The sequence below is a fragment of the Argiope bruennichi genome, chromosome 1 (assembly GCF_947563725.1).
Source record: "Argiope bruennichi chromosome 1, qqArgBrue1.1, whole genome shotgun sequence".
Taxonomy (NCBI): Eukaryota; Metazoa; Arthropoda; class Arachnida; order Araneae; family Araneidae; genus Argiope; species Argiope bruennichi.
In genome coordinates this window covers 4,142,292-4,202,402 of record NC_079151.1, presented here as the reverse complement: position 1 = coordinate 4,202,402, position 60,111 = coordinate 4,142,292, and the positions used below count along the sequence as shown (strand labels likewise).

General features: G+C 31.6%; 2 protein-coding genes across 2 annotated transcripts; both read right to left on the bottom strand.

The window, feature by feature from the left end:
* Nucleotides 1-5,796: 5,796 nt before the first annotated feature.
* Nucleotides 5,797-24,978, bottom strand: LOC129961812 (astacin-like metalloprotease toxin 1). Its single transcript, XM_056075394.1, has 6 exons — nt 24,836-24,978; nt 24,646-24,716; nt 14,349-14,436; nt 11,038-11,146; nt 9,290-9,465; nt 5,797-6,045 (listed from the first exon to the last, which is right to left on the bottom strand). The coding sequence occupies exons 1-6, from the start codon at nt 24,894-24,896 to the stop codon at nt 5,822-5,824; spliced, it is 729 nt and encodes a 242-aa protein (XP_055931369.1). The 5' UTR covers nt 24,897-24,978; the 3' UTR covers nt 5,797-5,821.
* Nucleotides 24,979-38,091: 13,113 nt separating this feature from the next.
* Nucleotides 38,092-48,849, bottom strand: LOC129981297 (astacin-like metalloprotease toxin 1). Its single transcript, XM_056092076.1, has 6 exons — nt 48,694-48,849; nt 48,528-48,598; nt 43,574-43,661; nt 42,441-42,549; nt 40,059-40,234; nt 38,092-38,395 (listed from the first exon to the last, which is right to left on the bottom strand). The coding sequence occupies exons 1-6, from the start codon at nt 48,752-48,754 to the stop codon at nt 38,172-38,174; spliced, it is 729 nt and encodes a 242-aa protein (XP_055948051.1). The 5' UTR covers nt 48,755-48,849; the 3' UTR covers nt 38,092-38,171.
* Nucleotides 48,850-60,111: the final 11,262 nt, after the last annotated feature.

Sequence of the window (60,111 nt, the reverse complement as noted above, 5' to 3'; positions counted from 1 at the left end):
AGGATATTTTTTAGATTGAGGCATGTTTTCTTTGCAATATTGCAATAAATGTCAGATAATTTTATGCACAATCGCGAAAAAAAAGTCGCCCTTCTTTATTCTGTCCATTGTAGAATTGTACAAAAAGGTAATTTGAAAGTGCTTTTAACGAGCCCCATGTCATCTAAAAATTTCGTAAGATCTCGTCTATATATTGAAATAAAAGCAAAACCAATTCTCCAACACCCATTTTACTAATAAAATTTTAAAACTGCATCAAAAGTTATTTCCAGAAACCAACTTTCAAGGTTTCTGGAAACCAATGAACTTCCTCTTCCTCTTGGTTTCGATATTATGGACTAATAATATTTTGACTTTCTAATGCTAAAATTAAATTTTTGAACTTTTATCCATATTAAAATCTTATAAAATTATTGATTTAGATTGTCTTTCTTATGAAAATGCAAGACTTTTTACATATATTGCATTCATATTTGATATGGAAAAGTAATTTTTTTATATATATGAAAAAACTTTCAAAATTACAGTTTAAAAATTTTTAAATTGCAACAGATTTAAATTTTTCTATAAATTGTGCGACAAGATCATTTTACGATGAAACGCTGGAATCAGGGCCGCATTCACACATTTCAAAATATCGCCAGCTTTTTATATGGAATTAAAATGCTGCTGATCGTGTATTCCTTGAAACAAATATCGTTTTCTGCATTGTTGAAGATAAAATAATTCTTAAAACAATCATCAGCAGCAAAAGAATATTAAATCAACATAATAAAAAAATCGTTATCCGATTATTTTATTAATAGTCGCTGCTTTTAAAGGTGGAGGATCGTAAGCTAGAATTTCTGATCATCAGCTCACACAATGTCATTGACAGAATTCCGGGAAAATGGTAATTTTATTTCGTAGTTATTACTTTGTAGGATTTCACTATTTAATTTGACAGTCGAGTTATTTTTCTTAATAATTAATAATAACGAACCCCAAATTTTCTAATGAGGAAAGGGCCGCTTTTATGTAAATTGACTGAATTATTTTTGTTTAAATATCTTACACAAGTCTCACAGTTCATAAGATTAATTTGCAATCATTATAATTATTATAAATTAAATTGTAATTATAATTAAATAGGTGAGCTAAAAAATAAAATATAGAGATGAGTTAAGTGTTAACTCACTTAACTGGGGAGGTGAAAGTTTAGGACTTAACTGGGGAGGTGCGGTCTACGAGACCGCATTTCATTTACACTCAAATTAAATTTTCTAATGAATGTATTAGTATGAAAAACTATCAATATATTTTGCAGATATTTTTCTTGATATATAGATATGTTTTAGAAGTATTTCAAAATATATTATCATTGAAAGAAGTAAATGCGTTGGAACATACATTTTCTTCTCAAATGACAAGTTACAATTAATAATATTCTTGAAAGAACATATTACTTTTTACTTTTTAAATCATATTTATTTTTATAGTATATGAAGGTATATAGAAGACAATATAATGTAAAATTAGACAATTATATGAAAAATAAAAAATAAATTGATAATGGGTCATGATGAGTCGTATTTCTTATGACAATGGATCTTAGATGAGTTGAAAACGGAAGTTGTATATTTCGTTAGTCACTCGCCGTGAACTGCTCAAAAAGAGAAATATTTGGCGAATGCAGCTTTCTTTTTAATGAACATTTAGGCAATTGTAATACGTGAGGATAGAACCTGGGTCCTTGTGGCTCGCAGTCCAGTAACATAACCATTATACCAAAACAAGTGTTCGGATAGAAGAGCTGTTAACTGGCATATGCTATTCACCAAAGACTCTCCCTCCAGTGAGTCGGAGTGAGACGAACGATATGGCTATTGAGTGGTGATGTATTTATTAGCTGTTGTCTAATGGGCCTGTACCCAGATGAGTAGCGAGTGTGTGTGGGTGAGTGGTTGCCTGGTTGCCGTGTCAAGTGAGTCTGACGACTTTGGTTGCAATAGCTGTTACGAAGGTTGAAGGTTTATCGTCCGAGGTCACCAATTTAAGGGAATGTGATGTGCGAGGATAGAACCTGGGACCTGTTAATTTTCTCACAATTTAACAGGATTAAAAGAGTTTGTAATAACAAAATTTCCTATATTGAAGCAACAAATAATCTCATTAAATAATAATGAATTTCCCCAAAACTACTGAAATATTAATTTTTTAATAAAAAAAAGAGATGATTTGGGATTAAACCTTTGCCTAAAATAAAAATAGACTTCCCTTTGCATATTAACTAACTCGCTGGCGCTGAGACCCTCCAATTATTTTTACCTAGAATGGCGTTAGCAAAAACAGTTTAGGGCATGGGAAACAAAAATGGGGCAGCTTATGTAAAAAATGTTTTGCCTGCTGCTGGTATGAACTTTCCTTTTTGTTTTCGTAATTGGTTATGAGAGTTATTATATGGTTATTTTATGTTATTGTATTTTTTTCTTATTAGTGGTTGTATTCTTTTAATTTATTATTTTGTTTCTTTTCTGTAAAAATGGTGTATATCTTAGGCCTAATTTCAGGGCATTTTCGGGTCACGAGGATTTGTCAATACTGTTGGACAAATTAGTCTGGATTCCTCACAGAAAAAAATCCCTTATTTTGAATCCCTGCGGGTGACCCTTGAGAAAGTCTTCAGGCCGGATTCTTATTTTATTTGGTTTAATTTTGATATTTTTTTTCCAATTAACTTGGAATATATATAATATATAATTCTTTTTCAGATTAAAGTGAATCTAGCTATTTTGCATCATTGTTCCAATTTTTTTGCCGAAGATTTCGTTTGATTTCTTTCTCTTTTAAGTCATAATAACCATGTGCTAAAACATGTAAAATCCTCATATAAATACAAAATCATTGTGAACATTAAACCGGCAGACATGGCACAAAAATCGCGTTTACTAGATGTCGTGGAATGGCAGCAGTGAAATGCAAGCACATCACTATACGAACGTTTCAGATTGATTCATTTACTACTGCACTTCATTCAATATTTCGCTAATTGATGAAGCTGCAGAATAGAATTAGAAATGCTCTGAATAGGGTTCGCTAAAAACTCTATTCACTCAGAAGAAAAATGATGTAAAAGTAGTCAAGAAATATATTTCAAATAAAATTTTATCGAGCTCGAAAATAGGCTTAATCACTACCAGGAGAATAATTGTAATGACTTACCAAGGAAAATGATGACCATATCTTCCAAAACTATTATATCATAAAAATGGTTTTAGCATTAAAAGGAGAACTCAATAAACACCTTTTTAATGGTATTATTTCCTTACAATGTTTGCTTTATTTATAATGACTCTTTTTACTTTTTTCCGAAGTTTATAAAAATTAATTTTTAATGTTATGATCAAATTTAAATTCATCTATCAAAACATTCAATCGTCTGCTTTTGCCAATGTTAAAATTTAAAAAAAAAATGTTTTCTTTAGATATTGATTTCGAAGTACAATTTTCACTTTCACTTTTGTTTCGTTGTATATACACTTTTTATTTTGTATGCCTTATTATTTGTTTTCATTTATTTAGTTAAATTCATCTTTTCGATTTTATTAATTAAAGTTTCTGTCTAGGTTTAAATGGCGGTTTGGGTCAAAATTAGCATTTTTTATTACTTTATTTTAAAATCCACTTACTTGGGTTTCCAAATCTGTGTTTGTTTTAATTCTACTATAAATAGAAACCGAGATAAGTGTTTTTTTTTATAAACCACTATAGCGAAACCGGAAGTTGTATGTTTTTCAACATTTTATCAAATACACGCCTCTGAATTATAATTTATTTTATAACATGTTCTATCAGCAAGGCACGCGTATTAAAATACGTGTTGAGCAGTTTTTAAGCCGAAAGGATTGGCAATTACATCTGCTTTTTAACATTGTTCATGTTTACAAAGCATTCTTAATACAAGACAAATAAAAACCTTAAATAAATTTTTTGAAAAACTTTGATTTCGTAAAAAATTTTATACGCAAAACATGATATCTTAAAATCTTATTAATATATTAGCTTGAAATTTGGCAAATTTTGTTATTATAAAGATAATGAACTCGGGATATAACTTTGAAGTTTTGTTTAAGAGATGCCTAATGTCATTTTCAACAACAAATTTTGTGAAATTTTCAATACAGAAATACTCGATAAGCTATATCTTTTTTGAAAATGTACATAATTCAAAGACTATGGTTCATTCTCTTCACCATAGCTGTAAGTCTGTTGCATATACAAATAATTGGAATATATGCCATAGAATTTTTTGTAGAGCGTTTTAATTTGTGTTGACATTTTCACTATTTTTTTATTCAAATCGACACATTTTACAGAATCTCAATTGGCTCAGAATTTCCTGATCAATATTTTTTCAATCACACTGATCCAGAAAATGAACTAAAACAGCTCATTAGAGGGATTTTTATAAAATTTTGCATCTGTAGGTAGACAGATACCTTAACAATGCCAAATTACAAAAAAATATTTGTATTACATATTAATATTTAACAGTTTAGAAAGTCTATAATCTGGAAGAATAAATTAGTCATCAAAGATGACTAATTTATATATATTGTTACGAAAATTGTGTAAATTAAATGCCTTTTGTCTTCTGGGCGTGGCTGTCGGCACCAATCTTTAAGGGGGGTTTTTTGGACATTTTTGGTAGTTTGGCGCTAGATTTGACGTTTTATATGGTGACTTTACATCAAGAAATTTCTACTCTTTGTTGGAGAATCTGCGAAGGGATCGCTATTATGTTTTAGTAGAATAAAGGTGATTGATGTTTTTGACTGTTAAATAATAGTTTTCTTCATCAGTTTTGGGCCTCTTTAAATGAACCAAATTTTTATTGAAAAAAGAGCGTTGAAGCCTTTTCTTTTGAAATCCAGGAGCAGTGTTCAAGAGAATTTCGAAAAATATCTGAATCCGAGAGTTCTCAGTTATTTCAGTTCATATATACAAAGGTGTTTCAACTATTTCAATTAGACATATACTTCCAGTTGCAAAGTTTCATCAAATAAGATACCCAAATGTGTGAAAACGCATTAGTTTCTACTGAGACAAGATAATAAGAAGTTAAAAAACAATTTATACGGCCCTCACAACGAAAAAAGGTAAATGAATAAAATATTTTTATTACTCTTATATATAAGACAAAATCCCAAGTTTCTATCAAGATTAACCTCTTCATGTAATATAGATTGAAAAGTAACTTCTAAATAAATGTATTAACCTATAACCGTAGTGTGAGTAAGATTTTCGTTATAATTTTGGGGGATAATATCCATACCACGAAAGTTTATTAAACAGAAAAAATAATACATTTATTAACTGTCATTAAATATTAAAAAGTAGTTCATTCATTGAAGTGCTTTAAATTGAGTTCAAAATGTATACATCTGTTTGTTGTTACAAAGTTTCATTTTTTTTCGCAATATATACGCATATCGAGTTCATACTTTTTAACTTAAAGACAGGCTTTTTGAATTCATTGTCAAAGATTGACAGCTAATTCATTCTTTAGTTCAAACATAATGCCAATTGAAATTAGCTGAATATAAAGGTCACCAATCAGCATGCTGTTATATAAAACGGTGCCAATCAAAGACTTTCTAAGAATGTCACACAGGGCAGAAGTTTCGAAATTGCACGCATTATATGATGTTATGTTTAAATGATTTTGAATTATTAAATCTAAAATAAAAATGACAACGCTAGAAATAACTTTAAAAGATATTTCTTTGTTTAAAAAAATAAGAAACGATTTGAGTTTTTTTTTTAATTTTTATTTATGCTTCTAGCACTTATAGAGCTTCTTGATCCTTTGTATGTCGCTGGTGCTGAGTTTTCCCTTGGAAAGAACATCTCTGAGATATTCTCCGTTCTTGCCTTCCATTGTTCTCAGCTTTTTGCGGTCCTTGGAGAAACTCGTGGAGCCGTACAACATGATGGACTCGTAGTCGAAAGGGGTCAGCAGCTGGTTCTGGTTGGGCTTCAGCTTCATGAACTGGTCTTCCTTACCTGCAAATAAAAATGGCGGTCACTCAACGTTCCAGCTTAAAAAATTATTATATTCATGAAATTCAGAAGCGTTTTTTATTTTTCCACAAAACTTTTTAAAAAAAAGAATATTCGAGGATTTCTTTTTTTATTTTTTTCCAATTTCCTTTTATATATATGAATAGTTTCCCCACGTTATCAGAAAAAAATGCTGAGAACCTTCGTGCCTACGTATTTTTCGAACATCTCCAGAAAAGAGTGAAAAATTATCCTTGAATTTCCATTAAATAAGAAATATATGTGAATTCACGTTTTACTACTAGGATTCGGCTTTGGGCGCGGCATTTAGGAAACCGAACAAAATTTGACGGAAAAAAAATTCTGTCTCACATCGTTTCAGAGAAATAGATATTGATTTGAAATTTAAAACGATAGCTTTGTTTGTTGTTAACAACACTTACATATGTATTTAAAAAATAGCAAGAACATTCAGAATATTATAAAGATGTTTATGAAAAAAATCCCAAATTCTTTCACGTTTTTTTTTTTTCTTTTTCTTTTCTTTTTTGCTTGGAAAATGCAGAATTTTCAAGCAAAATATATAGAATACGTGAGTTAAAGTATCATTGAGGCATTATACTAAAATTAAATTAAACTTTATGAATGTTTATGGAAATATGGCGGTTTTTAATAAATACATTTTAACTGCGTCTGCGCAAAAGATAGCAAATAGCTTCAAAAGCAGACGTATTAGGTAAATAAATAAAAATCCGTTTGGATGTCATCAAGATACAGGAAAATATTGATATTGCATCCGGTTTCAATGCGAAATTCCATTTAACCTCTGTTATTTTGTGGAAAAATATCTGGAATGCGAATAAGCCAGTGAAGTTCCTCAACACTTTCGGGATGAATTGAAATTTCGAATTCGAGCTTGATCACGACATTTTGTATCACTGGTCTGATTTCCTAGTTTATTTTTATAAGAATATCTCTCAATTCTCGTAGAACATTTCAAAAACTAATCTTCCTTAAAGAGTAGTACTCATCTTTGCAGCAAACAATGGTACCATCTCAAACTAACTCATCTGCAGGATAAATCATAATGATCCTTGAGTGCCCTTGATTATATTCTAAAATAATATCTATATTATAATATCTATTCCCTCGTTGGTACTTCAGACATGGGTATGAGAAGCTTCCAGAAATGATGTAAAGTGGATACTCCCTATCGATGACGAGACGTGCCGCCTATGTAATGGGTTGTATCGTGATCAGTGATGACCTGGAGGACTCAACCTTTACTCCCGTCAATGCTATTATGGCATCCAGTCATTTAGATTTTTTTTATGTGTATCATCAGGCAGGTCCCAATAATTTGCTGTGATATTCTAAATTGAATTCCTTAGTGTTGGAATTCTATTGTTTGAGAAAATAATAATAAATAGCACGATGGTTTTTTTATTATTTATAATCCTTATTTTATTATAATTTATGTTTCTCTAAACATAAATTCAATTATAAGTATGAAGAGGTATTTAATATATTTCTTGGAGCCGCGATAGCCTGGTGCTAAGGTCTTGGAATCAGAGGGTTCCAGGTCCGATACCCGATTCCACCAAAGAACCACCGTGTAAGTGGGCCTGGTGCGCGTTCAATAAGTCGGTACCAAACGAAATGATATGAATGAAAAATATGCTATAATTTGAGCATGCTCAGTTAAAATATATTCATTAGGTAATAGACGTTTAGACGTTTTAATGAAATTTTGTGACATATTCTATAAGTTCCGTCTAATATAATAGAAAATTCTAGATTTTATAAGCAAAAATCTTGCGGAAAAATTGGAATTTTTTTCATAAAAGAACCTTTGTATCTTCCCTGATGCACGCGCTATTTTTACAAAAACTTATGTAAGTGCTGACCACAACAATCAAACTCATTGTTAAAAGATTCAAATATTTCTCTGTGTGTCCGAATAATTTTTTCTTCATCCATTTCTTTCTAATCGATTTTTAGAGTCATTTTAGGTTACTCTACTTAGGATCATTTCAAGACGTTGATAAATTTCTACCAAAAGGGGAAAGAAACTCTTTTTTTCAGAATTATTATTAACTTAAAATATTTTTTCAGTAATGAATAATGGATTCGAACTCTGGATTTTAACGAATCTCCAAGGTTAAGACCTCTAGGAGTTCGAAAAATACATTTTTGGGACTGTGTCTGCCTGGGAACAAGATAACTCGAAAACTCTTCGAGCTAGTTGGCTGAAATTTGGTATATGCAATAAAGACCAAATTTGCAGGTTTCTACAAAATTTTGTACTAAATCAATGCACAGGAATGCTGTTCGTTTGAAAGTGATCTATTCATATTAAGCACAAACAGATTGGTAAATGAAATTTGGTAGGCAGGTCTGGTATATAGATACTTATTTTGAGCCGAAATATTAGTTGACCGTCTGTTGGCTCGTGTGCTAACACGACGGCTTATATCGAAGACATTCGGTGCGTCACTACAACTGCCATTCCACGCCGGCAACATCTGTCGGATCGAATCAGCGTCGGAGATCCACATTTCGTAGCCATGCAAGATATTCGCGAGGAGAAAAGACATGGATGGAAGAGTACGCAAGAAGGAGGCTGCTGCTGCTAGTTTCAAGCGTCATTCTTCTCTCCCTTCTTTTAGTATAATCAAAAAGTGAAACTTAAATACGTCGATTTGATTATTTATATATCTTTTTTATATAAAATAATGTTTAATATAGGTAATGAAAGCAAAATAGCTGTTTCGTTCACCACCTTCTTTTGTTTTAATTTTGGCAGAGAGTACAGGACTTTGACAATGGACTCGAATATCAGGCCAGACCCATCGAAATTTCGTTCTTACTTAAGTTCACCTATTTTAATATTTTTAACATTTTAGACTTAGAGATTTGCAGTCGCCACTTGCTACCAATCATTTTTTGATTTTAAATACAAATTTTATGATAATTTTTAATCTACTTATTTTTAAGATTGTCGTTTGCTGCAAGTTTTTCTGATTTTATATCCTTTCAATTCATAATATGATCTGATACATGACGGAAAGCATCCTCTTTTTTCCTTCTCTGTCATCCCACGTGAAATATATTTGAAACAGATCCCTTTCATAAGTGTGATAACAGCACCTAACTATTTGAACAAATGCTAAGGTGCGCAAATAGTCCTGATTTTTCAGTAAATATGAATTCAATATTCTAAATTTAGCAACTCTTGTTTCCACGCCTTCCAAGATGTTCTCCCAATATATTTTCAAATAATCGTCTCTATCTGATCTGTTCTGCTCGTGGTAGAATCCGAGGGCATGCCCCAGCTCGTGGATGATGGTGCCTTCCCAACCGCATCCCTCACCCAAGGACACGGGCTGCTGGCCTCCCACTCTCCCCACGTACGAGTAGCAGCTGGAAGATAAATATATATATGAATTAGGATTTTAAAGGTTTAATTATAAGGTTTTTTAACGATTTATATTAAATCTATGTTGTGTTAAAACTGTTGGATGCGAATTGTGTAGAGACAGACTCTTCACTTTTTTTTCGTGTTCGGTTTGGAAACGCTGTCGTTTCTTTAAAGATATTCTTCTTAGTTCTTCATGTCATCAAGAGTGTGAATTTTTCGTCAGCAGTATTTTTTCATCAATTATTTTTTGAACGACTGAAATCGGTAAAATTAGGAAGAAATATCTAAAAGGTCGTAGAAAAATGTTCTCAAAATATTTGAGTATTTTTACTTTTGGATAATATCAAATATTTTCACTTTTTTAAAATCAAGTCTTATATACTGATTGAGTCTTAATGCTATCAATACAGAAAAAAATGACAATAATTAAAGTAAAATAAGATTGACTTTAAACATTTTGTTGCAGGCTTCAGAAAAATGAAACGGTAAAACTTCTCTATGAATTTCAATACAAAAATTGAGTCAAACCAACTCATTTCAAGTCAATTTTCTTTTACAAAAGAAAAAAAAAGCGTGTAAGAGTCAAAGAATAATATATCAGTATATTCATTTATTTTTAAATATTTGTTCTATCCTTTTGAAATTTTAGGAGAAATGAATCAAAAGTTCAAAGTTAATTTTAAACTTGGAAGTAGATTATCGAAGTTTTCATCCATCCTTTTCAGACGGAAAAAAATATCTGTTCATCGCCCTTTTTTTCTGTTCTTTAGTCTCATTTGGAATTTATCCATGTGTTTATTGCAAAACTCGACTTTTAAAAGGACTCCTCAGAAAATGTTGCAGTTGTGCAAAAGAATGTTGAAGATGGAGATGTTGCAGAGTGAAATGCAACTCTAAATAGCGGGGTCTTTAAATGTCCCTAAAATCTGGGAACACGAATGTTCTTACGATACTAGGAATATTTTTTTGCACAATATCTTTGCAACATAAGAAGATGATCTCACATCAGATGTTATTTCTTCTGAAAACTAATTATCTAGACAGAAATTCGATATTAACAGGTGACATTACATTTTGAAAGTAAGTAGCAATTTCCATGTCTCTTGGGCATTTATAAATTTTCAGCTTTCCCTGCCGTTTGCAGTTAATAATAAAAAAAAGTCTTTAAAAGAACGTAAAGTTAGATTTAATAACTTCTTTTCGTAATCACACTATTTTTTGGATTCGGAAACATCCATATTCTTGGAAATAACTATAGCTGAGAATAAAAATTTTGTGATAGACGGTATTGATTTGCTTCAGCTTTCAGGTTGCATGACAGAGAGTATATTTCAGACAGTACATTCATTCATCTTTCCAACTTTTATTCCTCCAAAAATGTAACAAAATACTCAAGGAAGACAATGTTTCGCTCATTAGCTTTTTAAAAATAAATCCTTTAAGGACATTATTAGAAAGCTTTTTAACTGCTATTACGAACTTGTTCGAGGCTTTTCAGGAAAGGTTATCAAAGGAAGGAATATTTCTGAAGCCTCTTGATTAACGTAAAACTGAAACTTATGTAGAATGCTTACCCTTGACCTGGGAATATCCGAATATAGTCCTTTTCGTTGGTGCGAGGCACGAACTTGATGCACGTATGCTTTAAGTAATGGTTGAAGGAACGTTCCAGGATGAACTTCACTAAAGCCAGTAAAAAAAATGAAGCAACATTTGTTATCTTTTGTTCACAAGGAACTGCGATAAATAGGGCGAGAGAATATATATTTTCATACATTAGAGTAGATTTACTTTATTTGAAATCATTCCTTCGGCCACGAAGAAGTGGGAATTTTGAAATGAGACGAGCCAGGTGAGGGCGAATAATTTCTTTGAGTTAATTTTAATGTTTGAACTGCGAGGGCTCTAAAGTTTCTCTGATTTCGACTTCCGTGTCAAGTAGTTCAAATTATAAACACTCACTAACTCAAATTTTCCATACATTTTAAAAACAGATGACACTGCAAGAAGGTGACACAGTTTTTGGTTGATCTAAAAAATGAAGAAAAGCATTCTTACTGAATGAACCTTTTACTCATTGATAGTAATAAAGAATCTTTACTACTGTCTATCATTAAAGTATTACCATTAAAGTATTACATATTATATTACTATTAAAGAATCTTTATTAAAAAAGAATTATTGATGGATTGAAATTTTTAAATCAAATTGTTGATGAAAGTTTGAAAGCATTAGTATATTGGAAATGATATTTTCATGAATGTCAGCGTTTTCATTTTTTCGAAGTCTGAAAGAAAATCTTTTGAATTGTGTCTACGCATTTGGTTGGGAATGTAAGTACACATCTTCGAGGGTAGGAATGTAAATGTAATCTCTGATTTTTGCACCTGAGCAGTATAGAGGATTTCCCTTCTAATGACAGTGCAAAAGCTAATTTCTAAACCATCAGAGATATTTCCGGTGTGCTATAAATGATGTAAATAATTACATTTTCAATACCTTGAATCAATAAATGTACGCTGAAGTCGTTGCAAGTCGGAATTTTTATACTTTTATCACCAAGAACAATTTTAGGTGTAGAATTGTGGAACGTTTCTTTGTTAAAAATGCAGAATATTTTGCTAAATATGACTGACATTATAGAGAGACAGCATGAAAATTTAGACATCGTATTTTTTCCGGACATATAATTATTTTCTCAAACAGCATAAAATGTAATTATTTATGTCATTAGGAGCATTTTTCTAAACTGAAGTTCATTTCTTTCACATAACTGCTTAGAAGTTAGGCGCCGTTACATTAATCCTATTTAGGACCAGGCTTAAAAAATACTTTTGGAATTTTTATCATGGGATAGTGAAACTAAACGAAAACTATTATCAGTCTTTGTGAAAAAAAATTAAATCTCGATGATATTTGCAAAGAATGGCGTAACTATATACATATTAGATATTACGATTATTTTATACGTACGAGGCCATTCCATCTAGTAAAAATATTAATGCATTTATTTTTATGCAAGACTTCGAAAAAGTTAGCAATTCAAACTAAACCGCGTGGAAAAAATGGAATAGACAAAATTTTTGAATATTTGAAGAGAATTAAAATAACGATGTTAAAAGTCAGTGTTAAAGGAATTTAAAAAAAAATGACAAACCATCAGTGGGAAAGCAAATGCTAGGTACGTTTTATCAAAGATTCACAAAAATATTTGATTTCATTATTGCCTAGAAAAAATCAATGAGGGCAATTGGGAGCAACGAATGATCAGGAATAGTGAGTGAGCACAGTACCACAACCACCGTGGTTATGACAGTACGCGCAGGCGGTTTCAGGAGCCGGGAAATATCACAACCACAGATCGATATACATCTGTCGGTGGTTGTGGAAATGTGCCTCGGCAGAGGAAGCTGATAAATACTCTGCCGCATTTTATCAGTGGAATTTTTTAACATTTGTTTGTTTTTGCAGTCAAAAGAAAAAGTGGAATCAAAACCTTTTTAAGAATCATTATTCATTCTCTATATCGGTCATTTGCGAGATAATTGCTGAGTTATGAATTTCTTGGATTTGTAAAATGAAACATTGGCCTTACCGTCAGAGGATTACCTCTGACCATTTTCATCATCGGATCATTAGGAACAAGCTTTTAACATAATGAAAACCATATTTTGATACATTTTCAATTATTTATTATATGGTAGAAAGTGGTATTATGTATAGTGTAACGTCCTGCCAATAATGTTTACTTTTTATTCCAAATTATGCTTATTCCATAGACATATTTAATGAATATACCAAGAAGTCTACGTACATAATGCATTTCACAAGCGGAAGATGATAATTAATAAAGATTTGGTGCTGATTAACAACGAAGGAAAGACAAGGAGTCAAAGAAAGAAAAAATCTCGCAATGCTGAAAGAGGAATCTGAAGATGAACTTTTCAACAAGAAAAGGAAGGTGGAGAAGGAGAGAGTATCGTGATTTTTTTATTCGATTGCATTGAAAGTGTGTGAACGTCCGCCTGAGAGACTGATAATATGATAGTCACTCGAATGTGACAGATTTGAAAAGCATTCATTTGAGTAAATAAAAAAAAAATATTTTTAGTGCATAGGGGTTTACGATTGTCGAATGTCAGATAAATCTACAAGATTCCACCGCTGAGTTGAGTTTTTCAGGCAACATAAATGTCAATGAAAAATTAAATTGAAGACTGCATGAAATCGGATTACTATTTTTATAATTAAACTGAAATATTAGTCTTTATTCATTTTAAAATAAGTCTCAAATCTCATATTTTCTTCTCGTGTCTCAGGATAATCATCCATTTTTACTTTTTTAAGAGTTTATTTTTAGACATTTCAACATAAAATTGGAGACAGAATGAGTGTAAATTATTAAGTCACTAAAGTTATTGCGGCATATGATGAGTAGATTATATGCGATATTCGATTAAATAAATTGAATTTGTATTGAAAAACAGTGCAGAAACAATATTTTGAGGAAAAGTAAAATAAATCCTGAGGCGATAAGCCGTAGTATTATTTCAAAAATATTTACTTCATATTAGCTAGACTCAAAAGGAAAATGTATGTTTAAAATGACTAAATCATCTCTGGGGTAGCTGCGAACATACTGGGTTGCTGTAACTCAGGATGGTTCATTAATTTAAAAAAAAGGGTATTGTTTAATAAGCCTTCCAGACAGGATTATGCACCTACATAAATGACAAACCTCTTTTCCTTCTCATTTTGAATAGAAGGAGACAACTGCTCCCAATTACCTTCATCCATAACTTTTATGTAAGAGATATCCTTAGACTGGAATTCTCAAGTGAGAACGTTTCTTAATTGTATTGTTGTCTTTTCGCTATAAACTTACTGACGGTCTTTTTGAGACCAGGATCTTCTTCATAGGGTACAATTCCGCCAGGCCAAATTTGAAAATTGTTGACGATGGCATTTCTATCCTGAAAATATAAATTTAAATTTCGTAAAACTTTTGTTGCATAATTAGTATTGAATTGCATGAAATTTGAGTTCACTATATAACATTAATTGATTTGAAATAAGGACGCTTGCTGTCATTCATTCCCTTCAAGCACGCTTGGCACACTAAAGCTTCCTAAGAGCATATTTTTCTCCCTCATGAAACCTGTGCACATTCTTCAACAGCCAAAAATCGCACATCTATAATTCGAATATTTATCATTGCATTTTCACTAAACACTTCGGACGGAAATGGCTCAGATCTTTTAGATAGCTAAACCGATTAACTGGGCTTTTTGACATATAATTAAACTACTTAATGGATTATCCCAAATTCCTCCTTATGTCATTCTAATTTAACTCACTCCATTAATTAATTGCTTTTCATGAAATATACTCTCAAAAATTTTGAAAGCATCTGGCGAACCTTTCGAGATTTATAAGATTTTGAATAGTGATTCTTCAGATGCCAAATGAATCATAAAAACTTCTGCGATATCTGAGAAACTGTTATATATTTTTGAAATCATTTTGATTCAGTAAAAGAACATAATTTTAATATATAAAGTGATACAATTATTCAGAAGTAAAAAAATAATATTTTTTTAACTTTCAATCACTATTTTCAGAAAAAAAAAGTGAATTTTGATATGATAAAATTTTTACATGCATTACAAAATTTTAAATATATATACTAGATGCGGCATCTGTCGAAACCGGATACTCTTCTAGTATTCTCTTAGGTATAACCAGTTTAATGCGAGGCCGTGTAGAAAATAATAGAGATCATAGCGTAAAACATCCTTTTAGAGTAAATGCATGGATTCTGTACATTAATTTGAGTGTTATATTGGAAATGTATTTCCTGCATAGGATTTCAGATTTTATGGATTACATCAAATCAAGAAATACTGCAGTAAATTTTAGGCTTTTATGTTATCTTTATCCAAAAGACATGCAAATACAGCCCTCAAGGTGCCCTATTGTTTTATTGCTGTTTGACGTAAAGATATTTCTAAAGGAGGGATATCTTCTTTCGTTAAAACTCTCTTTGGAAACACTGAATTCAGATCTCTCATAACAAACTGGAAGGAGAGGGGGGGATGAGTAAGGAATAGGGAAAGGAAATGAGAGAATCTAACTTTTGAACTTTAACGATAAGAAGCCGCTAATGTTCACATTACCTAGTTAAGATGCGGAAAACTTTTGATTCCACGAAGCAAATCAGATAAACTTTGCTAGGTAATCTGCACATGAACGGCTTTCGAGTTTTAAAGGGGGCATTCCTTTAGCATAGCATACCATCCAGGACGCATATTCCCATTCTCTACCCTATTTCACGTAGGGTAGAAAATCGGGCAATAGGATTGATTCGTACCGCCGCTCACTCTGCTAAGAGAATGATACGTCATTACGTGCAAATTACTATGTAGTTTCAGTTCGTATTATTATTCCCCGCAATTTCCAAAGAACGAATTTGCCTTTGTGATTTGTTTTGTAATTATTATATATATCTCTCTCTCTTTACGTTTTACTTCCCGGTTAAATGGATTTGTCTGAGAATATGACAGCAGAGAAATTGAGTCCGAATTGCGAAAAATGAAATTGCTGAAAACAATGAAACAGTTTCCATCAGGTGTAACTTAAAATCCATGGACGATATCAAAGAATGGGCGAAAAAATTTGAAAATTCAACAAATACTAAGTAGAACAATAGAAAATCAAGAAAAGATTTACTTGCTAGTTAGTTAAGTTTTAGCTTTCCTCTTATAATTAGAGGATTAATTTTAGCTTTAAATTTTAGAAATATATATTTTTTAAGTCTCTTGGTGGACTCTTATAAAGTGCATTTTATCGGCATTATTACATGAAAAAATTGGTATGCCAACATAGTTCATTCATTAACGTGCCATCTACCAAGAATAATTAAGGAATTTCAAAAATATACCTTGCCTCTATTCTAGCGAAGATGAAACTAAATGCTGCATGCATGAGAATTTTAATTTGTGGTTAAAAATTTGCAGTTTTTAGAAATTAAGTTTATTTTTATATTTTAAGTTTTTTTATCTGTAGTTTAAAAATTGTTGGAGATTTTGTTTATTTTGTGGTACAGTTATATCTCATTATAACATATTTATTTCTAGAATTTGACAGTTTAATCAAATTATCACTACTGGGGTGATAAATATATAAAATATCATATATTTATCCAAAAAAAAATAATGTGTGTTTAAAAATTTGTCATTCAAAAAATGCTTAAAATAAAATTCTTGATAAGTTTAGTATTTTGATTAAAACTAATAATTTAGGCCAGACTTTCATAATCAAAATTATCTAGAGTTTATATTTATTCTGATCTTACATATAATAAATGCTTTATTTAAATAATCCTTTTTACAAGTAAATAATTTTAGTATTTTAATCTATAAATCCACTATCTGCATCAGATCATCTTAATTCACTTGATAGGAGTGTATCAGTTCCAAATTTTAGCTTTGAATCTTTTCAGAAGGGATTAACTGGAATCATCACTACTATTCCATTTCATAAACACAGTCTTATGACTGCTGTAACTTTAAGATTTCTTCTTTCTAAAGACTGCAGAGAACAGCTTGAAGATTATTTTGGTGATGGCATGGGACCTGCAGAAACAGCCAAATTTTTATATTTCATATTTGTGTTTAATATTGAATTAAGACATTTGTGATTTATATGTATCCATTAACATTTATGTTACAGTTTGAAATGCAAGGATAAACTAGACCAATAAAGAGCATAGTGCTTCAGTAATTGGCTATGATTTAAAAATTAGGATAGAATAAATCTAAGAGTTGTGTTTAATTATTTTATGAGATATACTGATTAATTTTATTTAGCTGGCTGAAAAAATATAGAAAATTTGATATTTTTAGAAAACAAGATGCACACATAATGTGGTTCAAAGACTATCTATATTGAATAATGTTATTGTCAGTAAATATAATGTTATTATTAAATATTTTCTAACTTGTAGGTTACATATGTCTTTAGAATTTATTATTATTATTATTATTCATGTTTGTGGTAAAAACTTTCTTCCAGCTGAAGCAAAATAAAAACATCAAATAAGTTATTTGGCTCTTGGAGAAGGGATCAACTGATTTTTACCAACCATTTCAATTAGATGGATGAGAAATTCTAACAATTAATAGGAACAGCGAATCTCTTGAAGGAATTCCCTCTTTAACTTCTGTTACAATAAGTCATTCTTCAGATTATAACATTTATTCATACAATGATAAAAATTCACATAAGGAAGAATTGTATGAAAAATTGATGAAATTATTTACAGATGGTTTAGAAATATGATTCTTCTGAATAAGGTTAGAAACTCTTGTTACATGTTTTATTTCTAAACAGTTATTTGTAAAGTGACAATAACTTTTAAAATTTGAAAGTTTTTCTGTAACATAAATTTTTAACAAATTAGAAGAATATTTAGTTTTGTACTTTGCATGTACAAGAGAATGCCACTTGACTAATTAGAGAATCTTAGCAAATGCATTAAAAAATTCATCAAAGTAAAATATTTGAAACTTTTCTAGAAGCATGTTATTCCGGATAAAAAAAAATTCCACATTTAGGATTTAATAATCGTACAGATTTTTCAAAACAAAATCTTATTTTCTTTTCTTTTTAAATTTTTATAATCATTATAGGATATTTATAAATAAAGGTTATCCATGAATTGTAGATATCTATCTAGAAGTTTTGTGATAGAGAATTTTAGAACTGTGGTATTAGAATAAATAATATTAATACAACAAGAGTGCTCTGAAGTTGCGACTGATTTTCTGCACCCCATCGGCTGAAATTATTTAGAAAAAATATCATCTGAAGGATTGTGGGAAACAATGCCGGCAACTCTCAATATTAATGTTCCTCTAAGGAAAAAGGCTGGAGAGTGTAACCTACATCCACTGCATGAAGAGCTGTTAGAGGCGACAAACGACTAGCATGTGGTGATGCATCTAAAGGGCTTCAATATATTCAACGCTACTTCAATGTTATACCATTGCTTATATTGATGCTTAAAAGTATAATAAATAATTTTGATTTCAAAATTATTAATTTAACTGAAAGTTATATTTCTTATAAAATTACTACACATTGTCTTTTTAAATAGTTACACTATAGATTGTTCTAAATTTGTTATAAAAATGTATAAAATGTTGGTTCTAAGAATGTAAGCTTTGGTATAATGTTATTATTTTAAATCTATATGCAAGGTATGAATATTATCATTTTCTTCTTTATTATAGCTTTCTCTCATTGCAATTGTAAATATAAATGCTATATTTTTGCTACAGTCAAATGAAATTTAAATAAGTTACAGTTATTGCGGTACATCATTTGCTTAGTTTTGTAATATATTTTGTAATATTTATTTTTATATATGAAAATGTCAGTAAGATTTTTCTAGTGCTAAATATGCATTTGTTCATTATGAATAAATTTAGCGTTTTTCAAAGAAAAAAGGTTGGTCATAAATATTTCAGTAAAAATAAAGTACTATTTAGTCTATACAAATATAAACCAAAATATTTTTTTAAATTAGGAAATGCATGATTTTTACAGGCCTGATAGATTTCTGGATCAAATCTTCCAGAATATAATTTTTTCTTTCTTGGCATTGGTTCATTTTCTTTTGTGTCATAATTCTAGAGTCATTTTAGTATCTCAAGAACTTTTTATACAAATTGAATCATTTCGTTGTTCAATTAATCATACTCATTTCACTCCTTGGTGTTTGGAACGATACACTAATTTATGATGATCCCCTTTTTTTTGTTCCAACCCTAGGTTGTATAATTTTATATTAATAGCCATTTAAATCTACCAAAACACTCACTTTAGCTACCCATTCATTTTCTTTGATGTAAAAGCACAAATTTCAACACAGAAAGAAACAAGATGAAAGTATTATTTATCCCAATGGAAAGGCTAAAACAACTTACTACTATATAAGCGTTTTTTAGGAATTAGACTTATAAATTATTAGCTGATAATTTGCTGTTGCTTGGAATACATTTATGCATCATATTTTTAATGTAAAATCTAATTTTGAATCAATTATAATGCAAACAATCCTTTTATCACTTTGCACTGTGTGCCTGCTTTATTCGTGTTTACTGGAAGACGACATTTTTTATCCTTTCTTTCAGCTTCTTAGAAACTGTTCATTCAATTCAACTCTCAAAGATGAACAGAAAATTCAAAAAACGGCAGCAGAATAGATCAGAGTCTTACCGTCACGCATTTTGAAATTGCCTGCGCTAAATATTAAAGAGAAATTGACGATTCTCGAAAATGATTCGACTGTGTTAAACGGAACGGAAATGAATTGAATGTAACTGAAAATTTAAAATTCTGAATTTTAACATTAAAATATTTCTTGTAAGATAATTCCCTCCGAAGTTACTTTGGAAAAGTGACAGATTTTCAGTTAGTTACTAATTAATTAAATAATATTTGTATTTCGAAAAATGAATAGCATTTTATTTTTCTTGTCGTAAAGAATGAGTTTGCTTGAAATCGGCGTTTAGCAGAAGATGTGGGACAGAGACACGACCGTCGTTCATATGAAGATAACATTTGGTAAATTGGCGACACAATAAAACACTTTCTTATTTAAGTAACAGGAAAATATTATTAAGCAGAAAATTGTAATGAAAAATATAGATGGCACATAAATAAAATATATGACATACATTGCAAATCGAAGCGAGAGCAGGCCTGGCATGACCGAAGGAAAGAACCAATGATATTGCTCGATTTTCTTCCATACATGAAACAGGGGAGGGAATGGGAATACGCATCCAGGAGCAGTCTGTATAAAGTTGAATGTATTGTTTAACGCTGCTCAGGCTGTGAGTGTGAAGCATTCCGAATGAGCAGGCATAATGAAAGGCGGAAGAAAAGTGTACGAATTAGTGGGAAATGATTCCTCGCTTAAAGACGTTGGAAGTTCTCCTCAGGGAACCGCTGTTAATTCAATCAATAAATCAGTCTTTTTCTTTTTTTTTCTTCTGCTTTCCGGAAGAAGAGTAAGTGCACGTGTTCCGTGTTTTATGCATCAATACGTTTCGCATATGTAGAAACGTTATTCACTTTTAAAAAAAATTGATTCATCAAAAAAACTTTTTATAAATTTTCATATTCAGTTGTTTCGTTTTGTTATTTTTCATATGTCATCCTTTTACAACATTTTAAAATTATTTATTAGAAATTTATAAATTATTATAGCCCGATTGGATTAAATCATTTTTATTGCAATTCAAATATTTCATAATCTAGAAGATTTTGTTAAATTCAAAGTAGTTAGAAACTCATTCCTCATTGAAATCTGATATAATACTATTTCCATGATCATGCTATTGCAAATATAGATGATTTATTGCTACCACCTGTACTTCGAGCAGTACACTAAAATCTAAAAGGGAATATAACCATATTTTCACCAGAATTAGATCTTAATGCAATTAAAGCTCATAAAAAATAGACTCAAACACTGACAATCTTTTGATGGTCTGTAAAAGAAACTGCGAGCTTTTATTTACAAATAACCTAGAAAATTTTTAACAATGAAAGAAATATTAGATTCAGTATCTGAGTAAAAAAAAAATGAAGTGAATGAAAAATTTTACTTAACTAGTTAATATTTAATTGACTTTAATTAAATTAAAATTAATTGTCATATTTTGAAGCTAAATGAAAGGAATTGTATTTGCCCCCCGTCGGGTTTGTCTTGTCCCTTGATGGTAAATTTCTGCCCTTTTCGTCCTTTCCACAATCACAACATATTGTCATTCTCACTCATAATAGATGATAAATAATTTCTTCTTATCGCATAGCATTATTATACGAAAATAAAATTTTAAAAAAGTTATAAAGTACATTTTAAAAATCTACCGTTTGTTCATAGTTCATATATGATACAATTGTGTCGTCCGTTCTCAAGCTGCAGTTCTTAGTCTGTAGTTGGGTTCGCAAACTAATGATCCTTTGGTTGGGTTCCTTTGTGATGCTTGCATATTATATTGTGTCCATGCCACAACTGCTACTTGAAACACTCAAAAAAGTAAATGGTGACAATAAAAAAGATCTAGAATGTCTTTTGGAATCGAAACTGACACAGAACTCCGGTTTTAGTTTCTAAATTAATCAAATTTCATATATGTAGAGTCTAAGCAATCGCATTTGAGTATGCTGACATAACAAAAATGAGACACACATTTTAAAGTCATAGGATGAAACTAGATAAAATTTAACTTTTTTTTGCCAGATAAGCAGGCATAATGGTTTTACTCATTCAAATTTTGTCAAAAGCTTGATTCATTTTTTGGTGTTCCTTTGTTGAAAGCTAAAGAGAAAAGATTATTTGTGTAGTTTATACGACTAATAAAAGCAAAATTTTCAAAAAAGACAAAAGTGAAGGCAAACGATGAACTTTACGTTTCAACAGCGCAATGATGTCATGGGTCTGGTCTCCATTATGGAAATCTATGTAAGCAAAAAATCTGAACATATACAAGAAAATTAAAATTAAACAGCTTTAATGTTTGACATGAAATTATGTTAACTGAAATTAATTAAAACTAATGAACCACTGGACAAAAAAAAAAACTCATAACCAAGCGGTGGAAGTATGTACTAAACAGAATGAAGTTTCAGCATATTTGAAGGAGTCGAACTAAAAAAGAAGGCGGATGAAGACTTTCTTTGATGAACTTTCTTTCTTTCATGATAATTGCCGCAGAGACAGACGGGGTAATTCCAGTTCCACCGACTGCGACATTTCAATTGCTCGAATTTCGGCTGAATTGAGATTCCTTGAATGCGAAGAGCTCGATCAAGGACTGAACTTTAACTCATTCTTTCCCAGGTTTGACAAAGATAAAAAGACATTCCATAAATATATTCTGATTAATGAGAAATTTAGACATTTACGTCACGATATAAGAGCAAAGAGACGGACATTTTTCCCTTCAGTGATTTTACTAAGAGATTGTGATAAGGAATTCTTTGACTCATGTAGATTAAGGAAAGGGAATCTTAGGCATCTTTAAAATAATATCTCAGGCGTTAGAACTTTTATCACTTCATTCGAGTCTCAGAATCCAAGTGTCAGCAATTTTTAGAGCATGGATTAGAAAAAAAGAAGAAAAAAAAAGAAAAAAAAGTGGGTTTCGGATAATGAAATATTTTAGAATGGAATAACATGGGATTGTTTAAGATAAAAATCAGGAAATTAAATTGAAATGAAGTGAAGCAGTATCATAGCTCACATATATAATATCGTCTTGTTTCCTGTTTCCAACATGATTTTGAAAAGGAAATAAATAAACAATAATGGATGTATTGCTAGTATATTTATAGATGCAAGCTATAAAATCACTGTTCTAAAGGATGAAAAACCAGTATTTTCATGAATCATTTTTTTTACATTAGAAGTAACATAAAATTTCTATGGAAAAATCCTACCTATCATGAAATAACAACTATAAAGAACTGCAACTCCAAGCCTATAACTCTGGTTAATTAAAGTGAAGAACGGCTAGATTCAGATATTCCAGCAGTGAAATAAACAAACTGAATCTGTCTCTTTCTCAATTAACATTATTTAACTTTATGCCAGCTGTTTCCAAATTTTGATTCTAATAGTAGATTTCACTCAAGTATAACTTTTTTTAAAAGTTCAAATATTTTAAAGAAAATACACTGGTTTATTTTGTTTTGTGTGTGCATAATGGCAGGTCAAGGAAGATAATGCGGTTCAGAAGCATTGTAAATTTATTTAAAAAAATACATTTTAATAGGAGAGGGATTTGATTTTTTTAAAGCATTGTAATAATGATAGTATGGTAGGATCAACTATCAAAATCATAGATTGTAAAATTGATTTTTTGAAAATGAGAATAAAAGACTAATTTTTAGGAAAATTTTATTTTCTAAAATGATCGTGAATTGGTACAAGTCATCAAAATAAAATTTAAAATGCGTATATCAGTATTTGATTGTTATATAGTACTTTTCACTTTCTTATTATAATAGATTTTAATTTAAAACCAATCAAAGTTAATGTTCCTTTGTTTTAACCTTTCGATCATAGATCGGAAGAAAGTGTTAAGATGTTTCTTAAAGCAAAGATTCGAACGAAAAAAAGAAAGAATATATTTTTTTTCTCTTTGAAAATCACGGGTTTAAATTTAAAGACAAAACGTAATTATTTTATTTATTTATTTATTTTGATAGAAAGAAAAACAGTAATATACTGATCTCCTTGTCATTTAACTAAATGAACCTTGGTTTGTGAACATTTGTCGCGGAATGTTTAAGATGAACCGTTCCTCGTAGTTTATGTTTTGACAATTATTAAACACATGGTTAATTTATGTAGACCATTCTCTTTGGAGTCGTCTGTTTCCGAATAGAAATTGTGAAGAATATGGTTTCACCGTGATTGCAGTTCCATTTCACAAATCATTTTTGCCACATACTTTCCTGATCGATTCATTTAGAAGTCATGTAATTAAATACGGAAATTCTAATGCAGGAAAGAATTAAATAATATTTCTTTTTATAAGAAATGAATTTTTTCTATTGTTTATTGAGCATACAGTATTATTTTTGTACCTTTTCTTCTGCGTAAAAGCAATTTTTTTTGAATATTTAAAGAATCATAGACCTCATAGCCAATTGGCTATGAGGTCTTTTATTTCGTCGAAACAATTTACTTTAAAAAAACTGATAACCTTTCAAAAACATGATTTTGACCATAAACTCCATTTACTTTTAAGTTCTACTATTCGTTAATTTTAAGTCATGAAATAACGTACGAGTTATTATTTTTAAGAATTTTTTTCTAATTATGACTGCTTTGACCAAGGGACTGTATAAACGATTCAGATGATGTATTTTTTCAGCTTTTCATTAATTGACTGCAGCAACATTAATTATAATTCTTTACTTTAATTAAGAAATTTCTATAATTAAAAGTATACGCCTCACTCTAATGGTGCTAAATTAGAGTAGAAACCCTTTATATTAGAAATGCTATAAAATATGTTAAGGCAACATATATCACACATTTAATTTTTTATTTTCTTATCGAAAAATTCTTATCTTAATAATTATCATAAAAATCTTACCTCTGGATCTTGAAGAAGAATATCACCTCCAAATAAATCTGGATTTTCCAAAGGAAGATCGCCTAAATAAGCTAATAAAGCAAATAAAAAAAGAGAAAAAAGAAAAAAAGAAACAATCGCAATTAGCAAAATATATCAGTTGTTTGTTACATTCTTAAATTCTTTTTGCAAAATATTTAGAATTACTCACTGAATGGATCAGCAAAGATGCTTCCAACGAAAAGGAATAAAAGCCCAAATAAAAATGCCATTTTGAAGGTGGAATAAATTTGAATTCCCTCGATTCTCTCTATTTATACTTCAGAAGAAAATAATACAGATGTTACGCTAACAGGTGAAAGAATTCACACCGCAAATCAACTTTATAATTTTTGTTGATGTCTCATTTATTTTTTTATTTTTTTTAATTTCCCAGCAAACAAGACTGCTCGATTTTATCAGATTTGAATATATGCATTTGGAATTAATAGAATTGTTCATTTATTGAAGCCTATGAATGAAGATTCTGAAGCAGAAATCGATAATGAAACTCCCGTCAAAACTATCGCTTTTTCTGACATTTCCCATGGTTTGGAAAAAAATTAAGTTTTCAAATATTAAATTAATTAAGTTCATACTTGCAATTAGTTCATTTTATTAAGTTATTTATATTGAATTATTTTATGCCATTTTATTTGCATTATGAAAATTATTGAATATTTTATGTTTACTTAGCTTTTCAAATGCAATTCCATTTCAGTATATTTATTTTCAGAATTTGACAATGTAATCAAATTATCGCTACTGGTGTGAGAAATAAGTGAAATATAAATTCATATATCTATCTAAAAAATTAATGTGTTTAAAAATTTGCCGTTCAAATAATGTATAAAATAAAATTCTTGATAAGTTTAGTTAACTGATTGATTAAAAATTTTGAATTTAAATACTTTCATTCATCAACTAAATTTCATATTTATTCTGATCTTATTTTGAATAAATGCTTTATTTGAATAATTATTTTTGCAAATAAATAATTTTAGGTATTTAATCTTTAAATACACTGTCTGCATCAGATCATTTTAATTCACTTGATAGGAGTGTATCAGCTCCAAATTTTAACTTTGAATCTTTTCAGAAGGGATTAACTGGAATCATCACTACTATTCCATTTCATAAACACAATCTTAGGACAGCTAAAACTTTAAGATTTCTTCCTGCTGCAGAGAAAATTCGAAGATTATTTCAGTGATGTCATGGGACATGTAGAAGTAGCCAAATACCATAAAGAAATTCTAAATGAAGCCAGATTTCCAGCCAAGAAGTCTGGCAAATATTAGGATCCGAAGAACTATCGGAGAATGGAAACTTCTTCATCCTGGATCTCGAAATGAACATGGCATGATTGAAGATGCTGCAAATTCTAAATTTAAGACGGGCTGTTTTAATTATTTACAGTATTTATTTCATTACATAAGATCAATGATGCGTTTGATTTCCATATCTCATATCCGTGTTTAATCACACATTTGTGGTTTATAAGTATCCATTAACATTTATGAAATGCGAATGTAAACAAGACCAATAAAAGTGAATAGTGATTCTGAAATAAGGATGGAATAAATATGAGGGTTATGATTCATTGCTGTATGAGCAATTTTATTTAGATGGCTGGAAAAATCTGGATACTTTTGGAAAAATGATGCATGCCTTCACAGCCTTTTATATTATTATCAGTAATTATATATTCTCTATCTTGTAGGTTACATATACCTTCACCCATTCTTTTTGAATTTCTTATCTTTCATTCCCTTTACAGGAGCATCTGCAGTTACGTAAGATATTTGCTCGGATCCCTAACAGCACAGAAGTGTGGTCAAACAACCGCAGTGTGTCTATAAATATTGGAATCTGAAATTGCAAGATTTTCTATTACCAGATAATGCGATTTTGCATTATCCTGAATTGCATTAAACTGAAAATCCCGGAAAACAAGAAAGAATTTCAATTTTATTGATCTAAGTCATTTAACTTGTCTTTTGGAAGTACTTCTGTCTTTTTAAACAACATAATGAGTTATTAAGAGCAAAAATTAATATTCTAAGCCTATTATTGTTTTTTAAAAAGTCGCCAAGTTTCATGATTTTCTAAATGAAAATGGCGGTCTCTCGTTCTGCGATTGATTATGAAAGTGGCAATGAAAGGAATACGGAAGGTAAACACTTCACGACCTGCTAACACAAAACTCGTTGCAATGCAAATTGTGAAGTTGAAACTTTTTCTTTTGATAGTGGCAATGCGTTTAGAATAAAATCAGTATATTGGTGCAGAGCACTTAAATAGTGATTTATTTTAAAATGGAATTTTCACGTCAAATTTAGTGAATGCTGAATGAATAAAATGGAATCAATGTAAATGACGTTTTCAGTCTTTGCACATAATAAATGAATTTTTATATTTTTTGGAGGATTATTTTTGAAATACAGCTATCCAGTTTGTCATACAAAAATATCTGCTGGCGTCCTGGCCTAGGGCTAGTGCGTTTTCCCCGTGATTTGGGTAGGGTAGGGTTGCTCTTTCACCTGTGCTCTATATGTGAAGTGTGTGGAAGGGTAGTGGGACACACCATTACTGACTATATTCGTACTGGTCATGAATGTCCAATAAATCACGCGTAGCTCTTTTAAAAAAGGGCGTAGGCAGTGATTTGTCTAGGTTTGCTAAAACATATCTGTTATTTGTTGGCGAGAAAAAGGATTGGTATTTGATCTAAATTTTGATGCTTAAACATACGGAAAAAACTTCTGTCTCTGTGTGTATGTGATGGCTCTGGTTGGAAGAGTCCCCCTGTAAAAATGGGTTCTGCAAACGAGTGTCATCTTCATATGAGCTAGTAGACTTCTGCCCTCGGGTCCTTTACCCTCAGAGACTACTGCATAATACTCGGCTTAAAATCCCTGACTTCGCTGTGACAACTGCCATAAGTAATAACAACAACATACAAAATCATTTCCCCTACTTTTTTAAATATAAAATGACTGCTTGTGATTATTGAGTAAAAGCATTTACAATTTTTGGTAAAAAACATTTGATCATTGATTCATTTGAAATGCTAATAAGAGATGATATAATTAACAAATCCATGATTTAATTATAAAAGTCTGATGACATAACTCGTCTCTTAGTAAATGTTAAGAATTTCAAATAATAATAATTTTAAAAAATTGTGCAAGTTTTAGCAAATATTACACTGTTATTAAATTATTACCATTAAAAAGGTCATATTTTTGAATTTTGAAATGATGCGAAACTCATCGATTTGTAGCAACATTTAAGGAATGATCTTGGGCTAAATTTAAAATCACACTTAATTGTTTTTAATCACAATTAAGTGTGTTAATCACACTTAATTGTAAAATTTTTAAAAAATTCCATCCGATGTCCGCAATTTTTCCCTTCTATAATTTACTGCGAATTATCTTTAAAAATAAAAGTATTTTAAAATTTCGAAGTCAGTGACTTTCGCACTATGTAAACAATAAATTTTAAATTATATTTTGAAATATTTTTATGTGTATCTAAATTGGTTGCAAAATTTGATACATTCGTAACAATTTGTGTAGTTATCATCGGCTTGGGTATGAAATTCTACAAACCTGGAAGCTTTTGGTCTAATATCTTCCGAATTATCCAAAGTCAATTGTACTTATATAAGTTCTTGATTGTGATGGCATTTTGAGGATAGTTTAATCCTATGAATTCGAAAATTTATTAATTAGAAATGCCCTGGCGTTAGTTCTCTAGCCTTCCAATATGTCAGAGACACGAGGAAGGAGGCAAAGCCGTAGCAGATTGAGTGTTAACCAGGGTGCCCCATGTAGAGGCCTGCTACATTACACCCCATTTGAAAACTTGTTGGGCCTTTTACTTACTAGTCGATGATCAAGATTAATTTATAATTAGGTATTTAAATGTCAACATTAAATATATGTTTATAAGAATATGAAACATAAGCAATTTTTAGGAATTAAAGGATTCTATGGAGCTGCTTAAAGTTCGAATATCAGTGTTGGGATCAGACGACACTTATTTCACTGAAGATCCAGTGTATATGTGGACCTGGAGCGCAATATAACTGATATCATGCCTCAAATGTATTTATATTGGTGTGGCATGGAATTCTGTAAGGAGAAGTGACTGCTATGGCGTCTTCCTCGTCATCTAATAAGAGGGCAGAATTATCAAACAGGCAAAGAAGGCAAATAGCCTAGTGGCAGGGGAATTTCAAAACATTATTTTACAACATTTTCTGAATATATTAATTGTATTCTTTCATTTAATTTCCTGCACTCATAATTTTGAACCGCGGCCAGAAGACGAGCTGGCAACCCCTTATCCAAGCTTCCACATCACACCAGTGGGAAGACGTTTGGCCCCGATGGATTGAACGCTCGTCAGACCCTCTTACACGATGCTTCTTCGGTGGAGCCGGGTCTCGAACTTGGAATCCTCCGGTTCCGCAGCCGAAAGCTTACCACTTGGTCCCCTCGTATTTTTGCTGCCTCCATGGACGAGAAAGGCCAGGAATGAATGTGTAGGAAGTGGGAGATTCATTTGTTGTAGATAATATTTCTACTAACTATAGAACATTTTGTTCCAAAATGTATTGGATTTAAAATTTATACCTCTCATTTTAAACGTTTAACTCTGGAAAAAAATTTAAACGTTATGTAATCGTTATATATAGACTATGTAATCAAAATCCCATGTATTCAATTACATAAGCAAAGAATTGCGCATTATAGTTATATACAAAAGTAATGTAAAATCTCTAGTCACATCAGGCGATCTATGAATTCATAATTCAGTCGATATATCATTGAAAGAGAAAGTATTGTAATGATTCAGCTTCTTCCCTGCTTGACTATGGTGACGTGGTGTTTTCCTAGGGAGGTTTCTCCGAAAGAATTCGAGGAACTATCCTTGTTGTGTCGAATAAGAATCATTTAACCTAGAACTCATTTAACCTAGATGATGAACTGTAAATTTATGTAAATAAAGCTGTAAATAAAGAATTTGATCATAACGCTACCTTTTATTGGATCGAGACTTTACAGCTTTAATATTTGGTGGCAGCGTTGTGGATAGAACTCACGTTTCAGACTCAGAGATTTCTAGTCTGAGAAAACTAATAACATCTAGGTTAAGAATACTTTTAAAAAGTTGCGTAGTAATTGCCAACTACAAGATCGACGAGTGGAATTCAAAGCGAGGAAGAATCGGACTCAAGTTAGAAAGAAATTCTCCAGCTACAAGTTCGACGAGTGGACTCAACTTTCGATTGGAATTCCCTCTACCTCCAACCTGGTATCAACCAACCGACGAAGTGTTCCGAGTCTCCTGCACACCGGTGAGTGCGTTCTAGCTTTCCTCTTCTCTAGAGGCAGTAAATTTATTATAAAAGTAACTGTCGATTACTGAAGTAAAATTTGAAATTTCAGTGTAGCATTTTAGAATTGGCTATTAAAGCAATTCAGTAAAGAAATTTTTAATTAGTTGGGACTAATTGTAAAGATTAAAATTTTGGTGTACAAGTTCTGTTAATGATATAGAAGTAATGTTAAATTGTAGATGCTAATTAACTTGTAAATGCTAAATGTAACCGCAGGTTTCAGTGGCTGAACCAAATGCATTTGATGAATGATAACTTTGACTTTTATCGAATGTGTATTAGATGAAAATTTGTGTGAAAGTTTTGCAGTAATTAGTTGAATAGAAATCTGCTGATTTTAGTAAATTATTCAAAACTGGTGAAATATTTAATAGAAGTTATTTTGTGTATTGTATAAATCAAGTGTATTTTATGTGTATTGTTGATACAGAAAGGAGTTCCTTGTGTTTAAAATCAGTTGAGTTTTTGTGTAGCTTAAAATATTTTTTTGAGAGTAAGATAGCTAATCAGTTTGTAAGTAGAATTAAATTAAGAAATGGCTTTCTTAAACAGAGCGTTAAAAATAGATTTATTCTCCCTGACGGAAGAATTAGGGATCAAGACTGACCCCTCAAATAAAATAGTAGATCTGATCAAGAAAATTAAAGAGTTCCCAGATATTGACTTAGACTTCGTAAAAGATAGATATGAAGTTATAGTGGAAGAACGAAAAACAGAGAAAGAGCGCGTAGAGGCAGAATTACAAGCTGAAAGGCAGCGCGAACGGGAATTTGAGTTGGAGCGTTTAAGAATATCTAATTCCTCGGAAATTAATAGCTCACATTCAAGCCGAAATGAAAATTCTAGACCGCGAAGAGATATTAAGCATTTAATGCCTAAGTTTGATAGTAACCAAACTGATATGTCAATTTATCTTACGTTACTAGAGAGGCAATTAAAAACCGCCGAGATTGACGAGGCTGAATGGGTCTCTCAACTACTGTCATTATTGCCGTTAGATTTGACTCACATCATAGCGAAAGAACCGGAAGACAAGGCTCAGGATTACGAGCATATTAAACAAGTTTTGCTGGAACGACTTAAGATAAAAACTGAGACATATAGGCAGCGTTTCGTGAGCCATCAGAAAAAACCGAACTCATTGTGGAAGGAATTAATTTTTGATCTGGAACATTTCTTAGATGGTTGGCTTTCGGGATCGGGTATAACGGATTTTACCGGGCTAAAGAAATTGCTAATCACCGACCAGATAAAAAAAAGCGTCCCGAGCCAGATAAGAGACCATTTTCTAGACGTATGGTCAGAGTTCGTGGATCCTTTTGTTCTAGCCGAGAAACTGGACCACTACGAATCGGTGCGGATGAAATCCAACTTTGTAAAATTCACCGAAAGAAAAATGGTTGAGAGAAACAGACCGTTTTCGCCTAAGAAAGAAGAGAAGTATTAAGCTACGGAAAGAATGGCAAACACTAAATCCAATGAGAATAAATCATGGAAGAATTTAGCCCCACAAAGGAATTGGAGGGGAGACAATTTTGATCAGGGGAAACAATTACAATGTTATGAATGTCTGTCTACGACGCATTTAAGGCCAAACTGCCCTCAATTAAAAAGGAATCAACCGACAGAGCAGATAAATCACGTAGGAAGCGCGCACGAAAATGAATTATTTGCTCCCTATATAAGTGAAGGATCCGTTAACGGATCGGAAATTAAAATTCTCCGGGATTCAGGCGCCAGCGTAGATATCGTTACACGAAATTACGTCAGTAATGCAGATTTTACCGGTGAGGTAATTTGGGTCAAACAAGCATTGGACTTAGATTTGAGGTGTTTGCCTCTGGCACGTGTAAATCTCACTAGCCCAGAGTTCGGGGAGGTCGTCACAAAGGCCGCTATTGTCGATTCATCTCTCGATCAAGGAATTTACCTTCTTAGTAACGCAACGGCAGAGTTACTTAAGAAACGTATCAGTATCGCCATTGTGAATGCTGTCACTACTCGTTCACAAAAGAAAGGGGAAAACGCGAAAGGGGATGGAAAAGCAAGGAGAATAGAAAGCGGGACAGGAGGGAAGAATGAGATAGAACCTGAAATGCAACTGAGGGAATAATCGTTACCACCCATTGAGATATGGAAAGGAGCTGGAGATTTATTCACTCCGTTCAAGATAACTCAAGAAGAATTTTCAAAAGCTCAAATGGACTGCGAAACCTTGGAAGAATGTAGGGAACGAGTTAACAAAGGACATGATGGTTTTAAAAAGGAAAAGGGATTGTTTTTTAGGGTAACAAAAGATCATTTGGGGAATCCGAGATCTCAATTAATTGTGCCGAAAAAATTCAGACCGGCAATATTAGAGATGTGCCACGAGTCGACGTCGGCACATCTGGGGGTAACTAAAACGAAAGATAGGGTCCTAAAATATTATTTTTGGCCAAATTGTGTAAAGGATATCAAAAATTACGTTCGCTCGTGTAATCCTTGTCAACGAGTTGGTAAACCGAGAGAGAAGACAAAGGCCCCTCTCAAGTTAGTACCCGTTATATCGGAAACTTTTAGCAAATTAAATATCGATTGCTTAGGGCCATTACCCATTAGTGAGAAAAACAATCGATATTTGTTAACGGCGATGTGTATGTCTTCAAAATATCAGGATGCAATCCCTATAGAAGACCTTACGTCAATCACAGTGATAAATGCTATGTTAAACGTTTTTAGTAGAATGGGGTTTCCCCGGGAAATACAGTGTGATTGGGGTACGTCGTTCACTAGCTATTTAACCACAGAATTTTTTGATAAGTTCGGAATAAAAGTCACTCATTCATCTGTGCGGCATCCCCAGACAAACCCGGTCGAGCGTTTCAACAAAACCATTAAGCGACTTCTAAAGGTACTATATTTAGAGTCCGGAAAGGATTGGGAGAAAAATCTTCCAGCAACTCTGTTAGCTTTGAGAACGGTTACCCACAAGAGCACAGGATTTAGCCCCGTGAGTTGGTTCATGGAAAAAACCTAAGGACTCCAGAAGTGCTGTTATACGAGCACTGGGTAGCACCGAAAGAAAACGAAACGGCGGTAGCCAAATACATGTACGACTTAATAAACCACATGAGACGTTGTCAGGATATAGCAGTAACCAGGATGTTGGAGACGCGAGATAAGAGAAAATTATGGTACGACAAAAATGCTGTCCGTCGCCAATATAAATCCGGTGATCAAGTGTTGGTTCTCGCAGCATCTATGCCGAATAAACTGTCAGTACAGTGGATAGGGCCAGACGAAATTCAATCTCAATTGTCGGAAACGAACTACGAACTATGTAGTGAAAATGACAGGAAAGGAGGCCAAGCCCCAAATTTTTCACGTTAATCTGTTGAAACCTTACCATAAAAGATTGGCAGAGGTGAATCTAGTGTTCCACGAGGTAAAAGTGAATGTGGAGACAGAAAATGATTTAGAGATCGCATACCCGACGGGAGACGTAAACGTGTACGATTTCGAGGAAATATCTCGAAGTAGCAACTTAGAAGAGAGGTTAACGACGGAGCAGATTGGGGAACTCAAAGAGTTGTTACATAAACATAAAACAGTTTTTTCAAATAAGCCGGGAAAAACACATCTAGTTGAGCACGATATAGAACTGATCAGTAATCAGCCTGTTAGGTCGAAACCATATCGCACATCGCAACGCCAAGCCGAAATTTTGAAATCGGAAATAAAGGAGATGTTAGATCTGAAAATAATTGAAATGGGACAATCAGACTATACATCACCAATGCTATTAGTAGAGGCACTGGGAAAAGCCCCAAGACCTTGTATTGATTACCGCAAATTAAATAGTCTAATTAAAACTGAGTACTTCCCCTTGCCAAATTTAGAAGAGCGAGAAAAAAGAGTCTCCGCAGCAAAATTTATTACTGTACTAGATCTAGCGAAGGGCTACTGGCAAATTCCCATGACGAAAAACGCAAGTCGGTTAGCAGCGTTCGTAACTAATTTCGAGACGTATCTCCCTCTAAGAATGCCATTTGGATTGGTGAATGCGCCATATTTTTTTAGTAAGATGATGGCTGAAATATTAGGGAATTGTGAGAAGTATGCAGTACCTTACTTAGACGATATTGCGATCTATTCCGAAACATGGGAAGAACACTTGAAACATGTTGACGAGGTTCTTAAAAGAATAGGAGCGGTAAATGTCATCTAGCGCAGAGTCGGACGAAATATTTAGGACATATGGTAGGAGATGACGTTCTAACACCAGCCGAAGCAAAAATCAAAGCAGTGAAAGATTTTCCTACCCCCAAAACAAAAACTCAGATACGAGTTTTCCTTGGGCTAGCGGGTTATTACGCACACTATGTGGAAAAATTTTCTGTCATAGCCGCACCTTTAACCAACGCATTGAAAGGTAAGATGACGAAAGAGCAGATTAGATGGACGCCAGAATGCGAACAAGCCTTCAAAGAATTAAAAATGAGTTTGACAAAAAAAAAAAAACCCGTTTTGCATGCCCCTGATTATACAAAAAAATTTATAGTCCAAACTGATGCGTCGGATGTAGGGATGGGAGTTGTAATGTCTCAATTAGATTCCGAAGGCAAGGAACATCCTATTTTATATCTAAGTAAGAAATTTTCAGACGCGGAAAAGAAATATAGCACTACTGAAAAAGAGTGTGCTAGTACAGTATACGCCATAAAGAAGCTTAAATTTTACTTGGATGGCCAGCACTTCACTATTGTCACGGACCACAATCCGTTAGTTTGGCTAAAAACCAATGCGGGTAACAACCCTAGATTGATGAGATGGTCATTGGCTTTACAACCATACAACTATACTGTCACACATAAACCGGGCAGTAAGCACCAGAATGCTGATGGTTTGAGCAGCTGTGATCTTCAAAAAAAAGGGAAATCTAGTGATAAATTTTAATGTGTAAGCGGTATTTTAAAGTGTAAATAGTGTTTTAATGTAAATTGTTTTTTTAAATGTATTTATATTGTATAAATGCCTCTAAGAAGGGATAGTTGGTTCCACGACCCGGTAGTGACTTTCGTCCAAGACTGGACAAAAGTCCCCTTTCAAAGGGGGAGAGAGTTGTAATGATTCAGCTTCTTCCCTGCTTGACTATGGTGACGTTTCTTTTCCCACGCTCCATAATTAGCATCCAGGCAGCAGTATCAGCAATGGCGACGCCCTACCGCAGTGTAAGTGTTTCCAGACCTGCATTGCATTTGAAACAGATGTAAACCTGCATTCTTTTCATTGTGGAGGGTGGCTCCCCAACGGATTCCCACGGTCGACGGTAGAAGTTGTTGCTGAACGACTATTGGATAACCGGGAAAATGGTCCGATGTGAATGAGGGTGGGAACAGGATAAAAGTGCCAGGAGATTGGAAGAAATTGAAGAATTGTGGAGAAGGAGGCAGAGAGCGGATTGTCCGACGAGAATTCCACCCGAGAAGATTCAGTGGATCCCTGGAGCTACGGCCTGTTTGCGAGAACGCTAAAGAATCGGCTAGCTGTTTTCCTAGGGAGGTTTCTCCGAAAGAATTCGAGGAACTACCCTTGTTGTGTCGAATAAGAATCATTTAACCTAGAACTCATTTAACCTAGATGATGAACTGTAAATTTATGTAAATAAAGCTGTAAATAAAGAATTTGATCATAACGCTACCTTTTATTGGATCGAGACTTTACAGTATCAACCAGTCAGACATGTAAAACGAAATATAAGGGACTAAGTGCATTTGCACACAAGTTTTTTTTATTCGTTTAATTCAGATTTTTATTTCATGCGATTCATTTTAATTGTTCAATTAGAATGAACCGTGAGAATACTCTGTGACATCAATTGGCAGTATCCGCTTTTAACATGAGCTAAAAAATTTTTGATGACAACATAATCTAGATACAAATCAATAATTCTGAGTAATTAATTTGGATTAAATAACTTTATTAAAATGAAGCTTTTTTTAAAATTAAGTCAATGATTAAGTCAATGCTTGTTTTTTTACTATCAAAGAATGATTTTAGCCAAAAACGCTTAACGATGGATGTATTATATTAATTGCTAGTTACTGTACTCCCAGTTCCACCTTCACCTAATTGTTCTATACATGTATAAGAAAAAGTATATACACTTTTAGTGTGAGCGTCTGACCTACGTTTGTAAAAATGTCCCCTCCATCTCTAGAATCTGGCAGCATTTAATTAAGGGGTGGGGACATATCAGAATTGTCCATGGGGGGAAAACATGCAATTCCTAGTAGCCTTTTTAAGAATTAAATCTTAAAAGTTTCGCAATATCAAGAGAAGACAGTTTAAATCCTCTTTAATTAAGGTACTTAATAGTTTCCTTCTATTAAAAAAAATGTGTTGATTGGCTTCTTGCCAAAAAAGGCAGAAATCAGAATTAATACAATTCATCAAAATCTTCAATGATCGAAAGAGAATTTGCAGATGGTCTTTATTGAAAATTGTTTCCGTAGGAAAATTTGCATCAATGATATTAATTTGCGATTAAGATTATGCTAGATTCACAGATTTGCGCTATGAGTTGAATATTTCAAACAGTTCAGAAAGAATATGTTCAATATTTAGTGTCTAATTCAAATTTATTTTTAATTTTTAAGCCATAAAGTAAAGAATAAAGTATGAATATTCGCCTAACATTTCTTGCTATTTGCTATTTTTATTAGTTTGTTACATATTGTGAAACGATTATTTCTGGTAATATGTAATATCAATCCAATAAAAGTAATGCAATCCTTTCAAAGTACGAATGCCACGAATCCGCCTTTTCATTCCAAGAAATGTTGAAATCTTGCATGATTTTTTTGTTTAGTTCGGCTCTAATTATGGTGATTTAGCTGTTCTGGGAATCGGTGATTTAGAAAATGACTCAAAGGAAAAATAAACTATTTTTTAAAATTTTACTTCAATTACTTTCCATTTAAATTTCTGACTTATAATTGTGGAAAACTGTAGCCATAAAACCGTAAATTTTCTCCGCTTGTATGAAATTAAAATTGAATTCATTGACAATTATGAAATGCTAAAATGAATGTTACAGATTCATTCACAACATTTCAAATCGCTATTGCAATAATAAGTGTTTGAACAATCGATTCTAAGATTTCATCTTTAGAAACGTGAATAAAGTGAATAAAAAATATGTTTAATATTACATTATAATTGATTTCGTTCATTTTAAAAGCATATAAAAGGTTATCTATATTTGTTATGTGTCACCATTCATTTTTGAGAGAAATCTAGAAAATACTACATTTTCTATTAGATAGAGATAGGGAAACTACAATAGCTGTATCGATGGCGCCAATTTTTGTCGCTCACTTAATCATTTCCTCGTTTTGAAATGTTGATAATAAATCTGAATGCTATACGTTTATTTTGCATAGTTACTTCATTATTATTAAACTTTATTATTATTTTCTTTTTATGGTGATAAGATGTTGTTCATCGAAGTTTATTGGCACGGATCCATTAATATTATCAACCTTCGGTGACCACATTCATTTTCATTGCAGGCATTTCATTTTTAAAAAATAACACATTTTAATTCATGATTGTATAATGACAATGGAGAATTCTGATTTGCATGCCAAAGATATCCTTGACACGAGATGGAGCAGTGAAATAGTAAAATCCTCCAATGGTCCAAGTTTTATTCTGCTACATTTCTTTAAATGGGAAGCGATGGCAGCAGACGAATCATGAATTTTTAGATGGAATCGAAGTGGGCAGAATAGATTTTCATTCAATGACTGTGACTAAAAACACTGTCAACGCAGAATGTCGTTCCTTTATTTGTTCTCTTTCCTTATTGCTTAGCTAACTTTTAAACGTGTTTTTATTTCATTAGAACATCCGAAAAATTTCAAAAATGAAGGAATTATGTGACGCAGTGTTTCGAAAATTGGGAAGAAGTAATCCAAATAATAAGTAAAAAGTAAAATAAATAAATAAATAAAAACAAAACCTTGGACTCAGCCTTAAATTATATTTATTTGTTTAAAAAATGAAGAAACGATTTGAATTTGTTTTTTTTTAATTTTTATTTATGCTTCTAGCATTTATAGAGCTTCTTGATCCTTTGTATGTCGCTGGGGCTGAGTTTTCCCTTGGAAAATACATCTCTAAGATATTCTCCGTTCTTGCCTTCCATTGTTCTCAGCTTTTTGCGGTCCTTGGAGAAACTCATGGAGCCGTACAACATGATGGACTCATAGTCGAAGGGAGTCAGCAGTTGGTTCTGGTTGGGCTTCAGCTTCATGAACTGGTCTTCAGCGCCTAAGCGGAAATATGGCATTGAAGCAATTTTTTTTTTTAAATTTGGGAGGCCTTATATTCGGCTAATTTTTTATTAAACAAACAAATGAAATCATCCAATCTTTTATTGCTTCCCTTTTATATCTCTGAATAACATTATACATTTATGAATATCGATAAATTTCTTTGGAAAAAAAATGGTTGAAAATAATATTAGCTTAAAATATTCTTCCAACAATTTTAGTGAAGGAAAAGAAAGACTTTTGAATAACGCTACAATTCCTTGACTAAAGCGGGCCTCTTTTAGCTAATTTTTGAAGCTCGAAATTCCCTCTCATTCTTTAGTAGGGTGAAAAAAAGTGAGGTATTATAAACTTGAACTGACTCCAATGATACATCTTCTTAACATATTCTCATTTATTTTTTTATGTAAAATCATTTTAACAAATATAATTAAGTCAGAATAACTACATGACACACCCTCATCCTAATTTTTAGTTTAATTCAAACAGAGCCTATTTGACATTGATGTCATTCTTCATATAAAGACTTGATAGATAAAGGGGAGTTCTATTAAATGATTTGAGTTTCCTAGTCCATGCTGCATTAACGAAAATTTCATTTTGATTGTAATTATTATTTCTCATCTATTTAGCATGCTTAACCTTTAGAGTTAGAGTCATGACTTTCTACTTTTAAATTTTGTAGCCTCAGATTGCAAAGTTTAAGATAATCATTAGTTTATTTATTTTTAAAGGTACTGATTGTCTGTCAACTCGCCATTTTTTCCCCATCTTTAAAGGATTTTTATGCCCTTTTCTATATAATATTTATTAAATAATATTAAATGTGGAAGCGTCCGGATACTTTTGATCACTTACGATCATTTAAAGACATTGATAAAGCTCTACGAAAATGGGAAAGAAGCGTTTCAGAATTGTTGATAGCTTAAAATATTCTTTATGTATTTTTGATGAAGCAAATAGAGGATTTAAAATAACATGAAAAAGCGATGTAATAGTTAAAAATAAGAGATGGTGTGTTGACCAGAGTAGTAGTCACATTAAGAGAACTTTTCATAATTCCCTCCCTTCTTTAAACGCGATCAAAACGTGAAATATGTTAAACTGAATGCGACAACCCGATTACAATCATATATCTTCTTTACGTATTTATAATCTTTTTTTTAATGTCATTTTTTTTGTCATTGTCAATAATTTCTATAATGGGTGCTAAGGCAATTAAAGTAAAATAATTGCATCTAATTTAATTCCGACAGAGTGCTTGATCCTGATATGAAGACACGATAGTGAATTAGACTATAGTTCCTGCTGTACTAGTTCAAATTTCATCCTTGCTTCCATTTAGCATTTCAAACTTCAGGAGCTGCTACTTAAAAATTTTGGAATTTTAAAATGCAAATTTCGAGATAATCCTTCACTTATTTTTAAGATTTTCGTTTGTTGTAAGTTTTTCCGATTTTATATCATTCTTTGAATCTGATAAATGAAGGAAAAAAATCCCCCTTCCAATCCAATGTGAAAAGCATTGGATGAAGGCCTCTCTCATGAGCACGGTAACAGCCGCCTTTTCGAAAAGTGTCGTTTTAAGCTCCTCACTTTCCAATAAATATGAAAGTAGTTTGATTTTATATATTCAAACACTAGTAATTTTTTCATCGAACCTTCCTTGATGTTTTCCCAGTAGATCGTGAGGTAGTCATCCCTGTCCGACCTATTCTGCTCGTGGTAGAATCCGACGGCGTGCCCCAGCTCGTGGATGATGGTGGCCTCCCAACCGCATCCAAGGCCCAAGGACACGGGCTGCTGGCCTCCCACTCTCCCGACGTACGAGTAGCAGCTGGAAGATGAAAGATGTAATTCGAGCACACAAAATATTGTTTTACAGTTCAGATTCAATTTACCTTGTCTTAAAGTAGTTGCGCAGAAATGTAGATTTCCAAAATATTTTTCTTGTTTAAAATTTCTTAATTAAAAAAAAATTAAGCCTTTTCTTCGTTGCTTTTTACCTATCAGCAATTCATTTTTTCATCTAGTATTTTTCGAAGTAATGGACGCGGAATTTTCGACTTAATGTCATCTGCAACCGAATGCCATTGGTTGGACAAGAGTCCTCAGAGATCCATGAAATCCAAACCCGGTTTTTTGTGCAAAAGAATACAACAAAACCGAAATGCGGATCGCGCATAGGTGGAAAACTAAATACTACATCTGGCTGAAATATTCATCTTAATGCAAAATAATGAAGTTCTTCGAACGTCATTATTGCATTTTATGTATGTATTAACCACAGTCATCTATATTCATCTTGAAATAAACGTTTCACTTTGATGGCGGAGTGAAGGATTCATTTAAAGCCATCCCACTCACAGCCAAAAGTTTGTAGTCAAATGGAACAACCAGTTAGTTCTTCCCAAATAAGTTTTTTTTTTTTTTTTTTTTTTTTTTTTTTTTTTTGTCAAAACTGCAGATTTTTATTTAGAAAAAAAGCCCACCCATTTAAAGGCAAATTTTAGTTTTCGAGGACAAAATGTAAAGTTTCAATGCTAATGAGTAGTTAAAAATTTATACCTGTGGCCTGTAAATTTTAAGATTTGGATTAGCAAAGAGATGATCAGTTTTCCGCAAAACAAAGAAAGGCTTATTATTGACTATTTCATTGTTTACTAGTCTACTTTGTTGTTAATTTTTTTTTAAATGTATTGACTAGACTCGTTGCATTTTTTGTTTTATATTGCTAATCCTATTTTTGAAATAAAAGAAACAAAACTAAATAAAATTTGAAATTCAAAAAATGACTGAATAAAAAAGATCACATATATGAATCATGTATAATGCAACTTACATAAAGAAATAAAAAAGATACTTTTTTTAGATAGAAAAGTGTAAAGTTTAGGCCATTAATTAACATATAAAAAATTATATCTGTCATGCAAAATTTAGAACACCCTTAACCAACCATCCCTTAGGTTAATGCCAGTTCTTTCATCCATAGTCTATATTGCAGTATAGTTTTTTGAAATTGCAAAAAATTTATTTTGTAAAATAATGAATAGTAATATTCTGGTGTCCCTTTCACGTTACCTCCGAAATGTGTGGCAAAAAATATCCGCTTTTTTTTGAGCTTGTGAACACGTTTCCAGTTTATCAGGTCCCCATCCAGCAAGTGCTTTTATAATATTTAAATAACTAAAAATCAGATTGTGACAAGATTAATCAAATTTTAATTTTCATTAAAGGAGGAAATATCTTCAGGATATTATCTGTATCTATACCTCAAATATAATTGTACTCCATTTTGATTATCGCAAGGAAGAAACAAACAGCAGGTAAATTTATTAGAATAGCAATAAAATAACACTTGTACTTAGTTGGAAAACCAGATTTAATAAATTTTTAAAACTTAATTTCAGAAAGTGACACCGAAAATACATAATCAATTTTCTGACAATTAAATATGATAGAAAACTCCGATTTAAACTCAAAGAAACTATTAAACTATTGAAAAAAGAATATTACTTTTCGAAAGTAAGTAGCAATTCTGATGTAATCGCAGTCTCTTAGGCATAAAAAGGATATATTTATAAATTTTCAGCTTTCCCTGCCGTTTGCAGTTAATAATAAAAAAAAAAGTCTTTAAAAGAACGTAAAGTTAGATTTAATAACTTCTTTTCATAATCACACTATTTTTTGGATTCGGAAACATCCATATTCTTGGAAATAACTATAGCTCAGAATAAAAATTTTGTGATAGACGGTATTGATTTGCTTCAGCTTTCAGGTTTCATGACAGAGAGTATATTTCAGACAGTACATTCATTCATCTTTCCAAATTTTATTCCTCCAAAAATGTAACAAAATACTCAAAGAAGACAATGTTTCGCTCATTGGCTTTTTAAAAATAAATCCTTTAAGGACATTATTAGAAAGCTTTTTAACTGCTATTCCGAACTTGTTCGAGGCTTTTCAGGAAAGGTTATCAAAGGAAGGAATATTTCTGAAACCTCTTGATTAACTTAAAACTGAAACTTATGTAGAATGCTTACCCTTGACCTGGGAATATTCGAATGTAGTCATGTTCGTTGGTGCGAGGCACGAACTTGATGCACGTATGCTTTAAGTAATGGTTAAATGCACGTTCCAGGATGAACCTCACTAAAACCAGCAAAAAATGAAGCAACATTCATTATCTTTTGTTTACGTAAAGACATTTATTATCTTTTGTTTACGATAAATAAGCTGCGATAAATTAATAGAAATATCTGCATTCATTAAAATAGCTCTATTTCATTTGAAATTATTTCTCTTATTCGTTTGAAATCACAGAACATGAACATTGCAAATCTCGTCAAAAGGAATCAATGAATCAGGTGAGATAAGGAATCCTTTCTTCAAACTTAATGGCAATTGGCTGACGCTTATTAGCGCACCAGATTTCTTTCTGAGTTTTTTGATTGGTACAAATTATAAGCACTAACCAAATTTTTTACACTTTTTAAATGAAGGCGATGCCGTCATGACTAATGCACGGCATGTCAAGTGATTTTATCGCACTTCATACTCCCACTCCAAAATTTGAAGCAAAGAGGTTTCTTACTGAATCAGCATTTTACTCATTAACAACAATAAAGAATCTCTTTTAATTTCTTTAAATTATATTGTTGATGAAAGTGAGAAAATATTAAAATCTTTAAAATGTTTTATCTTGATATTTTCATGAATTATGGCGTCTTAAACTTTATTCAGTCCTAAAGAAATATTTTTGAACTGTGCCATCGTTTCTGCATGTGAATTTAAAAACAGGCTCTCATCAACTTTGAGATTTCAGAATATAAAAGTAGCACCAAATCGTGTGGCTCGAAACTTAATCTCTGAACCTTTAGGGATAAATATAAATTCCCAGCTTTGAAAGTACTGTAAATAATTATATTTTTGTCTTTTTGAATCAATGAACGTACTGCTAAAATCATTACGAAGTGCTAATTTTTATAGCGCAGAGCAAGATTATTGATTTCTCTTTGTTAAAAATGTAACGTGGTAAGAATATTTTCTAAACACAATTAATACGACTGTAAAACAAAATAAAACATCTTCGATTTTTCCAAAAGGGCATCTATTGCCTGAATTAACATGAAATGTGATTATTGATTTTATTATTGCCTTTTTAACATTAACTTACTGACGGTCTTATTGAGGCCAGGGTCTTCTTCGTATGGTACAATTCCTCCAGGCCAAACTTGAAATTTGCTGACAACGGCATTTCTGTCCTAAATAGTTAAAATCAAATTTTTAATTTCTCAGAAATTATGTAGAATAATCATTACAGAATTGCATAAATATATGTGATCATCATACATAACACAAGTTGATTTCAATCGATTTTCAAGTAAAGTTGCTGAATCCCTGTTTCGCTCTAGGACCGACATTGAATTCAAACTTTTGCCGATCTTTTCTCCTAAGCTTGCGAAGCCAAAGCAAAAAACGGCATCTGACGGGATATCAAGCAGCATTGTTCCAATAGTGTTGCACAGTTTCATTTATTAATGTACTAAAAGTATTGAACAGTTTTTACCGATCGACCCTTTTCATGTTCTTATGAAACTCATCTCTAAGTCATTTATCTTGCCAAACCGATAAACTTTTGAAAAACATTCAAAGTATGATTTGATCCCTTTCTTTCATTCCTGGGTCACTTATGCCCGATTTTCCTATTTCAAATTACTTTTAAGAGCAATCCTTTTGTTTCAAATGATATGCAACAAAAGCGATCTTCTTTATTTCTATGAATTGAATATCGTACACTGAAATGAGCAAACAAACAAACAAAAAAAAAAAGGTTTGATATAAAAGTAATTTCGGTCGGTTTAAAATAGAAGCGCGTGATAACATCGTCGTTCTCGTAGTAGCATCAGAATAAGATAAAATAAGCGATGCATTTTGGATTGGTGCATATTCAGACATGTATACATTCATACATTTCTTTCTTCCTATGTTTATAGCATTTAAATCACTATTGACTGCTACATTCACATTTCAAATGAAATAACTTAATGATTTGGCAACAGTGTGTCGAGATCGCAGACGTCATTCTAGAGCTGAGGCTCTTTTCTCAGAAATATGATTAAAAACTCATTTATTTTTACGATACATTTTTGCATTTTTTTTTTCAAATATATTGAAAATTGTAAAGCTTTCTGTTTCTAATGGCGCTTGCCATGAACAAGCTCGCCGACGAAATCAGCGATTTTAAGCCGAGGGTGCGCCTCTTGTTTTTAGTAGTGCCAACTAGGGCCAAGTGTGCGTCTTAGCTACCGACACATCCTAATTGCTTGCACAGCCCCTTTCTACAGGGGGGCACATTCACACATCTCACAGATAGAAGAACAACCAGACCCGGGGAACATGGAACCCTGGACGCCCAGATCACGGGGAAGACGCGCTACCTCCATACCAGGATACCGGCATTTTGAAGCTTTGTGTACTGTAATATTTTTATTATATCCGATTGTAATTATTCGGGGCTTAAGTACATTCATTTTATGGGTTTAAAACAGGCTAGATTATAATAAAATAAATATTTCTTTTCGACAAAAACTAAAGCGTTCCGTTTACAACACGATTTTGTAATGCAAGAACTTCGTAATAAGAAATTATAAATAAAAATATATCTGAGAATAATGGATTTATTTTAAAGCAAACGTTTGCTGAAATATTCGATTAAATGCACCCAAAAATGTGAAAAACTTTTAAAGCTTTCCAACATTATGACATTTGGTTAGAAATGCATGTAAGTATCACATGCATTTCTAACCAAAAATGCCCCACAACATGGCTCGATATTTTTATATTATCTTATAGTATTCGGAATGTAAAAATAGTGTTCCAAGAATTTTTACAGATAAGGTAAATAATGAAGAAGACATCGCATTATTCTCTGCAATTTTTAAAATCATAACTCATTTCAAAAATTCCAATCAATTTTTTTTAATTAATAAATAGTAAATGATTTAATTTATTTGAATATTTGTGGCCTCCACAATTCGAAACTTTTGGCGATGAGAGAGAATTCATCTGAATAGCATATATCATTTCTCGTATTCTCATATTTTAAAATCATATTCGAATAATATAAATGTTCATTTCATATTTAAGGATCAACTTAATTGTGGTTTATACGTCAACTTCTAAACTATTAGAAATAAAACATAACATCTAAACAGAGAAATGCTTTAAATGAAGCAGAAAGCTATATTTTATGTAGTTTGAGTCAATAAATGTAATGGTGAAGTCGAAATGTTCATACAATTCCCCAGTGCAATTATTCATAACGAAAAAACGATGCACTGAAACTTTAAACAAACATAAAAAGGAATCAACTCAAGAAATCCTTATTTTAAAAGGTTTTAAAAGTCGATCGAAAAACATTCTTAAGGAACAAGACATGAAAATTGATATTATCCGTTAACATGTAATTAAGAGACAAAATTTCTTTTCAATTTCTTGGAAGAAATTAGGTCGGAAAACGCTTTTGATGCTTCATTATTTAATTAAAAGAGATTTAATATGACTTATTTTTTAGTCTCATAACTCTGGGACAACAAAAATTTTCGAAAAGGAGGATGTTTTGATAAATTGATCTTTACATCAAAGTTCTGCAATTTTAGCTAATTAATTTATGAAATTAGAGATTATTAAATGAACTGAATAGTAATCATTCAGACCAAACTAGTAAAGATATTAAATTACTACCCTCAATGACCATTTAACATTAAGGGTAAAAATATCTTAGAATAGTCACATGTAAGCATGTTTGCCACTTTAAGCAAACGGATGTTATTTTGTATCAAAATACTCTGAAATCCTAAGAATTGGAAATACATTTTTAAATTATCAGAAATTTGAATTTTATTTTGCTTTTATTTGGATGTCTACAATCAAAAGTTATATTGAAAAAGAAAAAAAAAATATTGTAATCTATTAGAATTCAATAAGCATTCATAGTTAGAATATTTATTTTTTCCAAAGAAAAAGATTTATAAAAGAAATCAAACATTACAACTTTCAAGCATTCAGTGCATGTAAAGCCTAATGCTTCTATAACATTTACTGTGTCCCGAAGTTCAAACTCAATTTAAATTTGATGAGGCGGCCCGTTGTAAATATAAAAAATTAGATGCAGGATTATTTCAGATCTAAGAGCCGCCAGAACCGTTTGTTATTGAAACCAAACCAGATGAAAATCCCCATGAATTGACTTTAAAGACCAAAAGCAATTCCTTTTGGTCGCTAGAAATAATATACTGATTCTCGTAAAATATAACGAATTATACATCCATTGCATCTATCTGTGAAAATCTATATGCGGAATGAGGCGGTCCGTTGTAAATATAAAAAATTAGATGCAGGATTATTTCAGATCTAAGAGCCGCCAGAACCGTTTGTTATTGAAACCAAACCAGATGAAAATCCCCATGAATTGACTTTAAAGACCAAAAGCAATTCCTTTTGGTCGCTAGAAATAATATACTGATTCTCGTAAAATATAACGAATTATACATCCATTGCATCTATCTGTGAAAATCTATATGCGGAATGAGGCGGCCCGTTGTAAATATAAAAAATTAGATGCAGGATTATTTCAGATCTAAGAGCCGCCAGAACCGTTTGTTATTGAAACCAAACCAGATGAAAATCCCCATGAATTGACTTTAAAGACCAAAAGCAATTCCTTTTGGTCGCTAGAAATAATATGCTGATTCTCGTAAAATATAATGAATTATACATCCATTGCATCTATCTGTGAAAATCTATATGCGGAATGCTTATGATGAACCCTTCTTCATCTGTTGTGCTTTAACACTTATTAAATGTACAGTTATTTTATATGGATCATTCATTGATTCCTTAGACGATTCTGATTCTGAATGGGAATCAATTCATTGACTTAAGTAGAAGAATCAAATAATACCCCCCCCCCCTCTTTGGTGATCCATTCATTCGAACAGATTATTGACCTTTTTGTATTGTCAAATAACTCATGGAATGCGTTTAAAAAGTATTTCTATTTGTTATTTGATGTCAATCGAATCCACTCACTGCCAATGAATATGTTACAAAATAAAAGCGAACATGTCATTGAATGTCTCAACGAATGCGTTTGAATCCCATCGTAACGTATAGAATCATTGTTATATTTAATGCATCAAATTGAATTTAAAATATCATTTAAATTTGGGGAATGATTCTTCGGAAATGAAATGGATGTTATGAAAAATATTTTTTTTTTCTTTTTATTTTCAAAACAATGCAAAGACTCTGTAAGATAATTGTTTCGGAAGATGTGGATTTCATTTTCAAAGGCAAATCACAATGGTTGCCCATTTGGCGACGGTTAAGTCTATTTTTGCGTTCGATGAAGCGTTTGAAGCTAATTTCTTGATTTCTTTTATATATTCTTTCCACTGATTGAGTGTATTTTTTAGTTGACAACTCCATTAAATGGCTACGCGAAGAGTTGAAATTCTCATGACAGTTTATTTACATTTGGCTGTTATTGCCATTTCACAATAAGTAACAAGAGCCATTTCTCTGCTATATAAACATTAAATACATATACTGTTTTTGTAATGGAATAAATTTCTATTTTATCATATTTTTTACTTTAAAAGCTGTATTCATTTTCTATCATTTCTGCTAACTACCTAAAACAATAAAAAATGGAAATGACATTTTTTAATTTAGACAAACATTTTAAATCATTCAATAGCTCAGATTTTCTCCTGAAATAACTTGAACAGAACCTTCATTTATTTTAAACAACTTTTCATCTGTCTGTTTTTATTCATAAATTGTTTTATTCAATATGCTAAGGATCAAGGATGGTGTTTTTTTGTCAAGTATGAGAGATGAGATATAGATTTTATAATATTTCCTCATTTATTATTTCTTTTTTTAAATATTTCACCCATAGAAGTATTTACTTCTCTTTAACGATGTAGAAAAATAGATTGTTGGGCCACGAATCATGTGGCTACATTAGATGTGCTACGAAACGTGTCAATGCAATACATCTTGCACATTTCATTTATTTTCTTATTAAAAATTGAGTCGTAATAATTATTGAAATATCGTACCTCTGGATCTTGAAGAAGAATATCGCCACCAAATAAATCAGGGTTTTCCAAAGGAAGATCGCCTAAATGAGCTATTAAATCACAAAAAGAAACAATCACAATTAGCAAAATATGTTAATTGCTGCTATCCTAAACTTCATGCGGCAAAATATTCAGAATCACTTACTGAAAGGATGAGCGAAAACGCTGCCAACACAAAACAGAGAAAAGCCAACTAAAAATGCCATACTGGAAGTGGAATAAATTCAAAAGTCCCTCGATTCTCTCTCTTTATACTTCTGGAGAAACAGGTGAAAGACTTCACACAGCGAAATCATAACTGTGCATCATTTTTCATTTTTTAGTTACGTAAATATTTTTTTTCATTTTGCCAGCTAACAAGATGGCTCACTTTTATCAAATTTTAATCTACACTTACTATAAAATAAATTTTTATTGGCATTAAAGTTCATGAAAACGCTTTCATTGCCGGAGATTTCTTCTAATCTCAATAAACAAATTTTATCTTGAAACTATGTGAAAAAGAACAGCGGATCTAAAAAGGTCATTTCACTGCATGTCAATTTATTGAACGGAACGTGACTTTGTTTTTGTCCATTCTATAGGTTTATACTGCATTCAATGTTTTATTAAATTTAAAAAATAAATTCACTTTCTTTTTGCCATTTCGTTTAATCTATTCATGAAAGCTTTAACAGAGAGAAATCCTCAAATGAAATACTGTGAATTCATTTCGAGGGATTTACTATAGCTGATTTGAGGGATTTACTATAGCTTAACTTATGCTATATCGCATTGTGCAACTAAATTCATATCAAAGATCTGTTACATAGCTTTGCTTTTTATTACGTATTATTGTGCTGAATTGCAAACAATACACTTACTTCACAGTTCCGAATATGTCGAATGACTGGCGAACAAAATACTACTTGCAAGGAGTTCACGTTTGATTAAAAAACAGTGCTGCTGAAAATTATTAGGTGCTATTGGCAACTTACGGTAAACATATTTTATCGACAGAAATGGGAGCCTTGATTTCGATGTTTTAGAAATGATATATTTGATAAAGAAGGTCTTAGTCAGCTGGAAAAGTACGAAAATGAAGAGTTAGAAAACTTGGGATTAGTATGGAGAATAATACCCAAAATAAATAAATAAAAAGAATAATATATAAAATCATTTGTCGGTTTCAAGACAAGAAGTGGACTTGCAAAAATCAACAAAACCTCCTGCCGATCTTATCAACAAGCCACGTATCCCTAGAGCGGCTGAGAAGTCTGAGATTCTTAATAAGACTATCTAATTCAAGTGTTAAATACGGTGGAAATCTGATCTAAAAAAAACAGTGCTAAGAATAGGAATGATGTCTGCGCATGTGCATGATATTGACACAAAATTTCAATTTAATATAGAAATATTTCGACGAAAAATTTCACTTTTGAATTACATGATTTGGAATAATTCATAGTAACTATAGGATAAGTAAGGAGAATAATACCCAAAGTAAGTAAAAATAGAATAATAATTGTCGTTTTATAGACTCGAACTGAAGGTCTGCAAAAATCAGCGGAACACCCTGCCGATCCATCCACCAAGCCATTTAACCAGACAGCAACCAGAGAGGCCTAAGATTCTTCATACAACTACCCAATTCAAATTTTAAATACCGAGGGGATCTCGTTTAAAAGTACAAGGATAAGAATAGGAATGAATTCTGCGCATGCGCATGATCTTGACACTTAAAATTTCAATTAAATATTGAAATATTTTGACGTAAAATTTTATTTTTGAATTATATTATTTGGAATCATTTATAGTAACTATAGGAATAGTATGGAGAATAACACCCGAAATATATATATAAAAAAGAAAAATATACAAAACAATTGTCGGCTTTGAGACTTGAACTAAAAAAATTTTAGGGAAGAACAGAAAAAAAATAAGGAGAAATTTAGGAAAAAATAAGGAAAATTTTAGGGGGAAATAGGGTAAATTTAGGGGAAAATAGAGAAAATAATAGAAAACATAAAGGAAATTTCAGAGAGACACTGGTAAAATGTTATTGAAAAATAGGAAAAATATTGAAAAGAAAAAATGGCAAATAGTTTAGGGAAAAATTGGAAAAATGTTGTGAAAAATGAGATGAAAAGAAACATAGAAGAAATTTCAGGGAAAAATAGGTGGAATTTTATGGAAAAATAGAATAAAATAGTCCAAATTATAGGAAAAGTAAGGAAAATTATAAGACAAATTTTGGGGAAAATAGGGAGAAATCATAAGAAAAACAAAGAGGAAATTTCTTAGAGAAATAGGGGAAATTTTAGGGAAAACATTAAAAAATATTGAAAATGGTAGGGAAAAATAAGGATAATGTTTGAGAAAATAGGGAGAAATCTTAAGAAACATTCAGGGCATTTTAGGGAGATACAGGGAAAAAGTTAATGAAATATAGGAAAAAAATATTGAAAATTTTTTGGGGAAAATAGGGTGAAATCTTAAAGGATATATTAATAGGGTGAAATCTTAAAGGATATTTCAGGGAGAAACAAGTTGAAATGTTAATGAAATATAATAACAAATTGTGAAAATTTTAAGAATCGTAGGAAAAATTTCAGGAAAAAATAAGAAAATTTTTAGAGAAAATAGGGAGAAATCTTGAAATTTTAAGAAACATAAAGGAAATTTCAGGGAGACGCAGGGAAAAATTTTCATGAAAAATAGGATGAAAATTTTAATGAAAATTAAGAAAGTGTTTTGAAAAAAAAAATATATTGGGGAAAATAGAGTGAAAATTTCACATAGAGGAAATTTCAAGAAGAAATACAGAGACTTCTAAGGAAAAATAGGAAAAATATTCAAAATGTTAGGAAAAAATTGGGAAAATTTTATTGAAAAATAGGAAACATTTTAGGGAAAAAAGAAAAAAAATTTAGCTGAAAGAAACATTTTAGGAAAAAATAGAACAAATGTTGGGATAATTGGGGAGAAATTAAATAAAAATAGAATAAATTTCTGGGAGAAATAGGAAACATTTTTGTAAAAAATAGGAAATTTGATTGGGAAAATAGGGAGAAATCTCAAGAAATATACAGGACATTTCAGGGAGGAATAGGGAAAATTTTAGGGAAAAATAGTAAAACATTGGGAGAATTTTAGAAAAAAAATTGGGAAAATTTTAGAAAAAATAGAAAAAATTAGGGAAAATTTTAGGAAAAATAGAAAAAATTAGGGAAAATTTTAGGAAAAATAGAAAAATTTAGGGAAAAATAGGAAAAAATGTTGTGAAACATAGAGGAAATTTCAGTGAGAAACAGGGGAAATGTGAGAAAAAAATAGTGAAACTCTTAGGTAAAAATATTAAACATTTAAGGGGAAAATAGGAAAAATGTTGGTAGAAAATGGAGAGAAATTTTCAAAAGCATAGAGGAAAATTTTGGCAGAAATAGGAAAAATGTTAGGGAAAAATAGAAAACAATAGTGAATATTTTAAGGAAAAACAGGGAAAACTTTATTAAAAAATAGGAAAAATGGGGAAAATAATGAGAAATCTGTGCATATGCACAGAAAATTTCATGAAGAAATAGAAATTTTAGGGTAAAATAGGAAAAGAATAGTGAAAATTTAGGAAAAAATGTTAGGGAAATGGGGAGACATCTTATGAAACATAGAGGAAATACTGAAGTTTTCCTCTCTGTTTTTATAAATACGGAAATTTTTCGGAAGAAATAGAAAAAAAAATAGTTAAAACTTTACGAAAAATGAAAAATGAGAAAAATGGAATGAAGAAACATAGAGGAAATTTTGGGAAGAAATAGGGAAATTTAAATGAAAAATAAGAAAAAATAGTGACAATTTCAGAAAAAAATAGTAAACATTTTCAAGAAAAATTGGTAAAATCTTCGGGAAAATAGGGAAAAAATCTTAAGAAACTTAGAGGAAATTTCAGAGAAAAATAAGGGAAATTTTCGGGTAAAACAACAAAAAATAGTGATTAGGAAAAATTGGGACAGTTTTAGGGAGAAATAGGAAAAATGTTGTGGAGAATGGAGAGTAATCTTAAGAAACTTAGAGGAAATTTTCGGTAGAAATAAGGAAAATTTAAAGGAAAAAAGGAAAAAAAAGTGACATTTTTAGGAAAGAATCTGGAAAATTTTAGAGAAAAAATAGGAAAAATGTTGGAGCAAATAGAGAGAAATCTTAAGAAACATACAATGAAATTTCATGAAGTAGGCGGAATTTTAAAGAAAAATAGCAAAAAATAATGAAAATTTTTACTGAAAGGAGAAATTTTATGGAAAAAAAGGAAGAAATATTAAATATTTGAAGGAAAAATAGAAGAAATTTTATGGAATATTAGGAAAAGTGTTGGTGAAAACATGAAGGACTCTTAAGAAACAAATAAGAAATTTCTGGAAGAAAAAAGGGGAATTTTAATTAAAAATAAAAATTAAATATACAATATTATAGAAGAAATATGGAAAATTTTAGAGAAAAATAGGAAAAATATTGAGGAAAACAGGGAGAAATCATAAGAAAATTAGAGGAAATATTTTAGAGAAATAGAGGAAATTTTAGGGGAAAATAGGAAAAAATAGTCATAATTTTAAGAAATATTGGAAAAATTTAAGGAATAAATAGGCAAAATTATAGGGGAAAATAGAAAAAATGTTAAGTAAATTAGGGAGAAATGCCAAGAAACATAGAAGAAATTTCAGTGAGAAACTGGGGAAATGTTAATAAGAAATAAGAAAAAAAATAGGAAATATTTGAGGGAAAATTAGGAAAAATGTTGGAGAAAATGAGAAGAAATCTTAACAATCGGACAGGAAATTTCATAGAAAAATAGTGGAAATTTAAGAGAAAGATAGAAAAAAATAGTGAGATGAATTGTCATAATTTTAAGAAAAATTAGTGCAAATTTTAGAAGAAAATGGGGAAAGTTTTAGGGCAAAATTGGAAAATATAATGAAAATTTTTCGAAAAAATAGGAAGAATTGTGGAGAAAAACAGGAAAATTGTTGGGGAAAATAGAAAGAAAAGTAATATAGAGGGGGTGAAATAGGGAAACTTTTAGAGAAAAATAGGAAAAGTTAGTGAAAATTTTATGGAAAAATAGGAGAAATTTTATGAAAAAATTGTGAAAATGTTAGGAAAAAATAGGGGAAAATAGGAGAAATGCTGGAGGAAATGCGGAGAAATGTTAAGAAACAGAGAGGACATTGTAAAATAGGGAAAATTTTACTGTAAAATAAGAAAAATTGTGAAAATTTTAGGGAAAATAAGATATGCTAAGAAAAATGAGGAGAAATTTTAAGAAACATATATGAATAGAGACAAATAGGAAAATTTTTGCGGTAAAATAGGAAAAAATTGTAAAAATTTTAGGGAAAAATATTAGAAACTTTAAGCAAAAATAGAACAAGTGCTTGGGAAAATGGCTAGAAATGTTAAGAAACATGGAGGAGATAGAGAGAAAAAGGATAATTTTACTGTAAAATAGGAAACAATTGTGGAAATTATAGGGAAAAATAGGAACAAATAGTGAACATTTTAGCGAAAAATAGGAACAAATTCTGAAAATTTTATTGCTTATTGCTTTCCTACTATAGCAGCTCAAAGCCCAAAAATTAAGTATTAAGTTCCAATATCCTTATGATTAGTTGAATATAAATATCGCATTAATTTTGTTTATTTGAAATCTTAAAGTGCAAGTTTAAAATTCTTCTTAAATCATTAGATGATGAGCTATAAACTCATGTTTGAAATTAGCTCATTTAGCCTTGAAAACTAACAGAATTTATAGAAAGAATTTTTATACGGAGATTCCTCTAAACGGGAGGTGTCCTCAAACGGGGACACTAACCCCAGTGGAAGAAGGAAAAATTTTTGATTGCAAAATCTATGTCTACATAATCACATCGATTGGGTTTCTTTACCATATTTCAAAAATTTTAATGACCCGCTCTTGAAAGGTTTAATGGTAATACTTCTAAACATCTTCTAACTGTAATTGCTTCAAAATACGGATTAGAAACCGTGGCGGCTTTCGTGAGACAATATTTCTTGAATTGGATAGGCGGATAAAATATCCTTGAGTGTAAACCAACACGATTTTTGGTATAGTTTTTCTCTAATTAAGAATATTTATGAAATTTTCTTTTATTATTTTAAATTATTTAAAAATGAACTTTTCAAGATTTGAACAACTGAGAGGCTGTCTGTCAGCCACAGAATTTATTTTTTTTTAACTAAGAGGCTATCGAAGGATCTCTTAATATTCTTGCAGATTAAGTGGCATGCAGCTAATACTCAATCAGCGATTTTTTTCACTATATTACGAAATATACAAATTTGATGAGTGAAAATAAAAATTGTAGTATTTTCGTCTTGTCCAAGGTCCGCAGCTAAAGGCCAACAATGTCTGGACGGATCTCTTAAGATTCTTGCAGATTAAGTGGCATGCAGCTAATACTCAATCAGCGATTTTTTTCACTATATTACGAAATATACAAATTTGATGAGTGAAAATAAAAATCGTAGTATTTTCGTCTTGTCCAAGGTCCACAGCTAAAGGCCATCAATGTCTGGACGGATCTCTTAAGATTCTTGCAGATTAAGAGGCAAGCAGCTAATACTCAATCAGCGATTTTTTTCACTATATTACGAAATATACAAATTTGATGAGTGAAAATAAAAATCGCAGTATTTTCGTCTTGTCCAAGGTCCACAGCTAAAGGCCATCAATGTCTGGACGGATTTCTTAAGATTCTTGCAGATTAAGTGGCATGCAGCTAATACTCAATCAGCGATTTTTTTTCACTATATTACGAAATATACAAATTTGATGAGTGAAAATAAAAATCGTAGTATTTTCGTCTTGTCCAAGGTCCACAGCTAAAGGCCATCAATGTCTGGACGGATCTCTTAAGATTCTTGCAGATTAAGAGGCAAGCAGCTAATAATCAATTAGCGATTTTTTTCACTATATTACGAAATATACAAATTTGATGAGTGAAAATAAAAATCGTAGTATTTTCGTCTTGTCCAAGGTCCGCAGCTAAAGGCCATCAATGTCTGGACGGATCTCTTAAGATTCTTGCAGATTAAGAGGCAAGCAGCTAATACTCAATCAGCGATTTTTTTCACTATATTACGAAATATACAAATTTGATGAGTGAAAATAAAAATCGCAGTATTTTCGTCTTGTCCAAGGTCCACAGCTAAAGGCCATCAATGTCTGGACGGATTTCTTAAGATTCTTGCAGATTAAGTGGCATGCAGCTAATACTCAATCAGCGATTTTTTTTCACTATATTACGAAATATACAAATTTGATGAGTGAAAATAAAAATCGTAGTATTTTCGTCTGGTCCAAGATACGCAGCTAAAGGCCAACAATGTCTGGACGGATCTCTTAAGATTCTTGCAGATTAAGTGGCATGCAGCTAATACTCAATCAGCGATTTTTTTCACTATATTACGAAATATACAAATTTAATGAGTGAAAATAAAAATCGTAGTATTTTCGTCTTGTCCAAGGTCCACAGCTAAAGGCCATCAATGTCTGGACGGATCACTTAAGATTCTTGCAGATTAAGTGGCATGCAGCTAATACTCAATCAGCGAATTTTTTCACTATATTACTAAATATACAAATTTGATAAGTGAAAATAAAAATCGTAGTATTTTCGTCTTGTCCAAGGTTCGCAGCTAAAGGCCAACAATGTCTGGACGGATCACTTAACATTCTTGCAGATTAAGTGGCATGCAGCTAATACTCAATCAGCGAATTTTTTCACTATATTACTAAATATACAAATTTAATGAGTGAAAATAAAAATCGTAGTATTTTCGTCTTGTCCAAGGTCCACAGCTAAAGGCCATCAATGTCTGGACGGATCACTTAACATTCTTGCAGATTAAGAGGCAAGCAGCTAATACTCAATCAGCGAATTTTTTCACTATATTACTAAATATACAAATTTAATGAGTGAAAATAAAAATCGTAGTATTTTCGTCTTGTCCAAGGTCCACAGCTAAAGGCCATCAATGTCTGGACGGATCACTTAACATTCTTGCAGATTAAGTGGCATGCAGCTAATACTCAATCAGCGAATTTTTTCACTATATTACTAAATATACAAATTTAATGAGTGAAAATAAAAATCGTAGTATTTTCGTCTTGTCCAAGGTCCACAGCTAAAGGCCATCAATGTCTGGACGGATCACTTAACATTCTTGCAGATTAAGTGGCATGCAGCTAATACTCAATCAGCGAATTTTTTCACTATATTACTAAATATACAAATTTAATGAGTGAAAATAAAAATCGTAGTATTTTCGTCTTGTCCAAGGTCCACAGCTAAAGGCCATCAATGTCTGGACGGATCACTTAACATTCTTGCAGATTAAGTGGCATGCAGCTAATACTCAATCAGCGAATTTTTTCACTATATTACTAAATATACAAATTTAATGAGTGAAAATAAAAATCGTAGTATTTTCGTCTTGTCCAAGGTCCACAGCTAAAGGCCATCAATGTCTGGACGGATCACTTAACATTCTTGCAGATTAAGTGGCATGCAGCTAATACTCAATCAGCGAATTTTTTCACTATATTACTAAATATACAAATTTAATGAGTGAAAATAAAAATCGTAGTATTTTCGTCTTGTCCAAGGTCCACAGCTAAAGGCCATCAATGTCTGGACGGATCACTTAACATTCTTGCAGATTAAGTGGCATGCAGCTAATACTCAATCAGCGAATTTTTTCACTATATTACTAAATATACAAATTTAATGAGTGAAAATAAAAATCGTAGTATTTTCGTCTTGTCCAAGGTCCACAGCTAAAGGCCATCAATGTCTGGACGGATCACTTAACATTCTTGCAGATTAAGTGGCATGCAGCTAATACTCAATCAGCGAATTTTTTCACTATATTACTAAATATACAAATTTAATGAGTGAAAATAAAAATCGTAGTATTTTCGTCTTGTCCAAGGTCCACAGCTAAAGGCCATCAATGTCTGGACGGATCACTTAACATTCTTGCAGATTAAGTGGCATGCAGCTAATACTCAATCAGCGAATTTTTTCACTATATTACTAAATATACAAATTTAATGAGTGAAAATAAAAATCGTAGTATTTTCGTCTTGTCCAAGGTCCACAGCTAAAGGCCATCAATGTCTGGACGGATCACTTAACATTCTTGCAGATTAAGTGGCATGCAGCTAATACTCAATCAGCGAATTTTTTCACTATATTACTAAATATACAAATTTAATGAGTGAAAATAAAAATCGTAGTATTTTCGTCTTGTCCAAGGTCCACAGCTAAAGGCCATCAATGTCTGGACGGATCACTTAACATTCTTGCAGATTAAGTGGCATGCAGCTAATACTCAATCAGCGAATTTTTTCACTATATTACTAAATATACAAATTTAATGAGTGAAAATAAAAATCGTAGTATTTTCGTCTTGTCCAAGGTCCACAGCTAAAGGCCATCAATGTCTGGACGGATCACTTAACATTCTTGCAGATTAAGTGGCATGCAGCTAATACTCAATCAGCGAATTTTTTCACTATATTACTAAATATACAAATTTAATGAGTGAAAATAAAAATCGTAGTATTTTCGTCTTGTCCAAGGTCCACAGCTAAAGGCCATCAATGTCTGGACGGATCACTTAACATTCTTGCAGATTAAGTGGCATGCAGCTAATACTCAATCAGCGAATTTTTTCACTATATTACTAAATATACAAATTTAATGAGTGAAAATAAAAATCGTAGTATTTTCGTCTTGTCCAAGGTCCACAGCTAAAGGCCATCAATGTCTGGACGGATCACTTAACATTCTTGCAGATTAAGTGGCATGCAGCTAATACTCAATCAGCGAATTTTTTCACTATATTACTAAATATACAAATTTAATGAGTGAAAATAAAAATCGTAGTATTTTCGTCTTGTCCAAGGTCCACAGCTAAAGGCCATCAATGTCTGGACGGATCACTTAACATTCTTGCAGATTAAGTGGCATGCAGCTAATACTCAATCAGCGAATTTTTTCACTATATTACTAAATATACAAATTTAATGAGTGAAAATAAAAATCGTAGTATTTTCGTCTTGTCCAAGGTCCACAGCTAAAGGCCATCAATGTCTGGACGGATCACTTAACATTCTTGCAGATTAAGTGGCATGCAGCTAATACTCAATCAGCGAATTTTTTCACTATATTACTAAATATACAAATTTAATGAGTGAAAATAAAAATCGTAGTATTTTCGTCTTGTCCAAGGTCCACAGCTAAAGGCCATCAATGTCTGGACGGATCACTTAACATTCTTGCAGATTAAGTGGCATGCAGCTAATACTCAATCAGCGAATTTTTTCACTATATTACTAAATATACAAATTTAATGAGTGAAAATAAAAATCGTAGTATTTTCGTCTTGTCCAAGGTCCACAGCTAAAGGCCATCAATGTCTGGACGGATCACTTAACATTCTTGCAGATTAAGTGGCATGCAGCTAATACTCAATCAGCGAATTTTTTCACTATATTACTAAATATACAAATTTAATGAGTGAAAATAAAAATCGTAGTATTTTCGTCTTGTCCAAGGTCCACAGCTAAAGGCCATCAATGTCTGGACGGATCACTTAACATTCTTGCAGATTAAGTGGCATGCAGCTAATACTCAATCAGCGAATTTTTTCACTATATTACTAAATATACAAATTTAATGAGTGAAAATAAAAATCGTAGTATTTTCGTCTTGTCCAAGGTCCACAGCTAAAGGCCATCAATGTCTGGACGGATCACTTAACATTCTTGCAGATTAAGTGGCATGCAGCTAATACTCAATCAGCGAATTTTTTCACTATATTACTAAATATACAAATTTAATGAGTGAAAATAAAAATCGTAGTATTTTCGTCTTGTCCAAGGTCCACAGCTAAAGGCCATCAATGTCTGGACGGATCACTTAACATTCTTGCAGATTAAGTGGCATGCAGCTAATACTCAATCAGCGAATTTTTTCACTATATTACTAAATATACAAATTTAATGAGTGAAAATAAAAATCGTAGTATTTTCGTCTTGTCCAAGGTCCACAGCTAAAGGCCATCAATGTCTGGACGGATCACTTAACATTCTTGCAGATTAAGTGGCATGCAGCTAATACTCAATCAGCGAATTTTTTCACTATATTACTAAATATACAAATTTAATGAGTGAAAATAAAAATCGTAGTATTTTCGTCTTGTCCAAGGTCCACAGCTAAAGGCCATCAATGTCTGGACGGATCACTTAACATTCTTGCAGATTAAGTGGCATGCAGCTAATACTCAATCAGCGAATTTTTTCACTATATTACTAAATATACAAATTTAATGAGTGAAAATAAAAATCGTAGTATTTTCGTCTTGTCCAAGGTCCACAGCTAAAGGCCATCAATGTCTGGACGGATCACTTAACATTCTTGCAGATTAAGTGGCATGCAGCTAATACTCAATCAGCGAATTTTTTCACTATATTACTAAATATACAAATTTAATGAGTGAAAAT

Bases quoted from the DNA above. Each gene is read 5' to 3' on its own strand.
- LOC129961812 (XM_056075394.1), bottom strand. From the start codon at position 24,896: ATGGCATTTTTATTTGGGCTTTTATTCCTTTTCGTTGGAAGCATCTTT. The intron at 14,437-24,645 runs GTAAGATTTTTA...TTATATTTTCAG, and splicing joins TTCTTCTTCAAGATCCAGAG to GATAGAAATGCCATCGTCAA. The intron at 9,466-11,037 runs GTAAGCATTCTA...TTTATCTTCCAG, and splicing joins CGGATATTCCCAGGTCAAGG to CTGCTACTCGTACGTGGGGA.
- LOC129981297 (XM_056092076.1), bottom strand. From the start codon at position 48,754: ATGGCATTTTTAGTTGGCTTTTCTCTGTTTTGTGTTGGCAGCGTTTTC. The intron at 40,235-42,440 runs GTAAGCATTCTA...TTCATCTTCCAG, and splicing joins CGAATATTCCCAGGTCAAGG to CTGCTACTCGTACGTCGGGA. The intron at 38,396-40,058 runs GTTCGATGAAAA...ATTTCCGCTTAG, and splicing joins CTGGGAAAACATCAAGGAAG to GCGCTGAAGACCAGTTCATG.